Here is a 70,299-nt window from a genome sequence, read left to right as displayed (position 1 = left end):
GCAAGAAGTTGTGCAGTTGAAGGAAACAAGTAGATCGTCCTCACAACTAAATCCAAGGAATTTTGCTTCTACAAGTGTCATAGACATGTATATATTTATCTTGATAATTATTTATATAATAAGAATAGGTAGAAATAAGTCAAAATAAATAAATATAATAATATCTTGTAGAAAGCTTCTTAGAAGCATTATAGATGCCACTTTGCCTTTATACATATCTACAGGTGATTGGTAGGTTAAAAACTTGGCCAACAAAGAAGCCACGTATTGATATGTTGATCACTTATAGTACAAATTGGACATATGGCATATACCTAAGAAACTTGCCTTGCAAATTAGACATGTGTTTTGCAAGTTGGATGCATATTAGAGGTCCTATAATATGTCGCCACATAGTCCTTAGTTAAGTAATATATATAGAGGCAAGAATGAAGCCTTCTTCACTCTTGTAAATTCCTTTCTTGCTTTTAGTCTAATTTTAAGAGTCTTATGTTTTCTAATCTTTGAAAATAGCCATTCCATTTCTTTCTTGAATATATATATACTTTCTTCTATTTTGTTACTTTTCTTTTGACACAGATTTGACAAGTTTATGTATCTTCTTTTAGTTTGTATCCTTCTGTTATCGACATATATATTTACTTCAATAATTTTTTATATGATTAGTTAGAAGTAGATAAATATAGATTAATATCATAATATCTTTTAGTATAGCTTCTTAGAATCTTTATAGACACGATTTTGACTTTAGATTTGTTTGTAGGTCAAAAACTTGGCCAATAAGTTAACTACATGTTGGTAGCTTGTAGAACAAGTTAATTCCACAAAATAACTTATAAAACAAGCTAACCATGTGGCACATATATAGATAACTTGCCTTGCAAGTTAAGACATGTGGCTAGTAAAGTCAACATATTTTCGAGGTCCTATAGGACATCGCCACATAGCTCCTAGTTAAGAGTATTTATAGAAGCAAGAGTGAAGCCTTCTTCACTCTTGTCAACATCGTTCTAGTCTTTAGTCTTGTTTCAAGACTTTCTAGTCATTTAATTATTGGCAATAGCCATTTTAGTTAATATTATATTATTTTTTGAATGACTTTGTAGTTCTCTTCAATGACACAAGAGTATATTGAGGATTCTCTTTCTTTGAGATTCATGTCCTTGATAGTTTGACAAAAGTGCTAACATAGTGTTTTTGTCTTATTTTAGAAGTGAGTGGATTATCCCACTTCTATCATTGTATTTTGAAGGTTGCAGACCACCTACCTTTTAAACAAAAAAATCTTGTTTTTTTAACACAAATTTTTCCTTAAAGAGAGTGGATTACCCCTCTTTGTGGAAATTTTTATTAGAGGTTGTGGATTACCCTCCTCTAATTTAACTTTTTGGATTTGTTTGAGTTGCCTATAGAAGGAAAGATTATAGATGCTATACCTAGTGGAAGTGATAATAGATTTATAATTATTGTACATCTTCATGAGCTTGTCAATACTCTTAGAGTAGAAATCTCACATATTTCTAACAAAAATTATAGAATTACTATGCCTATACCTATAGAAGAAGTTTAGAATCTACGGCAAGAAGTTATACAATTAAAGGAAGGAATTAAATCAAATCTAGAGAGTTTTGATCAAGTTGGATTTATAGGCGCACTTCTATCAGGAAGTACTCTCTTTTGGTTTGTACCTTTAATGAAAAAAGATTTACGATCCCTTTACGATTTGAATTTATTCCTAAATAAGTTTATGGTGATATTTGGAAAAAGTGATCGAGAATGAGTAGCACAGATTAAATTCTTATTTTTATGATAAGGATCACGATTAGCCACCACATATACTACTGAATTCGAAAACCTTGCTTACAATGTGGACTAGAATGACAAAGTACTCATCAATCAATTTTGATATGGATTAAAAGATAGTGTCAAAGATTTATTATTAACAATGCTAAAAACAAAATCTTTTGAAGAATTTATTGCTCAAGCCATTGCATACAACAATTAATTATTTGAAAGGCATCAAGAACAAAGACTTAACTCGAGAAGAACAAGTCAAGTAATGGTGGCAGCTTCTAAGTTTTTATAAATATATTCATCAAAATCGGAACCAATGCAAATTGATACGATATATTTTAAAACTCTTACAAAGCAGGAAAAAACTCAATGTTGCCAAAAGGATTTGTATGGAGAAGCTAAGCACACTACTCAACATTGTCCAAAGAAGCAACACAATTATAAAATGAGGAGTATAATTACCAAAGAAGATAATGTGTCAAAAAACAAATTTTTCCAGTTACAATAGGAACCATGCGATGAGAATCATGTGCAACATCTAGTAAAGGTCCTATTCTCTCCTCAGTCCTGTCACCTTATTTTACAATAGATGTATGTTATCATATTATGTGTTGTCTTGCTCGGGAATGCACCGGGCTCTTAGTTGTGGAAGGTGAGGTTGTGTTTCACAAGTATCCAAGAAACCCAAATAAATTTCATCCATATGAGAAGAATATAATCTGAATTTCAATTCAAAAGTGCTAAAAAATACTCTTCTTAGTAGCCTTAACCATACATAAATCCCAACTACCTTATTACTTTCATATTTAAGCAATTTAGATTTTTCTTGTAAGTCCCAATCCTAATCAGTGAGCTTTAATAAGCTGTAATATCCAATCCAATAGTCCACTTGATGTAAAATTTTGCATAAAATTGTCAATGTAAGTCTTCTATATGCTCAAGAATTTTTAGTCCAATCCAACCTAAAAATTGTGAGAAAACCTCCAAAAATTGCACTAATGTCATTTGGCCGCCAACTTGAAAAGTGAAGCAAAAATCCCAGTAGTGATTTCTCCCTTTTTAACTATTAACTTTAACTCAAAATTGGTGTGCAACTTGATCTTTAAGTCCTTCAATACCATGCCAAATTTTACCATGATCTAACTGATAGATCTCTAGATATCACAGAAATCCTATCCAACCTCAAACTGCCAACTTCTAAAACCCTCTTGTGCTAAAAATAAGAGATCTCTAAACCACGCTATTAGATTATCACAAAATTTTGTATATACTTAGCACACCTAATAATCCAAACAATATCAAATTTTGAACTATAGATGTTACACCAATTGCATGAACTAGCCAAAATTGCTAGTCCTAATTATATTATATAAAACCCAAATCACCAATACAAACCTTGACTTTGAATAATAATTGCTAAGTCTTCAAAAATCCACCAAAAAAAATCCTTATGCTTTTGGAAAGAAATTCAAGCTAGCTATCAAATCCTATCCTCCGATCTTCAAATAAATCCCTATTTTGTCCTAGGCTATTATTGTTATGGCTTGAGGTCTAATTTTGACCTTGTCTCACAAATGGTAGACCTTTAGATATCAATCTAATCTATCCTGAGGATTTTTTAGCCCAACCCTACTTTCAACTCAATTTGAGTATCAACTATACTAATTATTTACCTCTTCTAATTTGATTTTATCAATTTATGGTCTTTCTAAGATAGTAAAAGAGTCTCTACAATCTAAAAGGTAAAATTACTACCTAACTTTCAACTTACTAACTATTAAGATAAGAAAATAATCTAAGAGGCTTTTATAAAAGCCATGTTTAGATACTTCAAATTATAATTGAACTAAGATAATTAGATATTAATTAGAAATTTAATTTTGATTATAATTTCACTATATAGTTGTATTACATCACGACAATGTTTAAGATTTAAAAATCACAAAGTTCTTACCTTATTAGATTCAAGAGCCGTAGCCTATTTTATATACAAAGATTTTGTCAAAAATCAAAAAATACCTTTAGTCAAAAAAACTAAATCCGTACATGTAGAAGTCATGGATGGTCATTCGTTGTCTATTGGAAATATTACCCATAAGACTGTTCTTTTAAATGTAACAATTAAAGATCATTAAAGCGTAGTAGTATTTAATGTAATAAGATCTCTCTTCAATCTAGTTATTTTAGTTTTATCATGGCTAAAAAAATATAACCTTCAAATAGATTTCATTTCTAGTAACCTTAACTTTTTTGGTAGTATAATCCAAGATCGATTTAGTAAAGTAGAAGTATAAAAGTCTAGTACTTCCAAATCTTTATTCGTACGTGTGAGAACTTTTATGCATGCTACAAAAGAAGGATCAACTTTTGCTTTATATGCTATATCCATTTCTAATAGTGAAAAAATATCAAGTGATATTCTTAGCCAATATGAAGAATTTCAAGACATTTTTGAAAAGAAGAATGTAGATTTTTTTCTAGAGCATCAATCTTATGATTGTTCAATTGATTTGCAAGAAGAAACTCAACCACCATTCAAACCAATCTATAGCTTATCGCAAAATGAGTTAGCTACATTAAAGGAGTACATTAATGAGAACTTCGCAAAAAACTTCATATGCCATTGTAAATTCTCAACCAAAGCTCATATCTTCTTTATGAAGAAGAAAGATGGATCTTTGTGGATGTCTGTAGATTATCAAAGATTCAATAAGATCACTATCAAGATTAGGTATCTTTTGCCTTTGATTTTAGAACTTCTTGACTAACTCAATCAAGCAAAGATCTATACCAAAATAGATCTACGAGGAGCATACAACTTAATTCATATCAAAGAAAGAGATGAATAGAAGACTACTTTTTGAATTAGGTATAGATATTTGAATATAATGTCATACCTTTTGGACTCGCAAATGTACCAGTCTCTTTTCATTATCTTATGAATGATATTTTTTGTGAGTTTTTAGATGATTTTATCATTTACTATTTAGACGACATTCTAATCTACTCTAAGAACATAGGAAAACATGAATTTCATATTCGTCATGTTTTACAAAAACTTATAGATGCAAGATTATATACTAAGTTAGAAAAGTGTGTATTCTACACTATTCAAGTTGACTTTTTAAGATACACCTTATGATGGATCTTAAGCAAGTCCAAACTATCATAGATTAGAAGATTCTAATAATAATACAAGATGTCTAATACTTTTTAGGCTTTCCTAATTACTACCAAATCTTCATCAAGAACTTTTTTAAAGTTGCAGCTCCACTTACACATTTGACTTGTAAAGTTAAACTTCAGTAAAATAAAGAAGCAAAAGTATCATTTGATGCTTAAAAGAAGGAATTTATTTTTGTACCAATCTAATATCGTATCGACTTTTATAAGGTATTTTTTATGAAAATAGACATATCAGATTTTGCTACACGTGCCATTTTGTCATCAATGGAAATAGATGATAAATTTTACCCATTAACTTTTCATTCCAAAAAATTTTCAGCAGCCAAAGTTAATTATGAGATCTATAAAAAAGAGCTCCTTGCAGTCATGGATTCATTTGAAGAATGGCGTCATTATCTAAAAGGCGCTTCAAGTCCAATTACCATATATATGGATCATAAAAACCTCGAGTACATCATGTCAACATGTATTTTGAATTTTTGTCAAACCCACTGGATTATGACTTTATCTAGATTCAATTTCAAGATCTTTTATAAATTCAAAAAAATAATAAGGTCTATCAGATGTCCTTTCTAAACATTCTTATCTTGTACTAAAAGAAGAAGATGCATCATTTGATCAAAAAAAAATAATCTTCTTGAAGCCCAAGCATTTTCATCTTTAAGCAATAAAATCAACATTGATTGTTGATTCAACCTTTATCAAGCAATTCCAATTAAGTATGTCCTCTAATCCTCTTGTTTATGATATCAAGAATCTTTCTTCTAAGTCTCATGATATTTCAAAGTTTGAGTTCAAGAACAACCTTTTCTATTTCAAAGGATGCCTATATGTTCTAGAAGGTGAAGCATGTTTACGTGTTCTTTAAGTACATCATGACCTTCCAGCAGTAAGTTATTTTGGATACAACAAGACTTCAAAGCTTATATCTAAAGATTTTTAGTAGCCGTAAATATGGAAGGTAATAAAAGACTTTGTACAATCATGTAATATATGTGAAAGATCCAAAACTCCTTGCCATAGACCTTATAAACTGCTTCAATCATTACCTATTCCAGAACAACCATGGTCTTCTCTTTCTATGGATTTTATTTTTAGATCTTCTAGTTTCATATTCACAATATTTCATATTTGTAATTGTAGATCACTTCACCAAAATGGCACATGCACAAAATCTATTTCAAGTAAAGAAACAACTAAGCTTTTCATTGACAATATCTATCGCTATCATGGATTGCCAAAAGATATTATATTGGATGAGGAAACTCAATTTGTATCAAGATTCAAGAAAATCTTATTTGAGATTCAAAGGTGGATATAAAGTTTTCTTTGGCTTTTCATCCTTAAACTGATGGGCAAACAGAATGAGTGAATTAAATTTTTGAACAGTATTTGAGATGTACTATTAACTATCATCAAGATGATTGGACAACTCTTTTGCCATTGGCAAAGTTTGCATACAATAATTCAATATATTCTTCTATTCAACAAACACCTTTTTTTACTAATTATGGTTATCATCCATGACTTGATACTTTTGACTTTTCAAATGATTATAATCCTATAGTAAAAGATTTACTAAATCATTTGTTAAAGCTATATGCAACAATGAAGATACAATTAAAAGGAGCTCTAGGATGGAAAAAGACCAACACGGATGCCTATTACAAGGAACAATCACAATTCAACATAGGTGATAAGGTATGGTTACTTCATCGTAATATCAAGATTACTTATTCTTGTGATAAAATAGACTATTATAGGCTAGAATATTTTTCTATTTATCAACAAATCAATCCTTTTGCTTATCGATTACATCTACCAGAGTTTATGAAGATCCACCATGTATTTTATGTATCCCTTTTTGAGTAGTATAAGACAGTGAATATTTTGGTAAGAAGACAAATGCCACCTCCTCATATAGAAGTAGATAATAATCAAGAGTTCAAAGTGGAAGAAGTCTTAGACTCAAGGCGGTACCAAAATAAGTTGAAATATCTTGTTTATTAGCGTGATATGATATTAGTGAACGTACATGAGGCCATCAAAGAATCTTACAAATGCAACAAAGAAAGTTGAAGCTTTTCATTAATAAAATCCATCAAAATCAAGATGTCACGGACACAGAATAGAAACTTGATATCTACCAAGAGGTTCAAGAAGAGCTGGCAAGAACTAGATTAATTTGATGAATACAAGAACAACACCAGAGAGGTGAGCTAGAGCTCCAAGAGATGTGTGGTCGAGATTGAAAAACTCTTCAGCCTCGATTCCAATATATACTCCTATTTAGGAAGCTTCTCAAGCAACTTCTACCAACTAGGAAGCTTCTAGAAGGTTCCAGAGACTTGTTTCTAAAAGGTTCTAGAAACTTATCTCTAGAAGGTTCTAAGGACTATGTCTCTAACATCTTCTACCAACTAAGAAGCTTCTAGAAGGTTCCAGAGACTTGCTTCTAGAAGATTCTAGAAGCTTGTCTCTAGAAGCTTCTAGAAACTTGTCTCTAGAAGGTTCTAAAGACTATGTCCCTAACATCACCCCCTCCTTTAGCTTCGAGGTCTCTGAGAAGCAATGTTGTTGTCAATCAGTACTAACGTAAGAAAATGAAGATCTGTCGCATAACGTCTGCTATGAACTCCAACTGTTGTTCACGAGGTAAGTGGTTCATTGGCCCTTGAAGCCAACGGTAGTGGCCCACTCCTTCAACTTCTGACCAAGCATGAACTTTCGTGTCTTCATTGTGAAATTGTCCTGCAAATATGCCTTCTGGTTGACCATTGTAAGTAGGCTCGGACTCAAATACAATCACCAGTGATCGGTTATTTGGTATCCTCCATCGTCGTCGTGGTGCACGTGGTTCTTCATCTCGGGGTCGCCTTCGTGAACTAGTTGGTTGAGATAATCTGACTGGCATAGTATTTATCTCTTGGCTATCCATATCAGAAGACCAAACTATGGCTACTGAAAAAAATTTATTTTATCTTGGAGAAAATAACTACATCAACTACGAATTTTGGTGGTGCTCTCTCCTTTTCTTATATTCTTGGGTGAGCAAGCTTCAGAAAGAAGCTATTGTCGAATCGGCTTAGGTTTATGAGGATGTTGTTGATGAAACTCCTGTACCTTTTGCGGCGCATTGGTGAGATTTTCAGCTGGCTCCCACGTTCGCTCATTAATGTCGTAGCCGCACTAATGAACAAGATACTCCGACTTGCCCCACCTTCGCCTAGAATCCAGCACCTTTTCAACCTCGTATTCCTCGTGGTTCTTGATCTCAATACTAGGTGGCGGACATTGCACTCTTCGAGGAAAAGGTGACTCTCGATAAGGCTCCAACAAAGAAACATGAAAGACTGGATGTACCTTCATAGAAGCCGGTAATTTGAGACGGTACGCCACTGGATTGATTTGCTTTTAAATGATAAATGGTCCCAATCTTTGATAGTCCAACTTATCACATGGTCGCTTGGTCTTGATATTTCGTCGAAGAAGCCATGCTTTATCTCCAATTTTGAAAGTAGGTGCTTGATTCCAAAATCTATCTGCAGACGCCTTGTAGGATTCTTGAGCGGATTGTAATTGAAGCTTCAACGTATTTTGAAGCTCTGATAGTTGTTTCGCAAATCCTTCAACTGCTGGATTGTTATTTGTTGATGGACTCAATAAATCAAGCTTTGGATGATATCCATAGTTGGAAAAGAATGGTGTGTATTGAGTCGACGCATGGAGGGTGTTGTTATATGCAAACTCGGCTAGCGGCAGATATGTGGTCCAATCGTCTTGCTGATAGTTGATGCTGCATCGTAAATATTGTTCCAAGACTTGGTTCACCCGTTCAGTTTGACCGTCAGTTTGAGGATGAAAAGCCGAAGAAAGCTTGATATCCACCTTCAATATCTCAAAGAGAGATCTCCAAAACTTTGATACGAACTGGGTTCCTCGATCTAATACGATATCATCTGGTAGTCCATGATATCGATACACATTATCAAGAAAGAGCCTTGCTGTGACTTCACTGGATAATGTCTTCTTGCAAGGGACAAAGTGTGCCATTTTTGTAAGCCGATCTACCACGACAAAGATGCTGTCAAATGAGTTCGATGATGGCAGGTCCGTGATGAAGTCCATGGAAATTGAAGACCATGGTCGACGTGGAATCGGCAATGGCTGTAGGAGTCCATAAGGGCGATGTCGAGGATTCTTGGATCTTGAACATATGTCACAGGAGAGGACAAAATCTTTCCCATCCTTCCACATTTGGGGCCACCAAAAATCTCGAGAAATAAGCTCCAAGGTCTTGTTGAATCCAAAATGTCCCACAGCTGGAAAATCGTGGCAAGATTGAAGAACTCGGAGTCGTGCTGGTCCTTTTGGGATATACAACCGCTCTTCAAAGTATAAAAGATCTCCCTCCACCTTGAACTTGTCGTCATTGGCACGTTGCTTAATATCAATGGTTACGGCACGTACCTGATTCAGGAAGTCAGCATCAATTGGCAAAATAGTAGCGCAAAGTTGAAATTACTTTGGCTTCAATAATGTCGTACATTCTTGATCAAACGCTGCTTCTCCAGCCTTTGGTGCAAGATACGATCTCCTCGATAAGGCATCAGATAGTCTTTGCTGCTTTTCAAGTCGATAAGTGATAATAAAATCTAAACTAGATAGCAACATACTCCATCTAGCTTGACGTTGATTTAGAACTCGAGCCGACATGAAATACTCCAAATTCTTGTGATCTGTGTATACGGTCACTGGATGTGCAGCTCCTTCAAGAAAGTGACGCCATTCTTGGAAAGAATCCACTATAGCAAGAAGTTCCTTATCATGGATCTCATAATTGATTTCAGCAGCAAAGAACTTTCGAGAATAGAATGCAACCAAATGGAGCTTCTTGTCTTCTCCCATTTGTGAAAGTACAGCTCCCAAAGCAAAATCCGAAGCATCAATTTCTAAATAGAAGGCCTTTGTAAAGTCTGGATGTACCAAGATTGGAGCCGTAGTAAATGCGGTCTTCAGGTTTTGAAACGCCTTCTCTGCTAGAGGTCCCCATTCCAGCTTATCCTTGCATGTCAACCGAGTGAGAGGAGCAGCAACTTGAAAGTAATTCTTGATAAGGATCTGATAGAAGTTGGCAAAACTAAGAAAACATTGTATGTCTCTAACCGTCTTCGGAACCTCCCAGGACACGATTGCTTCCACCTTCTTGGGGTCCATCTTCAAGCCTTCAGTAGTCGCAACGAACCCCAGAAACTCCATCTCTATTTGGTGAAATAAACACTTCTCCAACTTGGCATATAGTCCTCGCTCGTGTAGTTTCTCCAATATCAAACGAACATGTTTTTTATGCTCTTCCTCATTTTTGGAGAATATCAAAATATCATCCAAATAGATGACAATAAAATCGTCAAGGTACTCTCGAAAAATGTCATTCATCATATGTTGAAAGACCACTGGAGCATTGGTAAGACCAAAGGGCATGACATTATATTCAAAATGGCCATACCTTGTACGGAACACTGTCTTTCACTCATCTCCTTCCTTGATTCGTACGAGATTGTAAGCTCTCCTTAGATCAATTTTTGTAAAGATCCTTGCACGTCCAAGTTGTTCTAAGAGACCAAAAATCAAGGGTAATGGGTAACGATTCTTCTTTGTTACCTTGTTGAGGCATCGATAGTCCATGAACATCCGCAACGAGCCATCTTTCTTCGTCACAAATAAGATGGGTGCTCCAGCTAACGATTTTGAATGACGGATGAAGTTCTTGGCTAGATTCTCGTCGATGTACTTCCGCAACTCCGCCAACTCCATCTGCGATAGATTGTAGATTGGGCCAAAAGGCAGTTGTGCTCCTTCTTGTAAGTCTATAGCACAATCATATGGTCTATGTTCCGGTAGCATGTCGGCATTTATCTTTTGAAACACGTCTTTAAAATCCTTATATTGCTCCGGTATACTTGCTATCAAGATCTTCTCCCTGGTAGTTGGAGCCGCATAAATGACAAATGGTGTGCCTCCCTTGGACAATCTTATAAACGCTCTTGCTCCAATAAATAAGGATTTCTCTATTCGGGGTTTTCTACTAGGCTTACTCTTAGGTGGTTTTGTGGGAAAGTTCATCTTCCGCAACTTCCAATCTATGGATGGGTTATGCTTTTCCAACCAGGAAAGACCAAAAATAACAGGATTTGATGGGGTTCTAATAACATTGAGAATAATATGACTACTATGGTCTTTAAACATCACTTCTATAGGTTCTGATTCATGGGTGACACTACCTGACAATAAAGGTCGTCCATCTATGACCTCAACGTGGACAAGTTTGGATTTTTGTACTAAAGGGATCTTATGACGCTTTGCAAATTCTTTGTCTAAGAAACAAGCAGATGCTCCTGAATCTAATAATGCTAAGGTTCTCAGTTTCTGAGGGCCAATAAGCAAAGGGATTGTAAAACAAAAGGTAGGTTGAACGGAAAGAAAGGAACCTAGTTGTTGTTGCGATATTTCACTGTCCAGCCGCACGGTTCCTATTGTGGCTGGGCATCCTCGTTTTTCTGAATAAACGTGCCAGTAGTCTTGATAATACGTCGATTTTGCTTCTTGGGGTAATTTCCAACTTTGTGGCCTTCTTCATCGCAATACAAGCATAGACCTTCCTCCATACGCTGCTTTTTTTCTTCTAGAGTAAGAGATTTGACACGCACCACATCAATTTGCATGTCTTCTACCTCTAAATGTGAATTCACGCTGCTTGCCGACATAGTTGGGGTGTGGCGAACCGTATGTTGTCTTGAACGTTGGTCTTGGCGACGTTGGAATAGGCGATTATCGCACTTCACAGCTTGGCTAATAGCTTCGTTGAGCGTTTGCGGATCAGGAAGAGTTAACAACAAATCCTTCACATTGTCCCTTAAACCCCAATAGAATTGACTCATCAACACTTCTTTGTCCAAATTGATGTTGCATGCTAATTGCGTGAAGTCCGATGCATAGACTGATGTAGAATGCATCCCTTGTCGTAGTGACCGGATCTTTGCTGTAATCCATCGAACCTTGTCGTGTTTACCAAATGCTTCCGCAAATGCCTCCAAAAAGGTTTCAAAGTTGTTTAGTATGGACGATCGTTTCTTGAACAAAGGAACAAACCATGATAGAGCTTGTCCTATAAGTAAGGTTCCAACAAGCCCAACACGTGACTCCTCCGTTGGATAACGTTCGGGCTGTAAAACTCTTATCAATCTGATTTGATTGACGAATCCTCAAAACTTAGAACGTGTACCATCGAACTTGTCCGGAAGGCTAACTCGGGGTTCCTTATGTTGTAGAATCAGCGATGCTTGTCAAACCTGAGGTAAAGCTACTTCTCCAAGTGTAGAAGTTTGAGGCTGGTGCAACCTAGATTGTGCCATCTTAGATGCTTTATCATTATGAAGCCTTGCCACAACTCCTTCAATCTCTGCAGTTCTTTGCGATAACGTAGCGAGGGCATTCATGATAGCATCTAACTTGGACTCTGAACTTTCCGTCATACTAATGTCTTGGCCCCCGATCATTCTAAGAGAAGGACAGAAATGACTCTACAAGAAGACAATATTGGTTTAGAGGAGGGTACTCCGCAACCTCTAAAATGCCTTAAGAGCTTCAAGAAAAGAGGTAATCCACTCTCTCCAAGAAGAATAAGACTCCAATATTGTAACAAAAGAAGTATCAGTTTAGAGGAGGGTAATCCACAACCTCTAAAGTGCTAGTACACTTCCAAGCAGAGGGGTAATCCACACTCTAACAAAGAAGAAACTAGCTCTGATATCTAAGATGAGTGCAGTCTCGACAAATTGTCACGGACACAGAATACAGACTTGATATCTACCAGGAAGTTCAAGAAGAACTGGCAAGAACTAGATTAATCAGATGAATACAAGAACAACACCAGAGAGGTGAATTAGAGCTCCAAGAGATGTGTTGTCGAGACTGAAGAACTCTTCAGCCTTGATTCCAATATATACTCCTATTTAGGAAGCTTCTCAAGCAACTTCTAGTAATTAGGAAGCTTCTAGAAGGTTCTAGAGACTTGCTTCTAGAAGGTTCTAGAAACTTATCTCTAGAAGGTTCTAAGGACTATGTCTCTAACATCTTCTACTAACTAAGAAGCTTCTAGAAGGTTCCAGAGACTTGCTTCTAGAAGGTTCTAGAAGCTTGTCTCTAGAAGGTTCTAGAAACTTGTCTCTAGAAGGTTCTAAGGACTATGTTCCTAACACAAGATGAAGAATAACAAATCTTTTCTATAAAAGAAACAAGATCAAAGAAAAATAACATTCTACCTTCTATCTTTCTTTGTAGCTTGTGTATATTTGTAATTCTAGAGAGATGGAGAACCAAAAATCAGCAAATTCAACTCAAGAGCTTTTATTTACGAATGTACCAAATGAGACATTATAATTGTCACAACCTTGAAGATGACAAAATCGAGATGAAGATCTTTAAGAACGACATGTTCTTCCTCGAATATATGGTGAGATACAACATATTTGGTATCATGACCATGGAAGAGACTCTTGCTATTTGGTGTTTTTATTAGTGGTAGAAACAACTCTTGACAGTATTTCAAAGTTTTTATTTGAAGGAAGTTACAAAGGCCTCAACAACGACCAAATAACAAGGTGGTCTTCTTACTATGATAAGGGACACTATTGATGGCTGAGAGGCCCTATCAACCATCTTCAGAGAAAGCAAAGATCGAAGTATATGGCAAATATAATTTGCTGTATCTTGAACTTCTTCAACATATGAAGACCGCTCTTTGTGGAACTCATCCATAGAAGGGAAAAGTAATGTCATGGACATATACATTTATTTCAATAATTATTTATATAATTAATTAGAAGTAGATAAATATAGATTTATTGCATTAAATCTTTTAGTGTAGCTTCTTAGAAACTTCATAAAGATGGTTTTGACTTCAAATTTATTTGTAAGTCACAAACTTAGTTAACAAGTTAATCACATGTTGGTAGCTTGTGGAATAAGTGAACTCCATATAATAGCTTATGGAAGAAGTTAATCATGTGACACATACATAAATAACTTGCCTTGCAAGTTAAGACATGTGTCTAGCAAAGTCAACATGTTTTGGAGGTCCTATAGAATATCGCTACATAGCTCCTAGTTAAGCATATATATAGAGACAAGAGTGAAGCCTTTTTTACTCTTGTCAATGCTCTTTTAGTCCTTAGTCTTGTTTCAAGACTTTCTAATCTTCTTCATGTTGACAATAGCTATTCTAGTTAATATTATATTATTTTTTGAGTGACTTTTTAGTTCACTTTAGTGACAGAAGAGTGTATTGAGGATGTTCTTTCTTTGAGATTCATGTCTGTGATACCTTGACAGATTGACAAGAGTATACATACAATATCAAAGTTTTGTCCTTTCTTGATTGAGAGTAGATTACTCCTTTCTCTTGATAAGACATAAGCATATTAGAAGTTTGTGGATTACTCTCTTTTAAACTGATATTGTTTCTAGGATTTTTTTTTCCTTTAATTCTTGAATATTGTATTTTGTGAGAATAGACATATTTTTTTTTATTATGCTAGTATGGCAGAGCTTGCTAAAATGAATAGTGCAATGGCTCAAATGAAAGAGCAAATGAGAGAATTAATCCTTGCAATGTATCAATTCAATCTACCACCACAATCAACAATAAGATTATGATGCAATGAAGAAATGGAGATGTTTTGAGTTGCTTCAATATCTACACCAAGCCATACTGCTGCTCTTACAATGGAACATCGTTCAGATTTTAAGGAACCAAAAATTGGATTGCTTGAGAAGTTTGATGATGGAAGATCTAAGTTTGGAAGATTCATCAATCAAGTACAATTGGTTATTGAACTATAATCTCAAATTTATCCAACTTAAAGATCAGAAGTCAAGTTTATTGGAACACTACTTTAGGTTCTGCTTTATCATGATTTTCATCATTTCTTGAATAACATGATCCAAAATTAAATAATTTGGAAGCATTCTCAGTAGAGTTTTAATCTATGTATGAAAAAATATGATGCAATCCATGTTACAACCAACAAGATTCATATCTTGCGACAATCCATTAGTGATATTATATACTTTATAATTTTAATAATTAGTAACAGATATCAAGTGGAATGATGTAGCACCCATCTCCCAATTTCTCTACAAATTACAATATGAAGTAAAGAAATTGATGCTTAATTTATTTCATCCTCAAACATTGAGTCAAGCAATTGACTTTGTTGTGAAATATGATAATCAGCTTTTTGAGTTTCTATTTAAGAATCACACAAGAAAACCTCAACGATATTATAATTCAATGATAACACCAACATCTTTTCAATCTAAATATTTGGAAGTAGAAGACATACAAATTGATGCAATATGTTTTAAATCTCTTATCAAACAAGAAAAGACTCATCATCATCAAGAAAGAATATGTTTATATTGTGGAAAAGTAAAGTATACTATTCAATATTATCCAAAGAAATAATGCAACTATAAAATGAAGAGTATTACTGTCAAAGTTGAAAACATGACAGAAAATAAATTTGTCTAGCTATAACAAGGAATAAGTAGCTAGAATCTTGTACAATTTCTAATAAAGGTCATATTCTCTCTTCAAAACCCTCTCCTTGTTTTACAATAGAAGTACGTTTAAGATCTAATAATCACAAAGCCGCTGCCTTAATAGATTCATGAGTCTTAGCTTATTTTTTAGATGAAGAATTTATTAAAAGTCATTATATGTAGTTAGTATAAAAAACTAAACCCGTACATGTAGAAGTCATAGACGGTCATCCATTATCTTCTGAAGATATTACTCATGAAAGACTTCCTATAGATGTAGTAATAAATGGACATAATAGTTGCATAATTTTTAATATAATTAAATCTCCCTATAATCTAGTTATTCTAGGTATATTATGGATACAAAAATATAATCTTGTAATAGATTGGATTTCTTATAAATTTAACTTTTCTTCAAACATCATTAGGAGTTTTTTTATTCAAGTAGAAAGCCGTGAATCTAGTATAGCTAAATCTGTACTTATAGGTGCAAAAGCTTTTTTGCATGTTGCAAAAGAAGGATCGTCTTTTGTTATTTATACCACATCCATTTTAAATGATGGAAAGATTTCAAGTAAAATTCTAAAACAATATCAATATTTTTAAGATGTTTTTGAGAAGAAGAATGCAAATATTTTCCTAGAGCATTGTCCATATGATTGCTCAATCGATCTTAAGAAACGAACTCAGCGTCCATTTGGTCCAATCTATACTTTATCACAAAATGACTTGGCTCAACTCAAGAAGTACATTGATGAGAACTTTGCCAAGAATTTCATATGCCATTCAAAATCTCATGCAAAAGCTCCTATCTTATTTTTGAAGAAAAAAGATGGATCATTGCAAATGTATGTAGATTATCAAAGACTCAATAAGATTACCATTAAGAATAGATATCCTTTACTTTTGATATCTGGACTTCTTGATCAATTAAATCAAGCTAAGATCTATACAAAAATAGATCTACAACGAGCGTATAATTTGATCCGCATTAAAGAAGAAGATGAATAGAAGATTATATTTTGAACAAGGTATGGACACTTTGATTAAAATGTCATACCTTTTGGACTTATGAATGTACCAACTACTTTTCAACATTTTATGAATGATATTTTTCATGAATTTTTAGATGATTTTGTTGTTTGTTTCTTAGATAATATTTTAATTTATTATAAGAATGTAAAAGAACATTAAGTTTATGTTTGTCATGGGTTACAAAAACTTAGAGATGTGGGATTGTATACCAAGATGGAAAAGTGTGTATTCCACACTACTCACGTTGACTTCTTAGGATACATCATTTCAAACAATGGTCTTAATATGGATCCTAAAAAAATTTATACAATCATGGACTGAAAGATTTCAAAAATAGGAAGAGGTGTACAATATTTTTTGGGATTTATAAATTATTATCAGACCTCCATAAAGAATATTTCTCAAGTTGTAGCATTACTTATGCATTTATCTTGTAAAGACAAGCTCAAGTGGGATAAAGAAGCAGAAGCATCATTTGAAGCTTTGAAGAAAGCTTTTACTTTTGCACCAATCATGTATTGCATCGACTTCTCCACAGCATTTATTATGAAGACAAATGCATCTGACTTTGCTTTGGATGTAATCTTGTCACAAATAGGAGCAGATGACAAACTTCATCCAGTAGCTTTTCATTCAAAAAAAATTTCAGCAACCAAGATTAATTATGAAATCCACAACAAGAAATTACTTACAATCTTGGATTCTTTTTAAGAATGGCATCATTATTTAGAAGGCCCTTCAAGTCGAATCACCGTATATATAGATCACAAGAACCTTGAGTATTTCAAGTTAGCACATATTTTAAATCATTGCCACGCTCGTTGGAGCATGTATTTGTCAAGATTCGAGTTCAATATCACTTCTCAATCAGGAAAAAAATAAGTTTTGTTTGATGTCATTTTTAGACATTTTTATTATACACTGAAAGATGGAGAAGCAATTTTTGACCAACAAAAGAAAATTTTAGTGAAGCTAGAATAATTTTATCTCCAAGTAATGAAATCAACATTAGCTATTGATTTGACTTTTTTCAAGTAGATCTAAGCAAATATGTCTTCAGAACTTCTTATTTATGATATTAAAAATAATTCTTCTTAGTCTCAAGATACTTCCAAGTTTGAGTTTAAGAAGTCAACTTGAATAGTGTGGAATGCACACATTTCTATCTTGGCATAGAGTCCCGCATCTCTTAATTTTTGTAACATTTAATGAATATGAAGTTCATATTCATCTATGTTCTTAAAATAGATCAAGATGTCATTCAGATAACAAACATCAAAATTATCTAAAAACTCTCAAAAAACATCATTCATTAGATGTTGAAAAGCTGCTAGTTTATTTAAAAGTCCAAAAGGCATGACATTGTATTCAAAATGTCCATACCTAGTTTGAAATGTAGTCTTCTATTCATCTCCTTCTTTAAAAAGTACAAGATTGTATGCTCTCCGTAGATCTTTATTTGTATAGATCTTAGCTTGATTCAATTCATCGAGAAGTCTGGATATCAAAGATAGAGGATGCCTATTTTTGATGGTGATCTTGTTGATTCCTCGATAATCAACACACATCTGCAATGATCCATCTTTCTTCTTCACAAATAAGATTGGAGCTCCTGTAAGTGATTTGGAATGGCATATGAAATTCTAAGCCAGATTCTCTTCAATATATTCCTTGAATTCAGCTAATTCATTTTGTGATAAACTACAGATTGGTCCAAATGGCAATTGTATTGCTTCTTGAAGGTCAATTGAGTAGTCATAGGGACAATGTTTTGGAAGAGTATTCACATTCTTCTTCTCAAATATATCTTAAAATTCTTGATATTGACTAGGAATGCCATTTGAAGTCTTTGCATCATTAAAAACAGGTGTGGCATAAATGACACAAGGAAATCTTTTTTTTGCAGCATGCAAAAAAGCTCTTGCATTTACATATATAGATTTAATAGTATTAGGCTTATGACTTTTTATTGGATTAATTTTACTCTTAATTATGTTTTTAAAGAAGTCAAGGATACGTGAAATCCAATCTATGCAAGGATTATACTTTTTTAACCATGATAAACCTAAAATGACTGGATTAGAGGGAAATTTAATTATATTAAAGATTATGCAACTGCTATGACCATTTATTGCTACATCTATAGGAAGTATTTTATGAGTAACATCTCCAAAAGACAACGGACGACCATCAATGACTTTTACATGAATAAGTTTGATTTTTTGTATTAATGATATTTTATAATTTTTAACAAATTCTACATCTAAGAAACAAGCTAAGGCTCATGAATCTATCAAGGCAGAGGCTTTATAATTATTAGGTCCTAAACGCTCATCTATTATAAAACAAGAAGAGGGTTCTGATGAGAAGATAGGAACTTTATTAGAAATTGTATAAGATTTCAACCGCACGCTCCCTATTGTAGCTGAACAAATTTGTTTTTTGATACATTGTCTTCTTTGATAGATGTGCTCCTCATTTTATAATTTTATCTCTTCTTTGGACAATATTGAGTAGTGTGTTTAGATTCTCTTTAAGATAAGCACAATCCTTCTTGATGGAAAGGAGTCTTTTCTTGCTTGGTAAGAGGTTTAAAACATACTGCATCAATTTACATATCCTCTACTTCTGAATGTATGTGTTGAGGAGATGTTGGTATTATCATGAAATTGTAGTAACGTTGAGGCCTATTTATATGACTCTCAGATTGAAATTCAAAAAGTTGATTGTCGCATTTGATAACAAAATCAATTGCTTCACTCAATGTTTGAGGATCAGGTAAGTTGAGCATTAATTTCTTTACTTCATATTATAATCTATAGAGAAATTAGCTAATAAAAGCAACATCATCCCACTTGATATCAATTGTAAGTTGTCAAAATTATGAAGCATATAACGTTACAGATTGATTGTCTTATCGCAAAATAAAGATCTTGTTGATTGCAATATGAATTGTATCATGTTCTCTATACATGGACCAAAATTCTGCCAAAAATGCCTCTAGATTATGCAATATTAGATCTCATTGTTCAAAAAAAGATGAAAACCATGATAGTCTTGAATCTCAAAGAAGTGTACCAATAAATCTAACTTGTGATCTTGGAGTTGGATAGCTTTGAATTTAAAGTTCAATCACAAGTTATACTTGATTGATAAATCTTCAAAATTTAGATCTTGTACCATCAAACTTCTCGGACATGGCAACTCTTGTTTTTCTAATACTTAAAAGATGGTCCACTATGGGTGGAAGAACATGATTTGATACAGATGTTGAAGCAGCTCTAATCATTTCTATATCCACACTTTTTGCCATTCTTATTGATTCTTATTGTGGTAAGCTAAGTTGATGTATCGCAAGCATCAACTCTCTCAATTGCTCTTGCATTTGTGCTATTGCACTCTTTATTACAACAAGCTCTGCCATAATAATAGTCAAAAAAATATCTAATGTCACCCAAGACAAATAAAAGAAAAGACTTGAAGAGAAAGAAAATACTAAGAACAATATCAATTTAGAAGAGGGTAATCCGCACCTTCTAATGTGCTTATGTCTTATCATGAGAAAGGGATAATCCACTCTTAATCAAGACAAGACAAAGCTCTGTTATTGTAAGTGGACTCTTGTCAATCTGTCAAGGACATGAACTAAAAGATGATGCATAAACCAATGAAATCTATGTCAAAGAAAGAGTGACAAAATAGATATAAGAAAGTACATATATTAAAAAGAAACTGGAATTGCTTATTGCCAAAAGACAAGAAAACTTGAGACTCTTGAAACTAAACTAGAAGCAAGAAAAAAGTTGAGAAGAGTCAAGAAGGCTTTACTCTTATCTCTATATATACTATCTAACTATGGACTACATGGCAATGTTTTATAGGACCTCCAATATGTGTTGACTTTGTAGGAAACATGCTTTGATTTATAAGACAAGTCTTTCTATGTGTGGGCCACATAATTAGCTTGGTCTTCAAGCTAACAACATGTGTGGCACATGGCCAACTTGTTGACCACGTTTCTAATTAAAAAATTCAATTAAAGACACCTATAAAGTGAAGCAACGTCTAAGAAGCTTCTAAAAAGCTTTCATAGAAGATATTATAGAATTAATTTACTTTTACTTACTTCTACTTACTTCTACCTATTTATACAAGTAATTATTGGCTTACTTGCATATGTCTGTGACAAGCGTGAAAGACATGAAGAATCAACAACCAGTGGATTCAACTTAAGAGCCATCATTTTTGACTTATCAAATAAGACATTGTGATTATCATAGCTTTTTAGATGATGTAACAGGGATGAAGACCTTCAAGAACAACATGTTCTTTCTTGAATAGATGGTGAGATATAATGTATTTAATATATCAACATGAAAAGAGACTCTAAATGTTTGGTGATTTTAATTAGAGATAGACATAACTCCTGATGGTATTACAAATGTTTTGTTTGAAGGAAGTTACAAAGGTTTCAACAATGATCAAATAACAAGGTGGTCTTTTGGCCTTAGAATGGGACATCATTGATGGCTGAGAGGATCTATCAACTACCTTCAAAGAAAAGAAAGATTATAGTACAACAATGTCATCTATATATATATATATATATATATACATTATAATTGTTACCTAAATAATATGAATAAGTAGAAGTAGATAAAAATAGATTAATTTTATAGGATCTTCTAAAAAAGCTTTTTAGAAGTTTTTTAGACATTGTTTTGACTTCATATATGTTTGTAGTTGATTTGTAGATTAGAAACTTAGTCAACAAGCTAACCAAGTGCCATATGTATTGATAGCTTGCAAAACAAGCTAACTATGTGGTACCCATATAAAAAACTTATCTTACAAGTTAAGATATATGTCATACTAAGTCAATATGTTTTTGGATGTCCTATAGAACGTTGCTACATAGATCCTTGGTAGATAGTATATATAGATGCAAGAGTGAAGCCTTCTTCAATCTTCTCAATTCTTTTCTTATTTCTTGTCTAATTTCAAGAGTTCTTAGTTTTCTTATTTTTTGATAATAGGCATTTCAATTTCCTTTTTAATATACATATTTCTCTATTTCTATTTTATTATATTTTTTTGAATGAATCTTGCTTGTTTATTTGCTTTCATTGAATTCTTGTTCTTGACACCCTGTACAAATATCAAAAGACCTCTACAAGCTAGTCTTCACATTGATCATTTCAAAAGCTTGTGCATGACAATTCTAAGATCTTATAGTGAGGTGTGAGGGTAGTAGGGAAGCCATGTAGAGAGAAGAGGGTGGCAGAAAAGCCATGTAGAGAAGAGGGTGGCAGAAAAGCCATGTAGAGAAGAGGGTGGCAAGGAAGGGAAGCCCAACCTAACCTTCATCCCAATGGAATGCAGAGCAATTAGATAAACCTGTTGCAATTCCATTTTTTTTTAAAACATATACATATATATGTATTCTATTCTCTCAAACACTCATTGTACATATTAAATCACTCATATATTATACACACATAGAGAAATGTATGTTACATAAATAGTATTGATGATTGTGTTGATTCATTCCACGTGGAGGGATCCCACAGCTTTCGATTCTGCTCTCTTTATTACTCCTCAGAAATAGGAACTGTCATCCCTCCATGGGTCGAGTCATGCGTTGACACGTAGACACCCGGTCCCTTGCCATTCATACCCGTACACCTCCCCGGGTAACGTGTCAGCCCACGATCCCTTTCCAGAGGAAACAAAAGTTTGCCGTTGGGATTCGCGGGCGTAGATCAGTCCCTCTGCTACCTCGTGAGTCCATGGCGATGGCGGAATCCTCACGATGCTTGTGGGTGCCAATTCTCTAGGGGTATGTGTACCCGTGGGCCGGCTTCCTCCTCGACCCTCCGTTGCTGCTCCACTCTCTCACCCTGGCCTCTATGTGGCGTCTGTGGTAAGTGACGGAGTGCCTGAATCTCGTCTAGAATTTGTTGGGATTGCTTTTCCAGTTATTTTGGCAACTGTGCGGAGCGCGTCGGTTTTTGAAATTTCTAGTAAGGTTCGTTAGTAGCGTTGTTAAGGGAGATTAGGCTGTTTGTTGAAGTATTTGCCTTAAGATTCTCTGTTTATGTTCGGGATAGGTGGTTTGGTTTCTACTTCTAAGGATTAGCTGTCTCTGTTTGGAAGGATGCTAGGCGTGGTTATTCTAGGGTGTTGATTATTTATTTATTTATTTATTTTCATTTCATTTTCATTTTGTTTCCTTTTCGCCTTCTGTTTTTCTATCCCGTGTGTTAGTTCGAGCTTCGATTACGGTTTCTTGTCATTAGCTAGGATCTGAATAGGTTGTCGAGGTTATTCAAGGTTTGAGAAAACTAAATTCATCTGTGCGAGGAATTGGAATCCTACTTCCTTCGCTACATGCCTACAAATCTTTTTAACCGTTCCGTCATAGAGAGATTTAGAACCCTCCTCTCATTCGAGTTTCGCTGGCGTTTGTAAGCTGGAATTTCGTTGAAGAATTCAGGCTTCGTCACAAGTTGACGCAGTCTGTAAGAATGTTGAAAGACTTCAGTTTTTGTGTACCAAGCTGCTGTGGTCCCCTTTTGTCTAGATCTACTGTGATGTTAACGTTAAGAAAATCATTTTAAATTCATTCATGGGCCAATGTTGTTTAATATGCTCAACTGTCACTTTAGTGCAACATGTCATCCAGCACCACTGATTTTATTTTCTATCTTTTATAAGTAATCGTGTTGGTTACATTTCACAGGAATTTCTCGACCGTGAGCCCTATTCGACACGAATGGGCGCTGCTAAACCTTAATTTCTAGGCTCAGGTGTTGATAGATCGCTAGTTCGAGGGAAACAGGGGGTCCTTGAAAATTCCTTTTGTATTACAGGTAAGGATCACCATCAATCAATTGCGATGGAGAGTATCTGCAGACTGGGGGCAATGAAGTTTCACACAGCCCTAATCGCTGTTCTTCTCTTGACTTTCTTAAGTGCAAGCCAAGCGCGACTAATATCTTCAGATGCATCGGACGTGTATGAGAAACTCGAGACATTCGGGTTTCCTGAGGGCTTGTTGCCTCATACCGTCACAAACTACATCCTAGAACCAAGTGGGAAATTCACGCTCTATTTGGAAGGTAGGTGTCCTGTTCTCATTGAAGACAAGTATCCGCTGATCTACGACAAGGTGATCACTGGAATGCTTTCGTATGGGAGGCTGCAAGGCTTGAAAGGCATCTCCGTGAAAGCGTACTACGTATGGTGGAGCATCACTGGAATTGCGCTAGGTGACGACCACAGCCTCTTCTTTGAGATTGGGATATTGAGCGCGAGGTTTCCTTACAATAACTTTGATGACCCGCCTGTTTGTGGAATGAGATCATCTGCCGAGGCAGCTTTCATGGATCCTATTCCACTTCAGTAGATGGTTTTCAATCTTCTAGACAGTTAAGCAGGTCATTGTTTAGTGGTGGTTTGTTCTTACTTCTTTGTTGCCATTTGCGGGGTTTGGTTATTGCCACACTCATCTAGGTATACCATGTAGGCATACAGTCTCTAGTTAGAAACTTGCAGGGGGAGGATCTCGATTTATTTTTATTTTTATTTTTTTTTTTTCGAAATGCGAGAAGGTGCAGTCCACTAGATCTGATACTCAGGATCCCGTTCATTATAGTCTGCAGATAGATTCATAGATTTTGTTATTTTCATGATCTTCTGTAATCCTACAATTTTTGGCATGAAGAAATTGAAGGTTTAAGTACACTTTTTTCCAAACGATCTCTGTTAGCAAACTTCAACATGCTAATATTACTGTGGACATTAATTTGATGATTAATTAATTAAGTGGCCCTGACCTCTAAAATGCTGGCAAATGCTTGTGAGGAACGATTGCAATCTGTGAAGATCTGCATTGTTCAAGGACTTCACTCCCAGAGTGATATTCTTCTGTAGAAATAAGCCTTTTGGAATCATGAAAGATTTCTGAAAAGTCCTCCAGTATAGATTGTATCGCCTCCTGAGTGTCATCACTAACAGCCGGGAGTGCAGCATACCCTACAGCTGTCAACAATGACAACCAGTCGCATCTTCCGGAGAAAATCTACTTGTCGATCAACTCCTAACATGTGGCACTTGCGCGCACACAACCTTATCAAGTCAATACCCGGCCTATTCCAGGAGTAAACATTCCTACATTGTGGTGACCTTTTCCACGAAAAAATCTCTATCCGACTCAGAGAACAGGGCAAATGGAAACCGACCGAGGAAATGTAGAAGCTCTAGGCTGGATTGCGGGAGACGAGGTCTTCAGCCGCGCTGGACGGAGACGGAAAGCAAAACCTACACGCACCGCAAATATGGTAGGAACAAGGCCGAGTGAGAGCAGGACCCGAGGCTGATCCGCTCCATGCAAGGAAGGCACTGCAAGTGATCCTGAACTTGGTGCCCTGCTTCACAGAAATTGCAACGACGAGATATGCGCAGGAATCAGCGGCTATGGTGAACTAGAACTGCTCAAAATTAGTCGCGACTCTATCACCATGCATGTACGGAACATACTCTGAGCAGCGATGCCAAGTCCCAGGAAGGCAACCCGTGCGATTGGGAACGTCGGGAACATGATGGAAACGCGGAGGGGAGCGCCGCACGGAGTCAATGGGATTGGCGCCAAGTTAGTTAATGACCACCTCAAGGATGCCGGCTGTGCCGCATGGACTGCTTTGATTTTCTCTAGCCTACCAGTCCCCGCTGCGATTGTTCTCTCGCGCAAGCGCTGCTGAATCACAACCTCACTCCCGGCTTGCTTGCTTGTTGTGAAGAAGATCATCACCTTGCCATCGTTTCGAGGTGCGCGTTGCGCGGTTTGGTGGCTTGTTGGAGCTGATGTTTGGAAATTCCAGGAAGTGGTGTCATTAGGAGGCTGATCTGCTGTGGATGGAGTACAGTTCAGCTCATTCTCTTGTTCTTGTTCTGTCTTCTTTTTGAGGTCTTGAATGATTTTGAATGAGTGGAGGTCTTTCGTGAATTTTTTTTTCTTGGAAAGGGCAGTTTTGACTGATGTCACAGGTCTTGCTTCCTTGGTTAGGGCTTATCATACGTTAATTAGCTTTGTCGGTTTGTCGTGGAGATTTGACGGACGAGGAGGCAGGGCTCAACTTATGGAATACGAGTCTCGGAACATCAGACGTATAGATTAATGCCTAGATTTATCTACCAAACAAATCGATCTCGATTCTTAAGTGATTGAGGCTTTTGTCGCTTTCTCTTTTTTCTTTTCTTCTTTGATAATATTTTGATAAATATTATTATGATGATGTCGGTTTTTCTCGAATCGATTTTTTTATAACTCTGGTAGAAATGTTTGCACAAATGCTCTAGATTCTGAACTAAACTTGGAAACTGATATTCAGGTTCTTTAAGAAGACCTGGCGAAGCAGAGAGACAGTGGTAATTAGAAAGTGCGGCCTGTGATGTGATTTTTCAACCCTATCATATGCTTGCTGTTTTCACAGCTGAGAAGGAGAATTTGTGTATTTAGGTTGAGTAGAAATGGCGAATGGATACCATGAGTACGATAACAAGATAGATTACGTGTTCAAGGTTGTGCTCATTGGAGATTCGGCGGTCGGAAAGTCTCAGCTGCTGTCTAGATTTTCTCGCAATGAGTTTAGTCTCGAGTCTAAAGCTACAATTGGAGTCGAATTTCAGACTCGTACCATTGTTGTGGATCACAAGACTATCAAGGCTCAGATCTGGGATACAGCTGGACAAGAAAGGTATGTCAATTCTTTACGCTATGCTCTGCAGTAATTTAATAAATTTATGAAAACTCCCACTTGAACTTCATCTGTGCAAATTATGCCTTGCTTCAAAGTAGATGTTATTATCCCTACGTGGCTTTTATCCAAGTTCAAAGTTTGTATGTTTATGTCTCCAATTTGATTACGTTATGTGTTTTTTGTAATCTCAACGTAATTGTCAAATTTGCTTCGACTTTGAGCTTTTCTAATATAGCTTTTGGTCTGAAGAAGGATATTGTCCTTAAATCTTATTCGGCACTGGACAGCAGACCTCTCTGAATATTTAGTGTGGTGTTTTCATTCGAGTGCAGAGTACATGTCTAGGATCTTGATTATTTCAATCTTATGCTTTTTTGTAATGATTAAATTATTTTACAATTAGATGGGCGATTTTACTCACGTATAATATACAATGCTGAGCAGATACAGGGCCGTGACAAGTGCTTACTATAGAGGGGCCGTGGGTGCTATGTTGGTCTACGATATCACAAAGCAACAGTCATTCGATCACGTTCAAAGGTGGCTTGAGGAGCTGAGAGCTCACGCAGATGCAAACATCGTAATTATGCTGATTGGTAACAAGTCGGATTTGAGCAACTTACGGCAGGTTGACACAGACGTCGCAAGAGTGTATGCGGAGAAGGAAAAGCTGTCTTTTCTTGAGACGTCAGCCATGGAGTCTACAAATGTGGAGACGGCATTTTACGCCGTTTTGTCCGAGATCTACAAGATAGTTAGCAAGAACGCTCTTATTGCAGATGAAAACCAAGGAGGCACTCCCCTTTTGTCTGGCACGAAAATCAACCTTACAGACAAGGACGATGTAATTGGCTCTAAAAGAGCAGGATGTTGCTCAAGTTGAACACGTCTGGACTCTTATACTATTTTTAGTGGGTGTTATGTACAGTCAATAAAGTAAGTACTTGTAGTTCAGTACCTGCTGCATGCCATTATTAGCCATGTATATAAAATCGATTTATTGAGGTGCCGACCCATTTGTAGAGTTTGTTTACAGTAGTAAAAGTTGCAATTCGGGCCTCGTTACATCCTTGGAGTTGATGGGTAGTGTCTCGCTAGCCTGAGAGAGCTGGTGCACGGTCGCCGCTTCCGTTTCTGTTCCGAGTCACCTTAGAAGTGGTTCCCCTCTTTAATTGGGTTGTAGTCTAGCCAGCCGATAAGCACCGAATTTATATGGTTAGTTTTATTCTAGCAAGTTTCATTGATGTGCCACCGCTGAATTGCCATGAAATAGAAGGTCAGCATACGATGCGGTCCGATTTCTTCCTGCTTCTTTTCACGTTTCTGGTTCTTGCAATATTAAGTTTCTCTTGAAGCATGTTTGTCAAGGAAAGGATACAATTAATCTGTTCGAATTATCCTAAAACACAAGCATAAATGATCTGATATTTTTTTTTATTGATGATATGTACGTGAAAAAATAAGATGAACTAGTTGAAACATAAAATGACGTCCTCTTAAAAAAACCAACTATCTAGACATCTGACATTTCCAATGAAGCTACTCCACTTTTTTTAGGCTCTTCTAACACTGAGTGCGACGGTTGAATTAAACCAAACATATATTTATAGTGTTTGAGAATTGTCGTAAGAATATATTAAAAGTGAATAATTTGTTCAAAGCAAACAAAATTGTTTAGTCAGAAATGTCATACTAAAAAAATATTAAGAATGCTTACTTTTACTTTTTTATAAATCTAAATAACAATTGAGGTCAAATTCAAATCAATATTCCACACCTAATTCTTTAACCCGATCAAAATGATGCATTTTAGAAACAAACATGCAAATAATTCCTTGGACTATACATATGATGAGAATTTTACATTTTACATTTTAATGGATAAGAAAAGAAAAGAAACGAAAAGACAGTATGAAATGCTGTGTTTCTAATATCCTAAGATTTTTTTTTTTTATTTTTTATTTTTTCTAAATGTTCTTGTTTAAGAATTTTTTTTTTTTGCATTTTTTAAACATCAATATTTAGAGCTGTATTTTCAGATATACTTTTGTACATCCATTTCCAATTTCTAACGAACGTTATAAAAAAAGAAAAAAGAAAAATGGTACTTTACTGAACTAATTAATATGTTTCAGAACTGAAGATATTTACAGTGTTAATTGAACATTGATTGTTATGATCCTCACATTTATTATGAACTAAACTATCTTTATAATGAAAACGCACATCACTTCAAGATGTGATAATTCTCAAATTCATGAAAATGCATGCATATATATATATATATATATATAGACATACATACAGAGAGAGAGAGAGAGACTTGTGTTTAAATTTGATTTTCATAAGTTTTAAATTATGAATTATTTTGTATACCTGCAATCGACATAAATAATACATCAATATGATTTGTGGAGTATTTGAAAAAGCTTACTGTACATTGAAAAAGTGCAAATTGATATTTTGACCTTTATTTTCTTTTTCCTTTTCCTCTAACAGTTTGCACTGAGGGTTAAAGCCCTCAACTTTCCAAAAAAGACCAATCTAACAATATATAAATACATACATAATTATACAAACATATGCTAGATCAATTTAAACCGCCAGGTATGAAAGCACATAAAAAAAAAAAACGAAATATCACTGTAAACCCTCTATAAATATTTAAACAAGTAGAATTACACACGCATGCACACAAAATTCTAAACATTGTATTAAGAAACATGAACACCTTACAAAGCTAAGTTGGGGACAACTCCCACCTTTCCTATGAATGGGAAAACCCCACCTCCTGAATAAAATTGAAGGTTTTTTTATAATGAGCTTACATGGAGTTGGGTAATAAAAAAGTTGGCCATGAGTTTGGCGTAACGGACTCCCACCCACTCAAACTAACATGCCATTCAATGCCCCACCTTCGCATTCAAATGCGCACTCACGGTTTCACTTTTTACTTTAAGGCGGAGCCCCTTCGACTTTATCGTCGAGATTCGTCGGTACTCCGGCGTCATCCCGACGGACAGGGCGAAGTACGACGGACGAAGTGCTAACGAGGCGAGAGTTCGCTAAGCCATGACCCCCGGGGCCCCCTTGTGCTGCTGGTGTATCACTCGCTCGCAGCATCAGCACACAGCACGCAGCAGCACGCATCCCAGGGTTTCATTGTGTGCGGCACCGTCGTCGGGCATTGTTGTGTGTGCGTGTTTCCATCGCTTGAGCGATTGATTGCGTGTGAGAACATGAAGGCCGCCGCGGCGCAGGTCTCGGATGGGGGAAAGAAGAGCCAGGAGGAGGCGAAGCCCAGTCGCCCCGCGGGGGAGCTTCTCTTCTGCGGGAGCAGCTCATGGGAGACCATCGGGAAAAAGCAGACGGGCGATGGCAGCACGTTGCTTCCGAGCCCCACGCGGCTGAGCGTCTTGCAGGGAGTGCCGATCGTGTTCGTTGCTGGAGGCTCGAGTGCGTGAGTTTGAGTTTTTCATGTGCATTATAATTTTTTCGTCTTCTTCTTCCTAAGTTTTTATATATATATATATATATATATATATATATATATATATAAAAACTTATATATATATGGATTTTGTTTTCCTTCTTACACGCTCAAGTTTTCTGGTTTTCCCGATGGGTCTAGAGTTTGTGCGGGGTTTAGGCGGGTGGTGTTGACCGTGGCTGGAGCACGGTGATGGTTTTTGAGGTGGTTTTCAATTTTTCTTGGCGGGAAAAGGATGTTAGTTTTCGTTCGCGCGGTTGAGATTGTCATCATTTGAAGCTTTCTGGGGTTTACGACACTGGGCGAGAAGTGGAAATTTAATTTGGATATCCTGTTTCGCAGCACTTTGTCTGCTCCCTTGTTGGTTTTTTTTAAATTATTGGCCAACTTTTACGCGCGAGCTCTGTGCAGTATTGTTGCAAAAGTATAAATGCTGTCGCTGCGTTACTGGGGGGGGGGACTAGGATCGAACTGTAGTATCGAGCCTGATATATATGGTTTTATCATCGTAGCGGATCTCAGCTTTTTCGTGGTTCTTCTGTCTTTTCTTTGTTGCTATTATCGTCAAGGTTCATGGCGTGGTTTGAATGGGATGACCACTTTTAATTTATTGCAACGGCTTCGAGTATTCAAAATTTCTCAATCGGTCATTCCTTTTGGTACGTCTGTAGTTTCATATTTCGTGTAATTTTGAATTCCATCTTGAAGCTCCTCGTCCTTGTCGCTTATTTATTATTTTCCTTCCTGCGTACTCCTTGCAGTGTTGTTCTCTTTCCTAGGGCGTCTTCCGCGTATTTTCTTTTCGGGGTTTTAGTTTTTTTGGGTTTTGTTGTGTTCTTCTACAATTTGGCTTTTAAGTGGATATGCGGAGACCTCGGCATGGTTTATTGGTGCAGGTATTTAATCTTTGAAGAAACTTCTTAACTTGAGGTCGTGTAATTAATTGCAATATTCAATTATCTAATATGAGGTAATTGGCTGGCGTATGTGCAGCCGCATGCCATTGCATAGCTCTTGATACGGAGGGTAGGACATATACGTGGGGTCGGAATGAGGTATGTGTTATTGTTTTACAGCATATGATGGATCAGTGTGGGTGGACCTCTTTTTTAGAAACTGAGGTAGCAATATTTAGAAGTTGAAAAGGGAAAATGTTCATCAAGAGGGTTTGGTGTACACACAAGTTCAAGGTCGGACCATCATAGAATTTATGTTCTTAATTTGATATTGTCACTATGTAACAGTTAGCGAGGCTGTTTTGAACCTTACAACGCTCTCATATTGGTAGGTGGACATCGTCCTGCCCAACGTAGAATAGACGGTGAAACCAAGTGACTAGAAGTCCCAATCTTGGCAAGGTTCTCTTTGTATCACTCGTATTCGTTGATTTAGACCAGATGAAAACGTTCGATTGATGCACGTTTGACTCAATCTTCTAACAGAAAGGACAACTAGGCCATGGAGACACTTTCACAAGGAACTCACCGACTATTGTGGCGTCACTAGCCAGGTGCGGAAAACTTGCAAATTTTTGACGTTTTAAGTATCCGTTGTCATCTGAGTGCACGGATAGAGTGATGTAATTTTTAGTTTATTTATCTAATTATTTATGTTAATGATACTTCGCAGTTGATTATTCTAGATACTGCTTTGGATCTATTTTCTTCTTGTCCAGTTCTTGAAATAGATGGTGAGATATTGCATGTGCGGTGAATCGTTCACGTCATTCCAAATTCGCTTAATGTGTACTCTTTGGATCAGGCATAAAGTGGTGAAAGCAGCTTTGGGTCGGACACATACAATAGTTATAACAGCTGAGGGACAGTCGCTAGGATTCGGTTTCAACAAGCATGGTCAATTAGGATCCGGCTCCTGCAAAGAAGGTTAACCTCGTACCTTGCACTTCATTTGACACTCACGATGCCTTGGTTATTTTTTGTGCAGGGGTTTATCTACCTTTTTTTTTTTTTTTTTTTTTTTTTCCATTGTTGTGTCTTAAACGGTGCGTTTCAATGCTACCTTGCAGAATTTGAAAAGTCTCCCGTCAAGTGTTTGGTGCAAGAGGCTACATCTGTTTCTTGTGGTGCCGACTTCACCGTTTGGCTGTCGTCTGCCAGTGGCTCTAGTATTTTGTAAGTTCTAGTATCCTTTATGAGTTTCAGGGAGTTTATTCATATGCTTTTAACTGTGATTGCGATGCTTTGGTGGAAGTTAAATAGCATGAAAATTTTTCAATTCTCGGAATTCTGCGGTTCACTTAGTTTAAGCATTGAAACGTGTTTATGCTTGTATTTTTAAATAACTTCCGTGGACTGAGTCGGTTTGCTACCTATTAACTGCTAGCTTTGCGATAGTTTCGACACCTGCATGTGCCACGTTTGTTAATAGTTTTTTTGTCTGTATGGGCGACAGATCGGCAGGCTTACCACAGTATGGCCAACTTGGGCATGGGACTGACAACGAGGTAAAATGTTGCCTTCATGTCATTATTTATTCCAATTGCCGAACACGTAATTCATGTATTGATATTACGAGGAGACTTTGTGAATCATCCTAGGTTTCCGATGATTCTATATCGCTGTTTTAACACGAGCGGATTTGTGACCATTTGTGGATTGTATGTGTAAAGTGAAACTGACAGTGGAGATTTTTGTGGTGAGTTGGTATTGTGTGGTAGCTTCCTATGTCGTCATTTACGTGCTTTTTTTCTCTTTGATGTTTCAGTATAATGCGAAAGAAGCTTCTGTGAAGCTAGTGTATGAAGCACAGCCTCGACCTCGTCCTATTGCAGCCATTGCCTCCAAGAGCATCACAAAGGTCGCTTGTGGCAATAATCATTCTGGTTTGTTTTTGCCTCATTTAAAACTTTTCTCTTCTTGTGTGTAAACGGAACTCACCAATATTCTTGCGTGTAGGAAAGACTTGAAAGCTTGAGATTCAGGATTTCTTTCGTTGCATGCGTAATCGTTCTTGTATAACTTTGTTTGGGAGTTGGAGGACCTAGAGCATATGCACGTGCCTGACCCAAATTTGCTGGACATATTCCTGGAGAAGTTGAGGGTATAAAGTGGCTACACCAGAGGGTCTTTGATATAACACTGTTTTACGGTATTTTCTTGCAGTTGCGGTGGACTCAGATGGCTATGTCTACACGTAAGTTTGTTTGACACTGTTCCTTCTGAATAACTGTGCATACCGTTAGTCAATTTTTACATGTATGTTTGATAAGTTTTTCTTACGGCTCTGTTAGGTTCTAGCTCTGACTGCTACAGAAGCGTGCGTGATCATATTATATATCATATTATCTATCATTTTATATCTTTTATTACGCATTTATGTTCAATGGCCATTTTCTAACATTTTTTGTGCTTATCAAAATTTGGTTGGCCATGTTCGGGTGGTTTCTGTTTCTTGAGGCTACGCAGGTGGGGGTTTGGAGGACATGGAAGGTAATATTTTGAATCGGTCTGAATATGTCTCTCAAAAAGGTTGTGTAGCAGAACGGAGTTGTCTTGGATCGGCATTTATTGCCTGTACTTCTAATGTTTCGTTTATAATGAAACTGGTTTACTTTGTATAAATTAGTTTTAATATCTATGATACTATCGATACGAGCCAGAGTTCGCTTGCTTTATGTTTGTCACTGTATACTATGGAGAACGAGTTAAGAATTGGACACGACCAATATTAAAGTCCTTGTGAGCATGTAGATGCTTGATGGCCTTATTACCAGAAGCTTAATTCGCAAGATTGTAGGTAACTTTATGTTCCAGTCCATACTAATCAAAAGACCGTTCAATAGATTGGGGCACAAGGAGCAAAAAGATGAGTTTTTACCCCGCTTGGTGGAGACGTTTCAGCGTGGCAACGTGCTTCCTTCCACAGCTGTCATAGCAGCTGGTTCCGCGTATTCTGCGGCCACAGCTGGTATATACTTCCGATTAATTTTTAACTAAACTTGTTGTCTGTTTATTATCTTCTCTTGCACATATGTAGGTGTTGTTGAGTTTGTTCGTTCCTTTCCATATATATATATATATGTATGTATATATATATATACATATATATACACTATGTATGTCGGATGTAGGGCTAGAGTGTGGACGGCTGCGTTATTGCGTTTTAGCTAACTGTTGCTTCTTTAATTGGGTGTAGCTGGCGGCCAGTTGTACATGTGGGGTCGTGTCAAGACAACAGGAGATAACTGGATGTATCCCAAGCCTGTCATGGACCTCAGGTTAGTCACCTCTGATTATTGCTTCTTTGTGTAACGATTTTCTTCGTTTTGAATTTTCTATGCATGTGCTCATATATGTCTGTTTATAAAATAATTTCTTGCAGGGGTACTTTCAAAGTCCTGAATATCTTGTCACATTCATTTTTGAATGCGTTTGTTTGCCAAACGTAGAGTTTAGGTGATGACACTTATGCTTTTTCTTAAATCATATTCGAAGTTCCTTAAATGTTTGGTTTGTTGGTTGTTTGCTCTGGCTCAAAGTGGGTGGAATATAAGGAGCTTGGACTGTGGAAATACGAGCAGTATAGCAGCAGCCGAGGATTCTTGTATAAGTTGGGGTACAGGCGTGTATGGAGAGCTCGGTTATGGACCGACTGGCCCCAAGTGAGTTTTCTCTTGAGTTTCATGGACTTGGTCTTACTGATAGCATGTTAACTGGCATAGATCGTATGGCCATTTCTTTGACTGGGTATGTTGCCTTCATATTTAGTGATTTATTCTTCTATTTTTCGTTTTCAATTGCTATATTCTGTCTTCATCTCAGATGATCTTATAGGGTTTTGTATTTGTAATTTCTCATCAAGTAGAGTCATTCAATTAGAACTTCACATGGTTTTGAACAACTATGTTAACAAGCTTTCATTTATTCTGCAGGTCGTCTGCTAATCCAAAGAAAATCGATGCGCTTGAGGGCTTCCACACTATCAGGTCCTGATTGGATATGGATCATTGATATTCTTCTCAAATAATGAGCATTTGAACCTTCGAGTGTTTTATTTCTATAATTATTTATGATTGTCTACTTGCTTGTTTGTGCAGTGTTGCTTGTGGATTGGGCCATTCGCTATTTATTGTTGATCGCGAGAAAAATGTTGACAAGTTGGAGCAGGTGACAACTAGGAAATTTGGGGTTTTGGGAATTTTCTTTTTCTTAACTTTTGTGTAACATTCACCATTGAAGACTTGACGGATATGGTTTCTACTCCACAATTACTGCTTAATGGCTGCAGAAATCCACATTGCTTGACAATGGCACTTGATGGATTCCTTGGTTTGACTGTTATCTCACAGTCGATTTCCTTTGAATGTGCTCACAGATTGATGTATTTGAAGGAGTAGAGAGCACTCAAGGTATTGCCTAAGTTTCAGAATATATGTCACCTATCCGCGCATTTGCCAAGAAGCTCATCAGTTTTAATCTTAATCGATTTCGAAGATAGGAAGTGCGTTTTGGTCGTTGAAATTTTTGCTGTACACTTACGAGCGTGATTTTGTCAGTGCCTGAAAGCAAGGACGAGGAGGCACTCTCCAACGACAAGAAGCGGAAGGCACCTGCGAAGGGTCGCGGCAAGGCTGCTAAGAAAAAAATTGAATCTGAATCTGAGGATGATGAGGACGTGGATGACGAGAGTGATGATGAGCCCAAACCTAAAGGTGCTGACCTTTGTCTTCATTCTATTGCTGCGCTTTTAAGGGTTGGCCTGTATCTTTGGATGAATAAAAACCATCATCGTTGCCCACTTACTTTGTTTGAAATACTGGGTTGGTTAGAATTTCTGGCGATCCCAGTTCTGCGCTTTATTTGTGTGTCTGGATACTGTGCTTAGAAGGTGCTGCTAAATTTGCTCAATAGTCTACATCTTATGCAATTTTTTTGTGAACTAGAAAACGTATTTTTACCTTTCATTTTCTCATCACGAAGTCTTACGACATACGAGTTCTTTATTACAGCTCGTGGCAAAGCTGCGGGACGGGGTCGTGGCCGTGGTAGACCTCCATCAGCGAAGAATGGACACGTTGAGGCATCGGCGAAGGGTCCCTCTCCTGCCGCTAAAGGGCGAGGCAGGGGTAGACCCCGTGGCCGAGGAAAGTAGAAATAGGATTCATTTCCTTTTTTTATTTTGTTTTTGATTTTTTTGACTTTTAGGCACGTTAGTGGTAGGATGTTTTTATTTCTGCAAAGTAATTGGATAGTGGTCGATTAGGTGATTTGGTACATGACAGGAGGATAAAAAGACAGTCACGAACTGCTTGAAAAGGTATGCAGACAGGGGCATAGGACAGGTCGCAAATACATTCATTCTTTTAGCGATTGCATTGAGGTCGGTTCTGTGCGACTCGCACTAAACCTGTACACTGAGTTACTTCATTTTGATTTCCTTTGCATTTATTCGATGTGCATCTGACAATGAGTTTTGTAAAAGGGAGTCCTGTTAGCCAAGTAACAGCAGCATGCCTGTTTGCTCATTTCTATTTTCCCCCAAATAGTCATTATTCACCAAAGTATTAACTTGGCCTCAGGATAAGCTTAACGCAATCCTATAGTGCATCCGAAATCAGAAGCATCATTCTACGTTCTCCCTACACCTCGCCCATCTTCACCTAAAATGATGCCATGGATTTGCACAGGTCAAAGTAAGCATACAAAACATATATCATCTTGCACATTCTAGATTTTTTTAGGAAGGTGACTGTCTACAGTGAGTTTAGATCGAAGTCCTATTCTCCACAGCTGTTCATCTCGCGAATCGTTCCTAACAGTCCGTACATGTGACGAGAAGCTGCAAGCAATATTCTTCTCGAACCCCCGGAGTTCCAGCCACATGGCAGCTTGGCTGTAGCCACTTTAGAAACCCTGTTGTTAGGTTAAAAATATATTTCTACATTCAGAAATATCCCTTCATCTTTCTTCTAGAGCTGTAAGCGACAAGGAATTTTTGAGAAACCCACTGTTGTGGAAAACCAAAGCTCCTGGCCCTAAATTTCCGATTCTGCTAACTTCCGAAAGGAATGACTTCCTGGAGTAAGGTACTGAATATCCACATCCACGCAACGCAACGCAACGCAACGCAATGCAATGGGACATATCTTCATTCAATCCATGCTGCGGGGAGCAAGATAAGGATACAACCTCTGGGAGGTCATCTATCCTTTTTAAAAGTAATATAATTATACTCTTGTTTTACGGGAGAAATACGGAGCCTTTTCTGTTCCGCTCCTAGTCTATCTGTTTTCCAGCCACGAACTATCTCTCTCCCTCGTGCTGTTCATCTGTGCGAGGCGTCTCTCGAAATCTGGATTGCCCTCGTGCGTTTCTCAATTGAGGACTTTTGGAATTTCGCACAATCTTTACCGAAATCTCAAGGATTTGCGCATTTTCTGAATTGGGTCTTTTCTCCAAGCAGGTGCATAATGACCACCTCTGCAGCGTCCATGCTGCTGGACTTGGCGCCCGCGCTGTCCTCGTTGAACATCTCGACGTCAGCCTCAGCAGCTGCCCGCAAGCCTGCGTCGCTAAACTCGTCAGTTAGCTTCCGAGGGAACTGGAACGGGCTGAGGGCTGGAGGAGTGCAGGTGGGGGGCGCCAGCACGTGGAGGAGTTTGAAGAAGGAGTTGGGGGTCAGGGTTCGTGTCTGTGCTGTTGCGGAGCTTTTCGAGTCGGAGGTTTTGGGCACTGATGAGGAGGAGGGATCTGCCGAGGAGGCGCCCGTGAAGACTGTTAAACCGAAGACTGGAAAGAGGGCTTTGATCTTGAAGAGCGACAGAGTGAGTTAACTTACTCATTCGGTTTTTATTAGCCATTTTGCTGTGGGCTTATGTCGGAATAATTACAACCGAGAATTCCACAGAGTTTGCGAGGATTTTGACCTTCCTCTTCTCTGAGTTCTCAGATTTTGGGGTGAAGAGTTGAATACAAGTGTGAGTTTAAACTCACTTTCTGCTGCTGTAATCCGGGTCTGAAGTAACGGGGTTGCCTATGAGTTTGATTCGGTTAGGACTTTATACTTGATTTGATAGTACTTTGAGAAATCAATTGGTCGAAGCACTTGGACCACATGGAAAAATATTCAGGTATCGGAATTTCAAGTTCAGCATGAATGATTGTGGACCTATTCCATGAACGTGGAGGTTTGCCACTAACCTTGGAAATTTGAAATAAAGGCATAAAACGAATTATTCTTTAGCATGAAAGCACTTCAAATAAGTGTAATTCATTTTATGGCCTTCTGAAATCACGTTCAATTTGTGACAGACAAGGTCAAAGAGGTATCTGGAGATTCAGAAGCTAAGGGAAAAGAAAAAGGAGTATGATCCCGACACTGCAGTCCGGCTGCTGAAGGACACAGCCAGTCTCAAATTCGTCGAAACTGTAGAGGCCCATTTCCGCCTGAACATCGACCCTAAGTACACAGATCAGCAGTTGCGTGCTACAGTAAGTTACTGGACGTACTTGCCTTGCGAGAATGTTGAGGCCAGTCTTTTCAGTAGGTATCTTTTCTACTTTTAAATTGTATTTGTGTGCTGATCGAAGCATAGTTGGGTTTTAGTATCCCGTTCAGCACTAGTTTTTTTAATAGGCAATATCATTTATAATGATACTGAATTTGAGTTGCATGATGTCGCAGGTATCTTTGCCGAAAGGAACAGGACAAACTATTAGAGTTGCCGTTCTTACCCAGGGTGAGTGCTTGTCTCAACTTACTGACTGGTATCAGTATTGATTTAACTACCAGAATTCCCATAGTTGCATTGTCTTGAAGTATTAAGCACGCTATATATTCTGCATTCTATTTTATTACCGTTTCACAGTAGTACAGGTTTTTCATTAATTTCTAGTTAGGCCTAAATCACAGCATGTGATTTATATGGAAATAGTGTGCCTTAAATACCGGTACTGTCAGTACCAACAGCCAATTCTGCTATAGAATTAATCCCTGCCCTCGAACTTCACCTGGTTGAAAGTGGTCTCCTATGTCTTTATCATGGCAGGTGAGAAGCAACAGGAGGCAAAAAATGCTGGTGCTGATTTTGTAGGAGCTGACGATTTAATTGACGAGATCGCCCGTGGTATGATGGACTTCGACAAGCTCATTGCTACTCCAGACATGATGCCTAAGGTTTATCTCTTTCTTTTCTTCACATTTTCTGCATAAATGTAGGAAGTGCGCAAGTTTCTTTTGCGCGTCCTGGAAAATTATAATATTCGCGTTGTTCTACGCAGAACGACGTAAAGGGAACTATCATCTAGTCTCTTTATTATTGTTTGATCCTTAAGTATCGCTGTGTATGACAGGTTGCAAGGCTTGGAAGACTTCTAGGTCCAAGGGGTCTGATGCCTAACCCAAAGGCTGGAACTGTTACCGTTGACGTTACCTCTGTACGCATCTGAACCCCTTCATGTATGTAGAACCTAGCTTGCTTTGATCATTGAAATTAGGGGTTTGTTTATTTGCAATTTTCTCTTTGGGGTGTGTGTGATGTTCTTTCTTTGTTTGGAGCTCATTATTTTTTATGACACGCTAATACATTACGTCGGTAATGTAGTTGTTAAGCTGCCCAATTTCGTGTTCAATATAAAGACATCTGAAATATAGCTGTAATCTTTTTGCAGGCAATTGGAGAATTCAAGGCTGGAAAGGTAGAGTACCGAGCAGACAAGACTGGAATTGTCCACGTATTGTTTGGAAAGTCCGATTTCTCAGCAGAAGATCTCTTGCTCAATCTAGTGGCTGTTGCGGTAATATTCTCATCTCAACGTGTCTCTTATTCCACTTTTGCTCAAAAACAATTCTTTCGCTTACATGCATTCTTTGTTTACGCAGGTTTAGGAATCTTTTCCTTTATCTTTGTATTTTCGTTGGCTGCAGAATGCAATTCGTAACAACCATTATCTGTCTTATTTCTAAAAACTGTTCCACTATGGGTATCTCTCTAATCGCTACCTCTACATCTTTCAACGTCGCAGAACTCTGTGGACGCAAACAGGCCCTCAGGAGCGAAGGGTGTGTATTGGAAGTCAGCTCACATTTGCACGACCATGGGCCCCTCCATCCGCCTCAACGTGCCTGAGCTGAGGGACCACAAGATCACAGCTACAGACTAATAAATCCCTTGTTTAGTTCACCTCGTACTAGTCGCATTAGGCTCTACATTTATTAGGTGGAGTAAAACTCGTGTACACACACACATACACACACAAAATTTGTGCTTATGACCCTCTGCCTGTGTCCCCCTTAAGATACTAGCAATTCCTGCTATCTTACTTGAACTCGAACCACAATATATAGAGGTAGGATCAGAGGTCGTGTCCTTTTTCGCACCATCGAGCATCGGTCTGGAATGAAATGCAAGGAGTTGGAGGTGGTGCACACCGTGTGGCTTTGCCTGATATTGTTGCACGCCCGCCCATGTTTTATCCAGATTCACGTAGTTATCATTCTCTTGGAATCATGATGCTACTACTCCAATATGCTCCGCTGAGTGTCACTGTACTGATTCGGCCACCGTAAACATTACGCATGGAAACAGTCAATCTTGTTTCTGCAACTCTCGTCCTCGTAGTCTATTCTACCCTTCTCAGAATGGATACCCACGAATCACAGATGCTGCGTTGAGCTGCTGACATTCAAAACTGGGGCCGAAAGTTTGACGTTGATTCTAACACTGACCAAGTTGCCAATGATAACGAGCAGTAAAATGAGATGGGTTGGAGAATAATAATTGAAGAAAGCTTCATTTGTAGCTGTCAAGAATAGGCACATGAGACACTGAAAGAATTCTAAAGACACTCTCGCACACCAATTTGAACCTAGAAGGGGGAAGGAGTCACATTTTCAAAGGGATGAATCTCCAGTCTATTCCCATGTGTCAACTCTCCCTATCGTAGATTGGCCATCACCACATGCAACATTGTCTCTTTTGTTTATTTGATGATGGAATTTTTTACAACAGCAGTTACAACAATAGGCTTGTTTTACTGACCATTCTGGTATTTCCTCCAAAATGACAATGCTATTGGTACAAAGAACTTGCGATAAAATTATTAACTTTTTTTTCTTTTTTTAGCTCTATGCCTACAATTTACTTCTTTTTATTAAAAAAAATCGGGTGTCTGCTTTTTTTTGGAACAAAGTAATCAGTCACTCTCAGGAAACAAACAATCTGGTGACCCATGACCGGGGGTCCAAGGTTCCTCACCGCTATATGAGTCAAGTGGGCCCACGCCCATAGGACCACCCATCCCATAACCGCAAAGAAATGAATTGCGGATCGAAGCGAGGTCTGCTAGCGTTGCTTTGCTTGCTTGCTGCTTGAATCTCCACTTGCACGGCACCATCGTCGCAAGGGCACTTCCATGAACTCTGGCCTGGACCGTGGTCCGACGCAACCCAGTTTCGTGAATCAACTTTTGGGTTTCGCTGGTTTGACTCGGATTCTGAGTGTGGAGCTTACGAAGGCGGTGGATTGTTTCCGGGAGTTGCTGGGTGGTGAGTTCGTTGCGCGGTGGACTGTTGTTGCCCCTTGTTTGTTAAAGCCTCTGAATTGCAATGCCCGATCCATTGATGGCAACCTTTGAAGCTTAGCTGGTTAGCCTCTCGTGCAATAAAGCTTATTGGATAAATCGGAGAGGCATAGGTTTTTCACTTTCGCGAGTTTTGTAGGAAATAGGGGTTCAAGGTTTTATGGTTTATGATTTGAGGTTTGTGCGATGTATAGCGTGTACAGAAATGCGGTGAAAATAGTCACGTAAGCTAAGAGAGCGTTCGCGGCAAGAGGCCATGGCGACCCCGGCAGAAAGCGGTCCCCTAAGCATCGCGATTCCGCAAGCGCAGTTGCCCCAGACGACAGAATCTCGGGGTGAGGGTGGAGCAGCGTCCGTCAGTACAACGCAGCAGAAGATTTCTGAGCTCACCCACAATGTTGGCGAGAGCGTGGACCGTCTGTTAGACGAGTCCCATCGCTTCAAATCAGCGGTGCGCGCTGCCTTCGAACAATTCCAGATGCCACGGCCCGCCAAGGAGCTGCCTGTGAACCAGCTACTTCCAGCCTTGCAGTTCTTCGTGCAGGTGCTGTGAGTTTTTCCAATAATGCTTATCAACGCCGAATTCTTAGCTCTCATTGCATTTTCTGGCAGTGTTCTCTCGGGATTGATTACAGGTGGAGTGGTTATCCAGCCATGGGTTTTGGAATGAGTTGACTCATAAAGATTCTTGCCGAGTAGAACATAATCATGAAGCAAATTTCATTTCAAAATATTGCTGGTAGAGTATATGTATAGCCTACTTCACCGTCATTGTGTTGCTCTTTGAATGTTAACCGACTTTCACGCTTTCGATAAGTCGAAAGAAGTTGCCGTCCGCTTCATGTATTGAGTTGTATTTAGCAAATAACGCAATCGCTTGCTGCTAAGACACCTCAAACCTAGCTGCATCGTGGGAATTGTAAATATTTGGGGTGTAATTGGCAAGGGAAGTATTTAACCATTCCGTTGGTGGTCAGGGTTTAGATGAAAAATTATTTGAGGTATTTATAACGACGGCCCATGCGTTGTCTTAGAAATACGCAGAATTTCAACACAGGTTTAATAACTTTGCATCAGTTCCGCATCTGTAGAATCCACCTAGTTTAGTCGATGAAGAGTAGGTTTTTCCATGAGGGTTTTCGAGGAAGGATCTTATTGGCTGGTTCGATCTCTTTTATCTTGTGGACCTTGATGTTCTAATGCACATCTTCACCCTTCTAGTTTTCAAGTCACTGAGGCTTTCAGAGAGAGAGAGATCGAGCCATCTCTTTTAGTGTTCCACAATCTTGTCTGTTCCATGAATGAAAAGAACACTGTCCATGGCTGAGTATCATTATTTGACGAAGAGATTCTGCCACGTCGATTTCAGTTTTTAATTTGACCTCGCACTGATGTCGTTTGAAAGTTGAAAGACTTAGATACTGGGTCTCTAATGCACGTTCTCTTTCTCCCGCAGAGGCTCTGCGATGACCTCGATGCTAAATGTGGAAAGCTGGTGTTACGACCAATCACTCAGGAGGATATACAGGGCTCGATGAGAAGCAATCCTTCTCTCACCCTCCAACCGCTCCTCACAGCTCAACAGTTTGAAAGCTTTGCTAGGGAGACACTGAAACGGGTGGCCCTCGACCGGGGCAAGCGTCTCGGTTTGTTTATGATCGGTGGCATTTTTGCAGTTCACATGGCAAAGGGTGCAGTGAAGAAGATTCCCATCCTGGGTGGCCCGCTTGGAGCGTTTGCTAATGTCCTATTGCCCACAACTCTGCTAGGGCCTGCTGTGGGGGTTGCAGGCGCTTTGTATTTGTAGCATTTTCTGCAAGTGTGCTCAGAAACACAGGTTTAATTTCTCAATTTGTCGCCTCACTTTGGATTCAAATCCATATATAGATTTGCTATAGTTTAACATTGTTTGAAGAAGCAAGCAAGCTTTTCTGATTCGACCACCGTTAGGAGAGAGTACAGTTAGAAACTGTGTCAAGTTTAATGCTTCAAGTTGTGCATAAAATTGTCTACTGGCGCTCAGGGCTAGAACTTTTTCGTGCTTTTGAGCGGTTTTTTAATCGCAGGGCTGTTCAATCGATTTCTGCCTCGTGCACAACATCTGGGATTCCTGTGACTTCGTGCTTTGTGTAACAGCAGATTCTTTCCTGCGACTCACCTGTATCTGCTTGAGAAGCAACGAAATGTGGCCTTCGTCAGTTTCTTTACCATTGCCAGATTACTGTCGAATAACCACTGATTTTCTAGCGATCACTCTGAATAGCGAAGGTCACAACCTTGATAACACCAACCTCTTAAATATCATTTTTGTAGCTTGATCTAATTATGTGTGTAAGGTTTCCCCACAAGCATAATGCCTACAACCTCGAAATGCACGCTAAATATGCCTTCCTTTCAGAAACTGCCATATTTAAAGCTGCTAATGATTGAAAGGATTTAAACTGCTAGAAGTGTTGCTTTGTCACTTGTTCGAGTGGTGGATGTATTTTTTCAGTTTGTGAGTGATTAGTCTGGGATGGGATCTTCGTTGTGAAAATTGTGGTGCAAATTAAATCTGAGTGCTTTGGAGGTATGGCACCTTTCACTTCCAATACAACTATTGTTATGTAATCTAGTATCGAAGCACACATTTTCTTTGGTACGTGTATGATAACATTGACAATTAGAAGGTGGTTTTACAAAAATGTATTTTTAAATGAAATGCAATTAGAATAAGAAAATGTAAAATGCAGTTACTCTTCTTGAGTTTTAGATAATACATACAATATATGATTTTTTTGAAAGAAATAATTGTGTTAACTTTTGTTTAAAGATTTTAATATTTTGACTTTTATAAAATAATGATATGTTTTTAACAACTAATTATGCTTAACATATGTGTGTATGTTGGATACAATTTGAATCTTAGATGTAGAATTTAAAATTATTTTTTAATGATATAATTAAATATCTTACAAAATCATATCCAAGCCATTGTGACTATTGTTGCTACAACAAAATGCAATCACAAATTATTATCTCTACAACAAAATTCCAACATGTTTATCAAATCAAAAGTAAAGTTTGAACATTGTTACTATCTACTTGGCAAAAGTAGTTTAATCATTTTTTAAGAGAGTAAATTATATGTTTTGCTAGTTGTGGCTAGTAACATCTTTTTTTCCAATTATTAGTCCTATGCATCTAAAAGAAAGAAAGATGTTACCATCCTTTCTTTCTTTTAGATGCATAGGACTAATAATTGGAAAAAAAATATGCAAAAAAAATGTAAAAATGAATATATTAATTATACAACCTTTATAACATTTATTGTCTTTTCTTATTACATCATTTATATGATACTTGGTAGATTTGACAATAATTCAAGTTCAACCTTGATTTTTGAATTTGAATAGCATTTTCTTCTCATGTTTGGAATATCCTATAGCTTTAGCCTCATTCTTTTTATAACTATCTTCATTTATATACATAAAATCAAATGTCCTTACAATATTTGTATACCTTGTTAATTGAGTATATAAATATATTTTTGTACTAGATAGTGAAAAATTATTGAAAAAATTGTATCAATTAAAAAATCAAAAACTAAGTTATTGATGTACATCATGCATACTTCAACCATATATATGACAAGCCATGATATCCATAAGTAAGACTTCAAATGATAGAACTTATAGTATATTATTCACCTAACTAATTTTCTCTATAATCACTTAGATATATTTTTCAGATGGACTGGCAAAAATATTCAATTTCTTAACATCAATTGGAAATGTTCGTAAGTTTTTTTAATTAAAAAAGTAAAATTCAGGTAAAATAGTTGTTAATTCAACAATAATTAAAACAAAAACAACATATTTACCAAAACATGTAGCTATTTTACACTTTATTGAGAGAAAATACTCTCTCTTCTACAACCTCCCTCTCTTTGTTTGTTGCTCTATCTCTTTTCTTTCTTCCTCTACAAATACTTTGGCACATGGTTGAAAAAATCACAAAAACTCATTGAAGGACTAATGTCAATAAATAAGAATATTATTTGAGATTACTTCTACTTGAAATTATTGTTTTAAAGAATAGTTATGATTTTTTTTTAATATTTTTACCTTATAAACATCTTGTGGTATTTTGACTTTTCAAATTTTGATTCTAAAGCTATATAGAGCATAAATTCTCTATGTGATATGGAATTACTCAAAATACATGCATTGATAATTCTAAAAGATTGTTAAGAGAAGTTTCATAATTTTTTTTTGCATTTGATAATTGGTACAAAATAAGAATCCTAAGCAAGGTTCAAAAAAATAATAAGATTTTAGAATTATAATTTTGCATGGTAGTTTAATTTTGAAATATGTAGGAATTAATAATGTTTGTAATTAATCCAGTAATCCAAAAATAAAATTTAATATTAATTAATTATAATTATTTTTTAATTCAATACAAATTCTATTTGGCCAAAAATTATCAAATGAGAAATTGTTACATCTAGGATTTAGGAATTAAGTCATTATGAGAAAACACAAAGTAAATTTGATAATAAGACAATACAAGCTAGTAATTACAAATAAAGTACAAATTATAATATTTGGCCTAAATCAATATAATTTATACATCAAAGTAATTATTTGATGTACTAATATTTCTTCAAAATACAACATCTTTTCAAAATAATATTTTATTATATTATAAAAGAAGAGATGTGAGTCTATCAAATCATGTATTAATAGAATTTTTAATTCAACTCTATAGATTTTTATCTTATAAATCTTCTAACAAGCTATATTCTTTTTATTTTAGAAATCAAAGAATTATTAAGCAAGTCCATTACACTTAGGCTAAGGGACAATATAATATAAATTTTTAACATAGATTAAGACAATCTATCAAATTGTATAAAACTTCAAATTATAAAGACCTAACTTTTTAAAAGACAAGATGATATTAAAATCAAAGATATATTAGAATAAACTCATTATATCTTTTATATTAATCTACACAATTTAAAGGCTTGATAATAGTTTAAAAAAATTTAATATCAATTAACAAAGTTTTAAAATCAGATAGAAAAATTTAAAATTATTTGAATAAAAATAAAATAAAAAACTAAAAAAATAAGTGCTAAAAAGGTATTTTTCAAAAATAAAAGAAAAAAGCCTCACTTACATAGTTTGAAACTAAACCATAGTAAAAAAATAAGATAAATAATAAATATAAGTTTAAACAAACTTGTAATAATTGTAATAAAAATATGTTTTAGTCCAATTACAACATTGGAACGTCAAAAGAACATTGAAGATATATTAAAAAAATAATTTTTTTTTTGACTAACAAATAAATGTCTTGTAAATCCAACTATTATATTTTGAAGAATTTTATTTAGTTTTCAAACAAATGACAATAAAAAGAATACAAAGGCTAGATGAAGTATTCTTTAATAAAATTATTAAAAAATTACTAAAGAAGGATAATTTAACTATTATTAATAACATCTAATATATATATATATATATATATATATATATATATATATATATATATATATATAAACATCTAATGTATATAAAATTTGGTCAAACAAAATATTGTACTTCTTGACATAAGATAGAATAGAATAAGTTTTGGTAATTAGAAGCCAATTGAATTACTTGATATTTCTTATGAGATATATATCAAGATATAATAAAAATTTATATAAGTTCTTGTAGAAGTTATATATTTTAATAAAATAACTTTCTTCTTTTTTTCTTTAACTTAGATAATATACTAATAGCTCAAGAAAAAAATAGAATTAAATAAATATTAAATCAACTCATATATTTATTGAATTAATCCATCATTAATAAAATATAATATCTAACTCTACAAAATCTACTCTATTTCGCTCTTAGATCTACTATGCTCCTAAATCTATTATATAGTATATATTGAACATTAAGTTCATGTTTGAGGATTATGTCTTTACAATTGATACATCTTATATTTCTTAGATTAGTAAGATCTAATATTATTAGAGATTAGTGATGAAGCTTTTATTGTTTTGATTTGAAGCAAATCAAATAATAACTTGGCTCGGCCATTGTTGCTCTAAGGCCCTTCTTCATTAGTTCTTGCTTCTTTATAATAGAAGATTTGTTTTTTTTTAGCATAAGTGACATTTTTATTAATTTAATTAAGCAAATTTGGACATCATCTTATTGATGAGGCACCAATATGTTGTACATATTGTTTGCAGCACCAATAAGGGGTTATAGTATCTATAATGCCATTGTATAAACTTCTTGAGCATCTTGCAAAATGATTTCTATATAGAAATCTTTACCTTACTCATCTTATTTTCTACAAAATGGCATCACATTTCAACAACCATATAGTTTTTATGATATCTTAAAGTAGATATAAATTAGCTATTTCTAAGAATAAATTTATCCAATTCTTTGCCTTGATTATGTGCACATAAGAAAATACCATTCTTTGAGTAAAGATCCTAAAACATGGACTATCTGTTTTACCCACCCTAAAAAATTATTTGTATACTTCCTTAAGTACAAATGCAAAGACCTTCTAAATCATATTCTTATAGAATAGCCAATTATGTTTATAATAAACTTATATGTACTTCTTTGCAACTTGAGTTGTATTTTTATTGGCCCAATTTACAAATGCTTGTAATAAATTAACTTGAATCTAAAGAAAAACTTGGATTAAACTTTGTAATTAACTCATCAATATAGAATGAGTTTTTTCTATATGCAATGAACTTACATTTCCAAAGTAAAAAATATCTGTTTGTCTATGCAACAATAAAATGTTCCTTATGATCTTTTATCCAAGTGTTATGAATGTCATTAAGAAATGTTGGCACAACCTAATACTTACATTTCAAATTGCTCAAATATATTTAAAACAATTATATAGTGCTAGAGTGGATAACACTTTGTCAAATTTGTTAGAGTATCTTCCAATCTTCTTTGGTACCAAAGTATTTTTTTATAAATTTTTAGCACATTTTTATTGATATATCAAAGATAAAGCAAACGTTGCAAGCTAGAAAAAAATCTTATAAGAATATGGATCAAATCAAGCTTGCAATTGGTTCTTATTGTTATTATTTTCTAGCAAGAAAAAATCTTAGCTAAGTGTTCTAAAGCTTATGTAATATATGATTTTCTTTTCTTACACAAAAAAACTACTGCAATAATAATTATTATTTTGAAGCTTCTTATGCCAACAATGTAAACCACTTACATCTTAAATTTGTTTATCTTTTCTATATAATCAATTATAAGACTATACATATATTTTTCTACTGACTTGATACAACATTGGTGTCTTTAAAATAGATGTACTATCTTATTAAAAATATTGTATCAACAATTAAAAAAATATCTATCTTTGTAGAAGATACGTGTGAGAAAAAAAAAAAAAAAAATGATTATACAATTTAGGTTTACAAGGACACACTTGTTTGTTATAGATTGTATAAGTAATTGTTTGCAAACTGGTATTTTCTATTTGCAAGATAGTCAATCTATTTTGTAGAGATATTCATGCATTGAGCATGTATACAAAAAATATAAGCTTAATAGCTTGATGCTAGCAATCAATTATATTAGCAATAATATTTTTTTACATATGATTAAATTTTCTATTGTAAATTAAAATATGCCATCAATTATTAATCTTCAATAATTTTTATTAGAACTCAAATAGATAATTAATTAAGTATGCAGTTGTATTTCAAAAGCATGTCATTTTTATTAGGTCTATTTTGACAATCATATCATCTACTACAATGATATTTTAGTTGGTATAGTACCATTTGAGCATCTCTTTATGAGTGCATTCCCTTATATATTTGCAAAGTGATTAATTGCTATAATAAGCTACTCCAATAATTCATAAGATTGCTAACTAATATTATTAGACTAGATCTTATAATTTTTTAGTTGGAATCCAATACTTGTAAGACTAGAATTTTAAATTTTCTAATTTTAATCTGATTTTTGTAATTGTATAAAAATAATATATTATATTCTTATCAATAATATTTCAAGGACATAAATCACAAAAAATCAAAGGATCAATTCACTCGTGTGTTACTAGAAAAGAATAAATAATCATTTAAAAATGATATAATATTAAGAGTAGAATAGCTATTGCAAAAGATAAGAAGACTAAAAATTCTTGAAACAATTCTAAGAACAAAAAAAACGTTAATAAGAGTGAAAAAGGCTTAATTCTTGCTTCCAAATAAACTATCTAACTAGAAGCTATGTGGTGACATTTTATACCATATTTAACACATGTCTAGCTTGCAAGATATGTTTCCTACATATATACCACATAGCCAACTTGTATCATAAGTTACGAACATGTGCAACATGTAGCCAACTTGTTGGTCAAGTTTTCAATTGACCAATCACCTTCAAAGATGTATTAATTCAAATTCACATCTATGAAATGTCTAAGAAGCTATTCCACAAGATATTATCAAATTTACTTATTTTTTATTACTTCCATCTAACTCTTTTAATTTGAGTAAATATGTATGTCCGTGACACAATCTTTGTTCTTGTAAAGCAACTCAAATTAAGAGTATGGAGCACACAATCAAAATTACAATCAAAATTACAATGTACTATACCAAATTTTAAATTGATTAAAACATTGTAAGGTAACAATTGGATTTTAGATTAATTAAAAAACTCAAAAACTACTTGAAAATATAAAAAAAATCACCTATAATAAAATATATATATATATATATATATATATATATATATATAATATCAAAGCTTTGTATGATAATTAGTCAAGATAATAAGTATTAAAATAATATAGCTAATTTAATTAAATAACATCAATCTAATGTAGATGATCAATTGGCAATTAAAAATATTTATAAAATTAAACAAGAACCAAATTAGAATTTGGAATGCAATGAATTTAAAAAATAGTAAAGTACAAAATAAACATGCATCAAAAAAAGAAGCAAGGAAATTATTATTTTACACTCCAAGTTCCAATGTTCAATCCACTTAAGCAACATTAGTATCCAATAGTGTTACTTATAGCCTAAAAACTTGGATTAGATCACAATAGTGGCAATAATATTAAACAAAAGGCAACAAAGAGAGTATGACATGAACATTGAAGAATCTAATAATTTAGTTCTAATCTACAAAGAAATTTATTTAATTTTGATCTACATGACAATTCAATTTCAATCTATTCTATGCAACAAGTTGATTTTTTTAATCTACACAAGTTGTTTAGTTTTGATCTACACAAAAAATTATTTAATTTAAACTTGTCTCATGTTTTATATTGATGGTTGTGCTAGACTATTTCTTACTTTCTTCAACAAATCAATCATAATCCTCTTTAACATTGGTGCAAATCATAGCTTTCTCTCTTGAATGGTTACCTTCCTCAAAGTTCTTAAGTTCTATATTGACATTAAGACAAATGGCTGCTATTCATAGCAAGTATGGTAGCAAAGCTCTAAGTAGTGTAAGAGTAGAAGAGAGTAGTGGTAGATAGGGTAGCAAAGTCTTACTTATTACCAAAGTTAAGAAAAATATATTTAAAAGTAGATACAATAGATTTGAGAGCAAAGAAAAATAGATCTAAGATTAGATTAGAGCAAAGTAGATTTGAAAGCAAAAAAAAATGGATCTAATGGATGTAAAAATTGCATCTTATTGATAATGAATCAATTAAAAAAAAAAATATGATTTGATTTGATATTCTCTTAGAATTATTGCTATAAATATGCAAACAACTCAATTTCAACTATTTATAAGAAGAAAAATTAGTTTTTAGAAGTGTGAAGATATTTTAATAATTTAATGTGGCTTTACAACTTAAAATCAATTGATAAAAATCTTCAACTTGTTAAAAATACAAAAAATCCTCTAAATTATTTTTAATTAGAATAAATCATATATGACTAAAAAAATTATAGAAGTTAGAAAAGAGATAAAATATTTTTAGAATAATAAAATTTCAAAAATCATTAAGATTATACATGAGATGAACTAGTCACAATAATATTTTTAATTATGAATAGAAAATTTATAGCTTTTTTGTCTATCCTTTTTAAATACATCTTTCTTATAAACACAAACTAATCTTACCATTAAATATATTCTATGTATATCAAAAAAAACAAATCATCCAAGAATATTCTATTTCTTGGATGTTATATCATTGATTGAGTTGGGCATGATCACCTCACATTTGTAATTAAGACATTATTATTTGATATTTATGTTATGTATTTGTTAAGCTAATATATGGTTGGATAATGTTAATATAACCTAGTTGATATTGTAACTAAGTATTATTAAAAAAAACATTTGAAAACATTTTGTTATTTTGTTAATACTTTGTTTTTTGAGACCCTTTAGAAATATTGTAGCAATATTTTGGAGAGGAAGCTACCTTTGCTTTAGAATTGGTGATGTAGAGTCATTCAAAAACGAAGTTTTTTCCTCTTTGGTGAAAGGACTTGTCCTATCTTCTGTTGCTGCTGGTTGTTCACGAGATTCTGTTGAATGTGTGCAAATCACTCTTCGCCATTGCTTGCTACTTAAAGACCAAAGGATAGCTCTTTATCCAGTACTATCCAATCTAGTAAGGCCAATTGTACAGTGGGGTACAGAAATAATTCGAATTTTTTTCTAGAGCACCACTTTTGCTGAAAAAATCTTGTTGTTCAATTGAATGCTATGATCATGTTGGAAGGAATCTTTCCCCGATACTTAGCCATCTATTTTTGGAGTGCAAGAGGTGTCTAATTACATGTAATTAGCCATGTGTCTTCAAAATCAGATTGCAAATGTGATGATTAATGTGGAAGTGGTTAGGTGAGCTAAAAAATCACAGTTACAATTAGGCATGCATGCAGCCAGCAAAATGGAGTGATAGCATAGAATGCTTGGATGGGGTGACTTATATAATCTATCTGAAGATGTGAAGCACATTGCACTGCCACAGATTGAGATTGTGAAGCACATACAGATTTTAGAAGTGTTCTTTTTTGGTTTTGGACATCGTTAGCTTCACTGACTCCTCTCTGTTAAACTAGAAGTTGGTTTGTGTTGTTTGAAGGCTTATAGCAAGCACCATGAAGTACAGAACATTGTCCCCTATACAGAAGAATCAGATTGTGGGGATGAGGAAGGCTGGGATGAAGTGTAAGGACATTGCAGAAGTCTTCACTGCTCCCTATTCCACCATTTCAACTATCTTGAGTCATTGGAAGGTCCATGGAAGTATGGAGTCGTTGAAATCACAATGTGGCAGACCCAGGAAGTTGTCTGAGCGGGATTTTCGAGTGTTATGTCGTGTTGTCAGTTCAAATAGAAGGCATACTCTGGTAGAACTTGCAAACTTGGTGAGAGTTTCCCGAACTACTGTTCGACTCTACCTCCGTGAGCTTGGTTTTAGAAATTGTATAGCACCTAAAAAGCCCTATTTGAATGTCAAATATAAAGCAGATAGGCTTGCATTTGCACGTGCTTATGAGAGTTGGACGTTTGAAGATTGGTGTAATATTATTTGGATGGATGAGTCGTCATTCGAAACTGGCAAAAATCCACGGCAAATTAGAGTGTGGCGGAAGGCGTACGAAAAATATAATTGGGATTATATAGCACCAAGTTTTAAGTCTGGGCGTAGTTCAGTGATGGTTTGGGGTGACTTTACTGGCTTTGATAAGTCTCCATTGGTCACCATTCCTTCAAATAAGAGATCATCAAGTGATTTTGTCACTATTGTTTATGAAGGAGTATTAATTGGCTTTTATTTCTTACATGATGACCCTGAGCAATTGATATTGATGGAGGATGGTGCTCCAGTCCACCGTAACTCATTGCCAGTGCAATGGAGACGTGCTTATGGTATAGAAAAGTTGTTTTGGCCTGCCAATTCACCGGACTTGAATCTAATAGAGAACGTTTGGATGGTTGTAAAAGATTTGCTCAAACATCATAGTAGACCTAATAGTAAGCTAGAAATGATAGAAAAAATTCAATCCGTATGGGATACCATATCTATAGAGTGGCTTCGTACATTGATTTCGACTATGCCTTACAGGATGCAAGCGGTGATTGCAACTGGGGGTGGTAGTACGAGATGGTAGATAGTATGTAACAAAAAGCTCTCTTGATGTATATTTTCACAATTTTATAATGAAAAATTGTTACACCATGAAACTAGATTCTACTATCTTCGCAATGCACTTTACGGCTCAAAAATGCGTTCATTTTTGAAACTGCTGGAGCTTTTTGAAGTTCAGTGATTTCTAACACTGATTCACTTTGGAAAAAAATTCGAATTATTTCTGTACCCCACTGTAGATCAGGATTTTGAAGCCAATGTGATTTGAATTGAAGAAAGTGTGGCTGCATTGGTGGCAGTTGATAATCGGGTGGTTACTCATCCAAGTGCAATGTTGCAAGGTTCACATGGAATGAGGTCCTCCTATGGTACTTCACATGGTTCATATTTGTTGTCCAGAAATGCACACCGTTTGAACTTTATGGTGTACGTTTGTTTCGACTTTACTGCATCATGTAGTGTATTGAGTATAGGTTATTACACATACAAACTACTATCAAACTCAAACAAGGATCTAATTTGCATTTCTATAGGCAACAATCTTTTTCATGTTCCTTAACTTTGCTACATGCTTTAAAATGCCTTCTCTTGTTGACTTGGTTGTAAAGGCAATCCGCTTGACAGAAGTGAAAGCACCAAGCGGCGTGTGTGAACACATGATACAATATTCCATGCAAAACTTCAGATAGTTATCGTACGCAAATTAACAAGTCGTGTAGAGAAATGTATTTGGTGTTCAATGCAAAATTGGTACCTCAAGATATTCAGAGCAGAAAAGGTTTCGGCATTCAGAGATTGGATGAACTAATTCAATGCTACACTGATCCCAATGTCAGGAGAGTAGTCTAAGCATTTACATTCACTTTCAACGCTTCAATAATGGCTGAGAAATCTTCGTCGCCGAGCCCATTCGATTTGGCTTGTGCGTACAAGTCATTGACAGCAGCCGCAATGGGTGTGGGCTGGCCAACCTTGTCCGCCAATTCTACTGCGAGGCGTAAATCCTACAACAAAGACACAACTATCAGTTTTATTGCAGTGCTACAGATGAATGCAAGCAGAACTCATCACAGGCATTCAAATCATACTTCACTAAAAACATAACTTTAGTGTGAAACCGTAACTAAGGATTGAAATCAAAGTAAGAGTACGGGTTAAGAAACTTAGAACGAATGAAAATGAGAATCAATACATCCTTCATGACGTATTTATGTAGGCTATAAGCCAGGGGACATACCTTTTGTTGGTGCTTAAGAGGGAAAGCTGTTGGATATTGACCCTCCACCATCGATGGGCCTTTCATCGCAAACATGGGCGCACTAATGGCACCTTGTCCTATGACCTTCATCAGCAGAACAATAAACATAATACAAAATTTGAGAAAATCAACATGAAAAGCTTGCTTTGATTGTGTTAAGAAATGAATACGCCAAGTATGCTGCAGAAAATATAGATCTCATTTCAGAATGTTTTCAACTACAACAAACGATTGAACTTTCAAACTGTAGAATCGGATTATCGTCTCCACTGCACCTTACTCAACGGACTTTTAGATATCATGCAACTGCGACTCGATAAGACCAAGCTAAATACAAATAGAATTAAACAACAAGTAGAGGTAATAAACTGGGAATAGATGTACAAGATATATTTTTGTACCTCAATAATAGTTTTGGGGTCGAGTCCAGTTTTGGCTCCCAATAGCAAGCCTTCTGAAAAAGACGCCATCATACTGCAGGGAAGGACAAAGCGTGAAGGAGAAATCCTTAACAAAAAAGTGAGCACTTCTTACGACAGTCTAAAAACGCGATAATCAAGTGGAGAATTCGAGTTTTGAAGATTAAACACACACACAGTATGGGTGACAGCTAGTAATAAACATGCAGGAGACCAATCACTGAACCTTGACCGGTGTCTGCCACAAAGTTACATTCAACTTGGTGCTTTTTTGTGCAGGACGGTTGCGAAAATTTGGAGCCTCGTTGAAACATTTCGACACATTCATAGTTGCAAAACAAAAGAAGACTCGACTGTACTCGTTGCATTTGAGTTCCTGCAGCTTGGCAATCTGACCTGCCCATAACCATGTTCACCACGAGCTTCATAGCCGCACCATTGCCTACTTCTCCGAGGTAGAATTTGGACTGCAAAAACACCAGAATAAGAGCTGGTTACCATAAGCGCATTTAAAGTACACAGCAATCTCATTCCATTCAGAGATGCAGACTTCATGTTCGGAGAATGAAATTAGAGCTGCATACCTTGCCCATGACATCCAGCATCGGAGATGCTCTCTCAAACAAAGGCTTGTCTCCTGCAGATCCAAAATAAACATTTGAAGGGAGAGAATTAAATTGAATGAACCTGACAGTAAATTTTGCTCTGCCTAAGAGAACGACTAGCATATTAAGCACACTGCATTGTGACAGAAGAATCAAATCAACCCTCAACACCGAAGATCGTTTGCGGCTCATTGCACTTCCTATGCAATGCTTTTGACTGTAGCCAAGATAAATTTATATTCAAAATTTGAAGCGGATAATGAAATAGATATAGAAGTTACTTTTTCCTACGTACATAGATGAGCTTATTTCCTACTATAGTGGAAAATGACAGGCGTAAAAAAGCACCTGCTGTAAGAAAAATAAGAGTGCCATCTACAGCCGGCTTCTTTGAACCTGAAACAGGAGCCTGCACTCATTTGCCAACACGCAAAGTGAATACTAGGAACTGGTACAAACTTACAAATCAACGGAAGGTACATAGAAGTTTACAGCGACTACTTTGAAGAGAAAATGCACTGCTTTTATAAGTACAACACCCTTGGGAAGAAGCTTGGGAAAAAGAAGACTAAAACAAACAAGTGAAACCTCACCTCAAGGAACTCAGCCCCGGTCTTCCGAACAGCTTCGGCTATTGCCTTCGATGTTTCATCATCGACAGTAGACACATCCACGTACCTAAACACGACCCCAGAAAAAATGCTACTTAAGGTTAAATTTGCAGATATGATAACTAAAAATTTGCAGAACTACTACTATCCGCGCTTCCAATGCAAAGAATTGATCGCTTCTCAATAGCCAGCTGAAACCGGACAGTAATTTGAAGTGCAAAATCTACAAGATTTTCATGAAGGTGTAAAGCACAAACCTACAGCCTTCAAGAAATTTGCTATATAAGGAAATATAGAGGATGAGCTTACCCTTTACCAGCACTCAAGCCCTTGACAGCACCCTGAGGACCGCATGCAACTTCCATCTGCAGGTTCCAACATACTGCCAAATTTAATTCGACTCCGGTATTTTCTAGAAGGCATCCATTGAATCGGAATTTGAAGCTATTACAAAGCATGAACCAAAGTTTTGCCTGCCCTATCAACTATTACTAGAGGAGAAAAGTGCATTGATGGAGAACATGACACATATAACAAGCATGAACTCCCATGTAAATTTGGCAAGCAGAAGGTATAGAACGAAACTGCTCCAGCTGGATCTGCCAACATAGCGAAAGTAACATCACAAGCTGCAGCTGTCTGCTCAGGTGATTCTCCGCGCCTGCTCATCGGGGGTTTAACATTTCAACTATCTTTCTCACTAAGACCGTGAGCTCAAGGACGCACTTCTAGAATACCATCAGGACAGAATCTGATCATGAGCTTGTAGCAATTTTAGAGTGTGTTTTAAGAAGGTTACGTGTTAATGCCAGGAAGCGACAAAGTAGAATTAACAGTGAATTTGATAGATAATCTGGTAGATATTGAAGTATGTGATCAAGGTGGATGACGAAAGCAGTAAAGAGATTTATGTGCTCCTCGAAAACTTACTTGGCCCCTTCACTGATAAGCGGATCACACTTGCTGGTGGATCTGTTCCACACAGTGACGTCGTACCTGGCAGCAGTGCATATTACTTCTAGGTGATCAGGCCATACGAAGGAAGAAACGAGAACTAGTTCCCACAACATCAACGCGATGTAGGGGCTCATAACACAGGGTAATTTAGGGAGTAGAAAATGAGTCGTTGCGACGAGACCGTAGAGTGTCGGTAGCTGTGACATACAGATGATCTGCACTGCGTCCGAAAGCTGTTATCAATTTCACTTGAAGGTTTATGCACTACTACACACATTGATTACGCTATAAGGCGATTCATGACTATTGCAGTTGGCATGAAGGTATACCGATTCTAGAAGGAATCAGAATCGACGTGTAGAATATAGCGTATGCACTACTAACTCAAGTAAGCCTTTAAATTACTCATCTTCGCACGGCAAAGTAGCTCCATTGGTGCTCACACGGGAATTGCAAACCGAGGATTGACAAATAATTGAGGCGGTGCTCTGACGAATCAAGAATCAAAAGAAAAATACAACAGCAAGGCCAGTGAAATTGAAACAATGAGAAAGGAAGTTATCCAAAGAAGAGACTAACACACCCTGCCATAATGAGGTTCCTCGCCATGGCAGTTCCCATAATGCCCAGTCCTAAAAAGCCAACGCTGGGCTGCTTCTCGTCACCTGCCCACTCCCAACCACCACCACAACCACCACGAATTCATCCCCCACTCAGGCACGCAAACTTCACAGCGCTAGAACATGCACACCACGATTCGCTGCAGCAAACGAACATTAGGAAAGGAATCGCAGACCTGTACTGGAAGAAGCACTCACGACGAATGCTCTCCGCGTCCATGGCGAGGAACCACCACCATTGCCACTACTACTGCACCCCTGATACGACCTGATCCGTACTCCACGAGCGCGCAACGTGGAGAGAGGCGCGACGCAACCCTGGAAGAAAACGCTCTCGGCAAACGACACCGACGAGCGAGAAAACATAGAATTGAGCATGGGCAGCGGCCTGTGCGCCATGACCATCCCCTTGGCCATCACCACCGCCTTCATCTTCACAGCGTCAAGCTATTGTCCCTCACTCACTATGCTTCTCTCCCAGCCTGCAACAACACAGCGCTTGTAGCGTTGAAGGAAGACACAATGCCACGGAGCAACGGCGCTGGTGCTGGCGATGAGATACGATAAGCGGGGTCGCATCGGAACGGCAGCGAAGAGGATTTATCGGCACACAACGAGCGATGAAGATTACGCCTCTGCCTTCCACGAGCACCAGCCCCCCGCAAGGTGCTTCAGCGCTGCAACAGCGCATATGAAGGTCTCCCTTGTAGGAACATCCCCCTACTTCCAATTAGGTTAATAACAGCTTAAATAGACCCATCTTTGATGGAGAATATGATGATAATGATGAACGTGGTTAATTTTTATTGGTTTCAGATCCGATAGTGGAGAAATGAATATAGAAGTCATTTTTTTTTTTTTCATGATGGTTAGAACAGGTGGGTTGATTTAGTAAAAACTTGGGTCTATTTAATGTTCCCCTGATTAATCATTTCTAGTGTATTATTATTACATGTGTTTGTGTGGTTATGAGGTTTTATTACAACATCTTTTCTAAACTTCTTTTTTCAAAAAAAGAGTTGTGGGTTGATTTGCTTTGTGATATTTGTACTTTTAGTGTTGGGATTTGGATTGTTGAAAAGGTTGTGGAGGTATTTACTCATGGTTTTAATGCTATTTTCGGAATGTGGTTGGATTGATGTCCGTAGTGTTGTTTTGTTTTTGCTGAACAATTTTGTTTAGTAAAACTTGTTTATTGTGTTGGAAATTGAAGAGATTTGAAATGATTGTTTACATTGAATTAGATTAAGTAGGATTGTGGTAAGAAAGATGAGAGGCTAGTTAATGTTAGACTAAACAAAATTATTTATTATTTAATAAACTATAGAGGCTTCTTATTTGACTAAATGGAAAAAAATATTGTTTGATTAAATGTAGAGGTTTTTTATTAGACCAAATCTAATATCATATCAATGATCATTTTATCATATTAAATGCATTGTAATTTTTTATTAAATACAATATAATTTTTAATAATAGAAAATGACATGTATATACATATTAACATAGAATTTAAAATAAAAAGGTTTTTTATTCAATAAATAAATAAATAATTTAATTTGTATGAGTGCACTAAACAAATGATAAAATGTATTGTAAGCATTGCATGCATTCTTTTCTATTTTTAAGTATGACTTTGGAAAGTTATGGACTCTTCACTTTGGTTTATTGTGTATGTTTTTGGATTTAGTATTTATGTACTTGATTTCAATGATTAGCCATAACAAAAAAATAAAATAAATGATGATACAAGAGTAATGATTTATTTTTACTAGTATTCTATTAATACTTTTAAGATTAAATGTTAAATGCTGCAAAATATCATGATGATTAAAAGCTCGTAATTTAGCTACTGTAACTATTCCATCTCTTTAGTTGTTGTGCATATTACAATTGTAATAGAAAATTAGGTTAACCAATACAATATTCAATATGTAAATTGACTAAAATCTTAGATTACGATTCTACTAAGCACACATGGAACAATATCAATTATGAAATAAAATAAAAAAAACTTAATAATAAAAGAACATGTGTACAACAAGGTTGGATAGTCGTGTGCTGATATTATTAACCCAGTATTTGAAAATAACATATATACAAAAGAATATTCTGTGAATCACTTCTGCATTTGCTTAGTTCATGTTTTCAATGCCTTCATTACTTTATGTCTTAAAAAAAAAAAATTAGGTGAGGGCTGCTGGTGAACATAGGGAAAAGGATTTAGCACTCCTTTTATCCTGGTCCAATTGTTGCTTGCAAAACACTGGAGTCTTCGTTGTCCCTACTAGGTAGCCGTACTCAAGTAAACAGCAAAAGCAAAGAAAAGAAAAGAAAAGAAAAGATACATAATCATGCGTGACTAGGCAAATGAGTGTATCCAGATTCACTGCAACATTATTTGAACGTCGAAAAGCTTCTAAATATTTCACACAAATTGACCTTCATCTCAACAACTATCTTATCGCATGGCTTCACCAAACAGAGGACAAAATGCAATATCTACAGGGCTGGAATACATCCAATGGCAGCAGTACTCTACTCGTACCAGGGTTTCTTGGGTGGCTCTACACGGACTTCCTCCTGGCTGTAACCCGGCCTAGAACCCGCACCATATCCTGCAAAATCGAGCATGAAACAATCTAAACCATCAAAATCTGATTACACTAATATTAATCACAGTGTAATGGATCACATTGTGGTAAGACCGACTTGAAGCCAACCACTAAAACACTCTAAACGCATCTAAACTAGCTGTTAAGCATGGTACAATTGCACCCTTCGAAAGACGTATTCACTTGAAAAACTGACGTCAGCGAAGCATCAACCACAAGGGATATAAAGGAAGAGTAAAAAAGAGTCAATATAATGATACTGAACGATAATGCACAATTAGCAATAAAGCAGCTGCACTTTTGTAAGATCCATAAGCACCTTCGAATTTTGAAGAATGGTCTCGATATGGCCCTGTTGTCTCTTCTTCGTATTTGGAGGGACGAGGCTTCTGTGGCCGTTCATACTCTTCTTCTTCATACTTCGAGGGTCGAGGCTTCTGAGGGCGTCCATATTCCTCTTCTTCGTGCATTGAGGGACGAGGTTTTTGAGGGCGCCCATATTCTTCCTCTTCTTCGTACTTTGAGGGTCGAGGTTTCTGAGGGCGTCCATATTCCTCCTCTTCTTCGTACTTTGAGGGTCGAGGTTTCTGAGGGCGTCCATATTCCTCCTCTTCTTCGTACTTTGAGGGTCGAGGTTTCTGAGGGCGTCCATATTCCTCTTCTTCTTCGTACTTTGAGGGTCGAGGCTTCTGAGGGCGTCCATATTCCTCCTCTTCTTCGTACTTAGAGGGTCGCGGCCTCTGTGGCCGTCCATATTCTTCTTCCTCTTCATATTTCGAAGGTCGAGGTTTTTGAGGGCGTTCATACTCTTCTTCATCGTACTTCGAGGGGCGCGGTTTGGAAGGTCGAGACTCTGATTCTTCAGAACCATACTTCGAAGGCCGGGGTTTAGGAGAACTCTCGTCGTCATTCAGCCGACCTACATGACAAGCACCACAACACCATAAGTTGACTAGAATACGTTACAAGGATGCAGCCAAAGCAGACTTCGACATAACACAGCACAGCCACCAATTTAGACATCTGGAGCTCATATATTATGCCAGATTTGATATCTTCACATTAGATTCCTATAAATGGCTTGAGAGGGAACAACCTATAGAAATATTAAACAAAATGTTAATCTTGATACCTACCACCAGATGGCTTAACCTCGTGCTTCTGCCCATATTGGTCAAGGTAGGTGCTGGCCTTCTTCAAATAATCGCTATAACCAGACTTTTCTCCCCCGTACATTGATAATCCATCGAGCAAGTCGGATGCCGCCTCTGATACCAGAAATGTCAGACTTAGCAGTGATTCAAATGAAATCATCCTTCATGTTGTTAGAGATATCCACCTGCGCTAGCCTCACGCATTTCCCATAGCTCAAAAAATTACTATGAAAACATTAGTACCTGCAAGCTTGCCATGCTCCACTTTCTTTCCAGCAGCTGCTTGATACAGAACCTGCATGAAAGAGGAGGATGAGCATATGATGCCACATGAAAGAAATGCATGATAAAGGCACCTCACAAAGAATCGTTCCAGAGCACGCTAGCAGGCGTCTACGATTCTCAAGAAAACAGCTTCAATTTGAAATTCATACGAGAGCTTCAAAAGAGGAGATTCCATGCAAGACAGCGACTAACCTGGGCACTGCTAAAAAGCTCGCCCGTTGAAGGCTTCTTCCTATGATCTGAACTTGAGGACTGACCCTTCTGGGGTTTCTCATCATCATATTTACTACCATGAGGTCTTTCATCATCGTACTCGTCCTCATCTCGCCTGGGCTTCGGCTTCGGCTTCGGCTTGTTCGGTCTTTCATCATCGTAATCATCCTCATTTCGCTTCGGCTTATCAGACCCGCCCATGAACCCACCAATTAAGTCGCCAAACCCTCCAGAGCCCTCGCCTTCCTTCTTATCCTTTTTATCATTCTTCTTCCCGCCCTGCACTTCTTGAGCAATCTTCGCGGCGTTCATTAAGAAATCCATCTTCAATACCTATCCAAAATCACCGAAAGAACACGATCAGACAATAACACAACAAAATCCACTCCAACCGAGGCAAAACAAAATCAAAACCCAAATAGCTATATCAACCACGGAAAAAAGCCAGAAACAAGTGCCTCCGGTACGGATCGCACGAACCCCTCGACAAAACTGGCACTGCGCAACTGCAACGTCGACAACCCTTGCTCACAAACTCGGACAGTAACTCACCCCAACGCAAAAGCGAACTCCTGCAAGACGTGGACGTTTCTAGAACGCAAAAAAAGCTGCCGCGCCAAGAGTTTTTTAAGAGGCGACAACCAAAGAAATTGGAAGAAGAGTAGGAGGAACAGCAGCTGCTACTGCTCCTGGCAGACGGCGATGAGAGGGGAGTGTGGATTCGGGCAACAGGATTCCAAATTGTGGAGCACGAGGGATCCGCAGCCTAACACAGCGCACGCGGAATCGGAACTCACCGCAAGTTGCTCCCCTCGTCACCACCCAACGCTCGTCACCACCCAACACTCGTCATTGCAACACAACACCAGCAGAGCCAAACGTGTCGTACCACATCTCCCACTCCTCCTCCCTTGCTCTTTCCCTGCTTGCTCGTTTGGATTGTGGTTGTAAACTCTTCTTTTTAGTATCAAATTTATGTAGTCTAATTTACTTTACTGTGAAGCATCTTTAATTTGAAAAAGAATTGATATCATATGTAACGTTGCATCACTTTGAGCTACTATTTAATTCTAAAAACATCCAATAAAACAATATTACTTAAACACAAACATGAAAACAATCTAAAAACAATCTCCACACAAGGTCATGGGACAAAACAAACATGAAAACAATCTAAAAACAATCTCCACAAGGTCCTGGGACAAAACAAGATAGTATTAGATTCTCATCCTCGAAACAATGATGCCACAACTTGAAGTTGCACTGTTTATTGTGATGCATTGCAACTTTGTGTTGGAATGCATTGTGACTTAGGATCACATCGCACTGCAACTCCATTCTTGATTTACCATAGCTTGAGGATTTTGTCCTGGTTTGCATTGCAATGCCACCCATGAATGTCAATATTTAGGAGTCACTTTAAATATTGCCCTTTATTCTCGAATTGACTTTTAACTTTCTAACTAAGTCTAAATTGCAATTGAGACTCTAAAGGGAAGATGAATCACAAGCTCTTTCTTTTAGGTACCTAGGACTCACTCTAGATTACTATCAATTTTGTACCTTACATTGTGTCCCTTGTATAAGAATAACCTTGGAATGAAGAAGGTGACCCTTCCAACCACTCCTTTGCTACCTTGGAGTGGCATTTTCTTTGATATCAAGAATGCCTTGGCTCAACTTATCTTTTTTTTACTTTCCCACGGATTTCTTTAAATAACCAAGTGAGTGGGTCAACTTTTTTGATCCTTATAATATAGCACACAAAGAATTAGAACTCACCGTAAGGCAATACAATACCAATAGAGCCAAGCTTGTCATACCATGTTTCATATTCTTCTCTTTCTTCCTTAATCTTTTCTTACTTACTTGTTTGAATTGTGATTGTAAATTCTTTTATTTTGTATCAAATTAATAGAAAATAATTTACTTTAGTGTGAAGTATCTTTAATTTAAGAAGTTGCAACCCTTTTATAAAATTTTGACATTTATTCTCAAATCTCTCTATGAGTCCATTACAAACTTCAATCCAAATGATTTTTTTTGTATAGTTAGGATTGACTTTGGTTTCTCTATTAAACCAATTAAAAGTACTTCCTTAAAGTAAAGAAGACAAGGTCCTAATCTTTTCCATATTATTCCTTATGTCATTGGCCAAATGTCAATGCTCCACCTCTTTGAAAAATCTTCCTATAATTTCCTTGTATTCTATATCCTTTTATTTATTTTAGAATGATCAGTTTTGGATCTATGAAAACTTGACTTGTCCTTTTGGCTTTCAATTAAAACTTCTTTCTTCATATTTTTCTTTATCAAAGAGTCTATTAAGAGTTGGTTCATTTCCATCTTCTTCTCAAATTCTTTGTTTTTTTCTTCTATGAGCTTCTTTACCATTTTTTCAACTTTATCAAATAAAAAAATAATTTTTTTTTCCACTCTTGATTCCTCAATTGAATCGTTAGAAGTTTTGAAAGTAACTTGCTTTTGTGACCTTGGATTCTTTCCATTTTTTTAACTTTTTTCATCTTCACTTTGAAGATCTAGAGTTTCTTTCAAACTCTCCATTTGTTCTTCTTGCTCTTCTTGAACCTCCCCTTTTTTATTTATTTCTAAAGCAAGGAATTGCTCTTCTTCAAGGAAGGATTTCTTCTTCACCAATCTCCTCTTTGGCTTTGCTTCTTCACCTACTTATACCACTTGTACATTGGTTTCAAGGATCTCTTCATTTTTCAATTGTTGGTAAGCGAGTCTTGTAGTTGATTTTTGCTAAAATCAACTAAAAAAATAAATGATATGAACATATGTATGAGAGAGTTAGAAGTTGATTTTAGCAAAAATTACCTTAAGAAAATAAGAATTGAAACCCAAAGAGGACGAGTTGTCAATCAGAGTTGAAATTGGACCCCAAAGCACAAAATCAAGCACCTAAAACGACTCTAGAATTCTTTTACAAATTAAAGAAATAAATTAGAAAGAAAACTTAAGAACAGATTTTTGAATATTAGCTTTATGTCATTTGGATTAATATTGAGACTTTAAAATATTTACAAAGTTAATGATTTACTTAGTAGGTTTGGATTTTAAAAAATAAAAATAAATTTATAAATTTGATGATTTTGTGAATTTTGTAGTGTATTTATAGATGAAAATTAGAAAATTTGTTGTTGTGATTGATTTTAGTGTATTTGAGAAATTTAAGATCAATCAAGCAGTTAAATTGAAGCATATGAAGGTTATTGTGGATTGTAGTCTTAGAAATTAGGACCAATGTGGATTTCTAAGATATCTATCAATTTGCTATTTGGATTAAAATATATATTTTTTTAAATATATCAATCTTGATTTTCAATAATTTTTAAAATTTTAGAACAAATAGAATGGTGAAATTAAGAGATCATGGCTCACAAATTTCAACATCAAAGTTAGAAAAGTAAGCAAACTAATTTCTAAGCAGAGTTTTGAAATTATTATCTATTTAATATTTATAATCTTCTTTAAATTTATTGTGCTTGCTGCTATTTCAGTTTTTACAAGGCATAAAAAATTTGAGTCAAAATCAATAGTTCCATCATTAATTATTGAATTTTTAATCAGCTATAAGATTTATTAAGAATTTGTTTAAGATTTATGATTTGATTAGAGATTGATTAAAATTGGTTTAAGATCTAGAATTTATCTTGGATATGATTAGGATTGTTTTAGGATCTGATTAGAATTTAGGATTTGTTTAGAATTTGATTAGGATTTAGGATTTAAGATTTTTTTAAAGATTTGATTAGAATTTGATTAGGATTTGATTCATTTTTTTTTAAGATTCGATTAAGGTTATACTAAAATTTTGTAATAATTGGTCTTAGGCTTAGGATTTTATTAAAATTTCATTAAGGTTTTATCTAGGATTTGGTTGAAGTTCATAAAAGTTTTAATTAGGATTGATCTAGAATTTGGTTAAGATTCATTAAGATTTTAATTAAAATTAAATTAATATTTAATTATGATTTATTTAAATTTTTATTTTTAATATTTTAAAAATATTTTTTATTATTTTTTTAAAAGTATCTATTTTTAATTTTTTAAAATATTATTTTTATTTTATTAATTATTAATTTTTAAATTTTTTAAAGATTTTTTTGTTATTTTTTTTTAAGATTAATTTATGACTTTTTTGGATTTCTTTTGTAATTTTTTAAAATTTTATTTTAAATTGGATAAAGTTTGATTGGAATTATTAAAGATTATTTAAAGTTTATATAAGACTCTATTAGACTTTGTAGGATTGTTGTTGTATTTGTACTTGCCTTCCATAGCTAAGTACCTAATGCATTTTCAAGCAAGACCACGTAATTTGAAAACAGGCCATTTTCTTAAGGCACTCGAGATATACTTCCAGTTAATAACAATTTTGCACCCTGCTTTATGCCCTCTACATAAGGTTAATCTTAGAGTGAAAAAGGTGGCCCTTTCAACCACTCATTTGCCACCTTAGAGTGAAAAAGGTGGCCCTTCCAATCGCTCATTTGCCACCTTGTCACAACATTCTCATTGATATCAAGAATGCATTGGCTCAACTTACTACTTTCATTTTTTCATGGCTTTTTTTAAAAAAGCAAGAAAGAAGGTCAACTTTTTTGATCCTTATAACATAGTACATGCAAAATGAGAACTCACTACAAGTTGCTCCATTTGTCATCATCTAATGTAATGTAAGGTAATATAACACCAATATAGTCAAGCTTGTCATATTACATCTTCCACTTTTTCTCCCTCCTCCCTTATTCTTTCTCTATTTGTTTGAATTGTGATTATAAACTCTTCTTTTTGTATCAAATTTATGTAATTTAATTTATTTTATTATAAAGTATCTTTAATTTGAAAAAAAAATTGGGATAGTTTTTGAATTCAAACAAATAGGTCTTTTCATTGATCAAAATTGTGTATTTATTTTGTCTTTTTATTAATCAATATATTAAATTTAAATCTTATTAGGTATTTAATTAATTAATTAATTAATCTTTAAAAAATAAAATATATTTTTATAAAAAAATAATTAACAAAGAATATGAATATTTAAGAGCATTATTATCTTGTTTTTATTGCATGTGTTGTATAAAATGAAATGCAAAACACAACAAAGTATAATAGTGTAGTAGGAATATCAAGAAATTATTACAAACATACATATTTATTCCAAGCTAATTATGTGGCATACATGTAGAAAACTTACCTTACAAGTTAAAACATGTGTTTAGCAAAGTCAACACATATTAGATGTCTTATAAAATATTCTCACATAGCTCTTAGTTAGATAGTATATATAGAGGCAAGAGTGAAGTCTTTTTTATCCTTGTCAATGTCTTTTTAGTTGTTAGTCTTATTTTAAGACTTTCTAATTTTCTTATCTTTAGCAATAGTCATTCTAGTTTAATATTATTTCATCTTTGAATAATTTTCTAGTCTTTTTGAGTGACACAAGAGTGTATTGACTTTTTAATTTTTTAAGGTTCATATCTCTAATAGTTTGACAAGAGTACTAATCCATTTTTCTTATTTTTTTTAAAAATAAATAGATTACTTCACTTCTATTATTATATTTTGAAGGTTATAGATTATCTATCTTTAAATAAATTATTTAATTTTTTGGCACTGATTTTTTTTTTAAAGACAGTAGATTATCCCTCTTTGTAGAGATTTTTATTTGATATTAGAGGTTAGAAAATACCTTCCTCTAATTTGACTTATAAATTTATTAAGTTATTTGAAATAGAAGGAAAAATCATAGATGCTACACTTGGTAGAAGTGAAAATAGATTTGTAACTATTACAGATCTTCAAAAACTTGTTAAAATTTTTAGGGTCGAAATTTTATGTATCACTAGTATCAACTACAAAAACACTAATCTTATGCTTATAAAAGAAGTTCAGAGTCCATGTCAAAAAGTGGTGCAGTTAAAAAAAAATAAGTAAATTGATTTCACAACCAAATTCAAAATGTTTTGCTTCTATAAGTACAATAAGGATAAGAATTAATATGTTTGAAAAGTTTGATGGAACAAGATCAAAATTTTAAGGATTTATTCAATAAGTCAAATTCTATCTGAAATTGCATCTCTTCCAATATTCTAATAGATTTACTCAAGTTGGATTCATAGATACATTTCTATATGGAAGTGCTCTCTTTTTATCTGTACCTTTGGTGGAAAAGGATTTACAATTCCTTTATGATTTGAATTCATTCTTAGAATTTTTTACAATCACATCTGAAAAAATTAATTGAGATAGAATAGTAAAGTTCAAATTCTTCTTTTTACAATAAGAATCATGATTAGCTACTATGTATGTTGTTGAATTCTAAAACCATACTTGCAATGTGGACTGGAATGACAAAGCTCTTATCAATCAATTTTGATATGGATTGAAGGATAATGTCAAAGATTTTTTATTGATAATACTAAAAGTAGAATCTTTGAAATAATTTATTTCTCAAGCCCGTGCATGCAATAATAAATTATTTGAAAGGCATTATGAACAAAGATTTGATTAAAGAAGAATAAGATAAGTAATGATTGCAACTCTCAAGTTTTCATAAACCTATTCATTAAAACCAAAACTGATTCAAATTGATACAATATATTTTAAATTTTTCACAAAACAAGAAAGGACTTAATGTTGATAAGAGGGTTTATACTTATATTCTAGAGAAGCTAAAGGCATTGCTCATTATTTTGTAAAGAAATAATGAAATTACAAATTGAGAAGCACAATTACCAAAGAAGACAATGTGTTGAAAAATAAGTTTTTTGAATTATAATAGGAACAATGTGGCTAGAATCATGTGTAACTCTTAATAAAGGTCTTATTCTTTCATCGGATTCTTCACCTTGTTTTATAATAGATATGTATTTAAAACCTAAAAATTATAAAATCTTTGCATTATTAGATTTAACAGCCTTAACTTATTTTATATTTAAAGACTTTGTCAAAAAATAAAAAATGTCTTTAATTTAAAAAACTAAATCCATACATATAACAGTCATAGATGGTCATTTTTTGACTTTTGAAGATGTTGTCCATGAGACTATTCAATTAAATAAAGCAATTAAAGATTATAATAGCAAAATAATATTTAATATGATAAGAACTTCTTCTAATTTAATTATTTTAAGATTATTATGGTTAGAAAAATATAACCTTCAAATAAATTGGATTTTTTGTAAACTTAATTTTTTTGATAGTTTAATTTAAAATCTCCTTAATCAAATAGAAACACATAAGTTTAATACATTTAAATCCTTATTAGTTGGTATAAGAACTTTTATGCATGCTGCAAAGAAGGATCATCTTTTGCAATATATGACATACTCATTTCTATTGGTAGAAAGATATCAAGTAGTATTCTAGTCAATATCAAGTTTTTTAGGATGTTTTTGAAAAAAAACAATGCAGATATTCTTCCAAAGCATTGATCTTATGATTGTTCAATTAATCTACAAGAAGAAGCTGAACCACCATTTGGACCAATCTATAGATTATTATAAAATGAATTGGCTATACTAAAAGAATATATTGATGAAAATTTGGCTAGGTACTTTATATGCCATTCAAAATCTCCAACAAGAGTTTCTTTTTTTTTGTAAAGAAAAAAAAATAGATTTTTATAAATATGCATAAACTATTGAAGACTTAATTAGATCACCATTAAGAATAGGTATTTCTTCTTTTAATTTTAGGATTTCTTAATCAACTCAATTAAGTAAAGATCTATATAAAAATCAATATATGAAGATCATACAACCTAGTTCACATTAAAGGAAATGAATAGAATACTGCTTTTTGAATTAAATATAGATATTTTGAATATAATATCACATATTTTGGACTCACAAATGTACCAACTACTTTTCAACATCTTATGAATGACATTTTTTGTAAATTTCTTGATGATTTTGTTATTTGAAATTTACATGATATTCTAATGTATTCTAAAAACATAAAAATATATGAACTTCATATTTGTTATGAGTTATA

The 70,299-nt window shown here is 35.4% G+C and overlaps 8 protein-coding genes across 13 annotated transcripts; 6 read left to right on the top strand and 2 right to left on the bottom strand.

Annotated features, from left to right (window-relative positions):
• The first annotated feature begins 22,385 nt into the window (after positions 1–22,385).
• On the top strand, positions 22,386–24,375 carry LOC112276116 (uncharacterized). Of its 2 annotated transcripts, none has more exons than XM_073530707.2 (2): positions 22,386–22,540; positions 23,360–24,375. In XM_073530707.2, exon 2 carries the CDS (start codon positions 23,516–23,518, stop codon positions 24,023–24,025), a length of 510 nt encoding a protein of 169 aa, XP_073386808.1. In that variant the 5' UTR covers positions 22,386–22,540; positions 23,360–23,515; the 3' UTR covers positions 24,026–24,375. The 2 variants fall into 2 exon arrangements, with proteins under 2 accessions (XP_073386808.1, XP_090102606.1); XM_090246480.1 differs by lacking the exon at positions 22,386–22,540 and adding an exon at positions 22,557–22,645.
• Positions 24,376–24,529: 154 nt separating this feature from the next.
• Positions 24,530–27,612, top strand: LOC112276115 (ras-related protein RABA4d). 3 transcript variants are annotated; one of them, XM_090246479.1, is made up of 3 exons: positions 24,530–25,446; positions 26,010–26,375; positions 26,823–27,612. In XM_090246479.1, exons 2-3 carry the CDS (start codon positions 26,149–26,151, stop codon positions 27,259–27,261), a joined length of 666 nt encoding a protein of 221 aa, XP_090102605.1. In that variant the 5' UTR covers positions 24,530–25,446; positions 26,010–26,148; the 3' UTR covers positions 27,262–27,612. The 3 variants fall into 3 exon arrangements, with proteins under 3 accessions (XP_090102605.1, XP_024362918.1, XP_090102604.1); XM_024507150.3 differs by having other exon boundaries at positions 24,530–25,538; XM_090246478.1 differs by having other exon boundaries at positions 24,530–25,543.
• Positions 27,613–29,465: 1,853 nt separating this feature from the next.
• LOC112275564 (uncharacterized) lies at positions 29,466–36,275 on the top strand. Its single transcript, XM_024506033.3, has 17 exons — positions 29,466–29,834; positions 30,862–30,923; positions 31,311–31,378; positions 31,630–31,751; positions 31,895–32,000; positions 32,281–32,332; positions 32,593–32,710; positions 32,991–33,021; positions 33,294–33,317; positions 33,671–33,795; positions 34,024–34,105; positions 34,367–34,489; positions 34,760–34,813; positions 34,925–34,994; positions 35,203–35,236; positions 35,384–35,539; positions 35,837–36,275. Exons 1-17 carry the CDS (start codon positions 29,618–29,620, stop codon positions 35,977–35,979), a joined length of 1,587 nt encoding a protein of 528 aa, XP_024361801.1. The 5' UTR covers positions 29,466–29,617; the 3' UTR covers positions 35,980–36,275.
• Positions 36,276–37,116: 841 nt separating this feature from the next.
• On the top strand, positions 37,117–40,305 carry LOC112275565 (uncharacterized). The gene is made up of 7 exons (XM_024506034.3): positions 37,117–37,651; positions 38,139–38,318; positions 38,512–38,566; positions 38,876–39,003; positions 39,180–39,263; positions 39,498–39,623; positions 39,852–40,305. The coding sequence occupies exons 1-7, from the start codon at positions 37,298–37,300 to the stop codon at positions 39,987–39,989; spliced, it is 1,065 nt and encodes a 354-aa protein (XP_024361802.1). The 5' UTR covers positions 37,117–37,297; the 3' UTR covers positions 39,990–40,305.
• Positions 40,306–41,185: 880 nt separating this feature from the next.
• On the top strand, positions 41,186–43,488 carry LOC112275566 (uncharacterized). The gene is made up of 3 exons (XM_024506036.3): positions 41,186–41,373; positions 41,603–41,952; positions 42,865–43,488. Exons 2-3 carry the CDS (start codon positions 41,665–41,667, stop codon positions 43,213–43,215), a joined length of 639 nt encoding a protein of 212 aa, XP_024361804.1. The 5' UTR covers positions 41,186–41,373; positions 41,603–41,664; the 3' UTR covers positions 43,216–43,488.
• A 9,054-nt stretch (positions 43,489–52,542) lies between these two features.
• Positions 52,543–53,527, top strand: LOC112276204 (uncharacterized). Its single transcript, XM_024507309.1, has 2 exons — positions 52,543–53,317; positions 53,514–53,527. The coding sequence occupies exons 1-2, from the start codon at positions 52,543–52,545 to the stop codon at positions 53,525–53,527; spliced, it is 789 nt and encodes a 262-aa protein (XP_024363077.1).
• A 726-nt stretch (positions 53,528–54,253) lies between these two features.
• LOC112276142 (glyoxylate/succinic semialdehyde reductase 2, chloroplastic) lies at positions 54,254–58,569 on the bottom strand. 2 transcript variants are annotated; one of them, XM_024507200.3, is made up of 13 exons: positions 58,184–58,569; positions 57,971–58,052; positions 57,569–57,607; positions 57,361–57,426; positions 57,016–57,091; positions 56,740–56,795; positions 56,413–56,497; positions 56,168–56,228; positions 55,799–55,851; positions 55,611–55,681; positions 55,197–55,269; positions 54,775–54,879; positions 54,254–54,541 (listed from the first exon to the last, which is right to left on the bottom strand). In XM_024507200.3, exons 1-13 carry the CDS (start codon positions 58,437–58,439, stop codon positions 54,383–54,385), a joined length of 1,182 nt encoding a protein of 393 aa, XP_024362968.1. In that variant the 5' UTR covers positions 58,440–58,569; the 3' UTR covers positions 54,254–54,382. The 2 variants fall into 2 exon arrangements, with proteins under 2 accessions (XP_024362968.1, XP_024362969.1); XM_024507201.3 differs by lacking the exon at positions 57,569–57,607.
• Positions 58,570–60,378: 1,809 nt separating this feature from the next.
• LOC112276203 (uncharacterized) lies at positions 60,379–63,005 on the bottom strand. 2 transcript variants are annotated; one of them, XM_073530609.2, is made up of 6 exons: positions 62,755–63,005; positions 62,254–62,607; positions 62,020–62,071; positions 61,759–61,890; positions 60,942–61,541; positions 60,379–60,625 (listed from the first exon to the last, which is right to left on the bottom strand). In XM_073530609.2, the coding sequence occupies exons 2-6, from the start codon at positions 62,596–62,598 to the stop codon at positions 60,546–60,548; spliced, it is 1,209 nt and encodes a 402-aa protein (XP_073386710.1). In that variant the 5' UTR covers positions 62,599–62,607; positions 62,755–63,005; the 3' UTR covers positions 60,379–60,545. The 2 variants fall into 2 exon arrangements, with proteins under 2 accessions (XP_073386710.1, XP_073386709.1); XM_073530608.2 differs by having other exon boundaries at positions 62,827–63,005.
• Positions 63,006–70,299: the final 7,294 nt, after the last annotated feature.

Source organism: Physcomitrium patens, chromosome 23, assembly GCF_059467195.1.
Source record: "Physcomitrium patens ecotype Gransden chromosome 23, ASM5946719v1, whole genome shotgun sequence".
NCBI lineage: Eukaryota > Viridiplantae > Streptophyta > Bryopsida > Funariales > Funariaceae > Physcomitrium > Physcomitrium patens.
The sequence above is the reverse complement of the archived record's forward strand: the minus strand, read 5'-3'. Positions and strand labels throughout refer to the sequence as shown.

Coding starts and splice junctions, on each gene's coding strand:
- LOC112275565 (XM_024506034.3), top strand. CDS start 37,298: ATGACCACCTCTGCAGCGTCCATGCTGCTGGACTTGGCGCCCGCGCTG. Junction 39,004..39,179: donor CTCCAGACATGATGCCTAAG/GTTTATCTCTTT, acceptor TGTGTATGACAG/GTTGCAAGGCTTGGAAGACT. Junction 39,624..39,851: donor TCAATCTAGTGGCTGTTGCG/GTAATATTCTCA, acceptor TCAACGTCGCAG/AACTCTGTGGACGCAAACAG.
- LOC112276204 (XM_024507309.1), top strand. CDS start 52,543: ATGAAGTACAGAACATTGTCCCCTATACAGAAGAATCAGATTGTGGGG.
- LOC112276142 (XM_024507200.3), bottom strand. CDS start 58,439: ATGAAGGCGGTGGTGATGGCCAAGGGGATGGTCATGGCGCACAGGCCG. Junction 56,229..56,412: donor CCGGGGCTGAGTTCCTTGAG/GTGAGGTTTCAC, acceptor AAATGAGTGCAG/GCTCCTGTTTCAGGTTCAAA. Junction 55,852..56,167: donor TCTTATTTTTCTTACAGCAG/GTGCTTTTTTAC, acceptor TTGGATCTGCAG/GAGACAAGCCTTTGTTTGAG.
- LOC112276203 (XM_073530609.2), bottom strand. CDS start 62,598: ATGGATTTCTTAATGAACGCCGCGAAGATTGCTCAAGAAGTGCAGGGC. Junction 62,072..62,253: donor AGCTTTTTAGCAGTGCCCAG/GTTAGTCGCTGT, acceptor TCTTTCATGCAG/GTTCTGTATCAAGCAGCTGC. Junction 61,542..61,758: donor CGAGGTTAAGCCATCTGGTG/GTAGGTATCAAG, acceptor CTTGTCATGTAG/GTCGGCTGAATGACGACGAG.
- LOC112275566 (XM_024506036.3), top strand. CDS start 41,665: ATGGCGACCCCGGCAGAAAGCGGTCCCCTAAGCATCGCGATTCCGCAA. Junction 41,953..42,864: donor CCTTGCAGTTCTTCGTGCAG/GTGCTGTGAGTT, acceptor TTTCTCCCGCAG/AGGCTCTGCGATGACCTCGA.
- LOC112275564 (XM_024506033.3), top strand. CDS start 29,618: ATGAAGGCCGCCGCGGCGCAGGTCTCGGATGGGGGAAAGAAGAGCCAG. Junction 31,379..31,629: donor ATTGTGGCGTCACTAGCCAG/GTGCGGAAAACT, acceptor TCTTTGGATCAG/GCATAAAGTGGTGAAAGCAG. Junction 35,237..35,383: donor AGGAGTAGAGAGCACTCAAG/GTATTGCCTAAG, acceptor TGATTTTGTCAG/TGCCTGAAAGCAAGGACGAG.
- LOC112276115 (XM_090246479.1), top strand. CDS start 26,149: ATGGCGAATGGATACCATGAGTACGATAACAAGATAGATTACGTGTTC. Junction 26,376..26,822: donor GATACAGCTGGACAAGAAAG/GTATGTCAATTC, acceptor AATGCTGAGCAG/ATACAGGGCCGTGACAAGTG.
- LOC112276116 (XM_073530707.2), top strand. CDS start 23,516: ATGGAGAGTATCTGCAGACTGGGGGCAATGAAGTTTCACACAGCCCTA.